Source organism: Oryx dammah, unplaced genomic scaffold (assembly GCF_014754425.2).
Source record: "Oryx dammah isolate SB20612 unplaced genomic scaffold, SCBI_Odam_1.1 HiC_scaffold_9, whole genome shotgun sequence".
Taxonomy (NCBI): Eukaryota; Metazoa; Chordata; class Mammalia; order Artiodactyla; family Bovidae; genus Oryx; species Oryx dammah.
Genome location: NW_024070193.1, coordinates 34,867,201 through 34,939,289, shown reverse-complemented (window position 1 = coordinate 34,939,289; position 72,089 = coordinate 34,867,201). Strand labels below are relative to the sequence as shown.

General features: G+C 38.4%; 1 protein-coding gene across 1 annotated transcript; it reads right to left on the bottom strand.

Annotated features, from left to right (window-relative positions):
* Nucleotides 1–45,827: 45,827 nt before the first annotated feature.
* Nucleotides 45,828–46,480, bottom strand: LOC120867935 (60S ribosomal protein L18-like). Its single transcript, XM_040246390.1, has one exon. It carries the CDS (start codon nucleotides 46,438–46,440, stop codon nucleotides 45,874–45,876), a length of 567 nt encoding a protein of 188 aa, XP_040102324.1. The 5' UTR covers nucleotides 46,441–46,480; the 3' UTR covers nucleotides 45,828–45,873.
* Nucleotides 46,481–72,089: the final 25,609 nt, after the last annotated feature.

Below are 72,089 nucleotides of genomic sequence, written 5' to 3'. Positions count from 1 at the left end.
CTACTTATGCATCACTTGATGGTAGGACTCTTGGGGAAACAGACTCATACACACTTAAGAGACTTGAAATCAATGAAGATGAAAAGTGCATGTCTTTAGCAATTTCTTCTCCAAGTCTAGTACATCTAATTATAGTGGTTGGGCAAGAAAGATCCCCCAAAGCTAACATTACTGGGCAACTTAATTTCAGTGGTCACCAACACAGTATCCAAAATGTCTATTAAAATTATGTTACTAATAAGTTCTAACCTAGTCTCAATGGAAGCTCTTTGCTTCTGTGTTGAGAGAGAGCTACTATATCTCAAAATATGATTAAAACTCTTTATATTATCATTTAGCAGTGGCCTTCTAGATTCACAGATTTTGAGAACAAGAAAGAATCTGAATTCTCATCAGATCTTTACTCTCAACTCATTTTAGTGATTACAAAACTTATATACAGAAAGACTATGTAACTCTCTACACATATTCGTACTTGCCATGGATTTATGCAGCAGATAACTTAAAAAGACATTCACAATACCTTCCCTTAATTAAGAGCAATGGTCAAGTTTCTCCTTTAACAGTGGTTGGATTACTTATGTTGCTTTTTTTTTTTTTTTTTTCTGGCCATGTGTCCACTTCTCATTTGGAATAATTTCTATATCACTCATCCACACTAGATCAAAGTGCCCATCTGCTCCTTGAGAGATGCACAACCAGAAAAAACCAACCTGTCCTATTTTTGACCTCATTCCAGTGATTGACATCCATCTACATCTTCTATCCATGTCAGTGAGAAAGCTAACAAGTACCTTTTGCTAGGCGAGTTATGTCTCCAAGCTGTCTTATAATTGTTATAAAGGTTTTGGAGTGTTAGTCTCTGTTGTTGGAATTTCAGATCTCACAATTTTCACACCCTGTGAATAGTATTTTGCTGAAGATTGCTGTTGCCTGTAACATTTGTGGTTTTTTTGCAATGGGTCAAAGCAGTAGGATTGAGACTCAACATATTAATGGTTGATAATCAAGGTTATCTATAACACCTTGTTTTGTGGAATTCATAATGTGTTATTTATGCCTCTCAACTCAGCTTGAAATAGTCATTAGAGGAACAGTGACAGTATGTAGTGTGATACTCTGTAACTCAGTTCAGTTCAGTTCAGTTGCTCAGTCATGTCTGACTCTTTGCGACCCCATGAATTGCAGCACGGCAGGCCTTCCTGTCCATCACCAACTCCTGGAGTTCACCCAAACTCCTGTGCATCGAGTCGGTAATGCCTTCCAGCCATCTCATCCTCTGTCGTCCCCTCCTCCTCCTGCCCCCAATCCCTCCCAGCATCAGAGTCTTTTCCAATGAGTCAACTCTTCGCATGAGGTGGCCAAAGTATTGGAGTTTCAGCTTTAGCACCAGTCCTTCCAATGAACACCCAGGACTGATCTCCTTTAGAATGGACTGGTTGGATCTCCTTGCAGTCTAAGGGACTCTCAAGAGTCTTCTCCAACACCACAATTCAAAAGCATCAATTCTGTAACTAGGGTCATTTAAATTTTTCAAAGCCCAGAGGCAGGTTAAGATCAGAGGCAGCATCTATTTGCTTCATTAGGCATTTGTTTAACCAGCTTCATCAGTTCTCTGCCTGCAAGTTAGCATAAGAACCTCAGTCTTTAATAACGAACACAAAGTGGTTGAAGACTGGCCCAATCTATATGGATCACTAATGAAATACCAGTGCTTTCAAAAACTTTTCAATAATTAAACATGGCAAAACACACACCAGGTTTAGTTTTCAGACTACTTAAGGCAATCGAGTAAGATAATTGATGATTAAAACAAAAAGGACCTGCAATTTGTTTGCTAAAGAAGAATTAGAACACTAAAGGGAATTCATAAATTCACATAAATGAATGGTAGAAAACACATGAAATGGGTTGAAATGTTGAAAACAAAATTAAGCAATTCATTGCTGGCGTAGATAAAATATACTATATTTCAGCAAAATAAATTTTCCCCTTAATGTTTGCCAAGGAATTGAGATTCTCTGTCCATCTCTCTTTAGGAAGGGTACTATAGCAGAGAAGTGCAAGTTGTCTAGAACAGCTCTGTAATATCACCAGTAAGATATTGAAAACTGAGTGAGTCTGAAGAGCAACCAGCGGATGTAGTTTCCAGTCATTTTGCACTTGCATGTGTTCAAGATTATCTTGGTTTAACAATACCATGTTTCTGAGACATTGCTAGACCTGACTTCCTGAGTAATTGTGTAAGTCTGCTTTTTGAGAAACTGGATAGGGTGGGAGGCAACTATGGGAGCACAAGAATGAGAAAATGGTACCATATGTCATTGCTACAGTGGAAGAAGCCATTAATTACCATCAACATTAAGAGAAAGTAAACTGCTTTTCACATACATGGAACATAAGTAGAGAAGCCTTGATAGAAGATTGCAAATATATAGTACTGAATCTATAATAGAGTAACAATGGAAGGAAACAGAGGTTGTTTTACGTGGTAAAATGATACTACCAAGCCACTAATACTTCTATACTTGCTGTGTTCTTATCAGAAGTGATGATAGATCTGTATTCAGCCAAGCAGACCATACAGCCTTTCTCCCTTGTGCTAAACAATTGTCTGCAGGCAAATAACCACCATTGAGTAAATGCAATCTAGACCATTTGGAAACTAAACTTACAGCTGTGTTCTCTTTAAAATCAGCTGCCCAATAGACTAAGCTAATTTATAATTCCAAAATGCATGTATAACTTACTTCAAGCAAACTTACTTTCATGCAAATAAGGTCAACATTTTCTCTCTTGCCATTCTCATTTTCTTTATTCATTACATACATATTTACTTGTTTCCATCTCTCTCTCACCTTCACTAGGTTACGAACTCTCTGAAGGTGGCATCTGCATCTTTGTTCATCACTTTCCTGTGCCTCGAACAGTCTCTGCTATAGGATGAGTTAATATTAGTAGTTACTGAATCAATCAATCTATCTATCACCAAAGTAAAAATATATGATGCATAGATTAATATTTTTAAACTCTTTCCCAGAGGATAGTGAAATATGAATACTTTGGTATTTTAGCAATAGCTCTGCAGCTGAAAAGAAAATGTAATCTGTAAACTCCACCAGAGAAAAAGAATTTTCTCACTGTAAGTCAGGGGAGCCTTGGTTAAGTTTCAAACTAGAAATCACCTTTATATTTTATCTGCAGCATCGGGCTGCATATCATGATGATCGGTAGCCTCCAAAGGCTTTTGAAATATATACCATGCTCCAAACTCCTCAGCACAGCAAACCCCAAATTTATGTCCACTTCAGTCTTTGCCATTTCAGTGATAATTTACTACTTGGGCTGGAGATAATAAGCAAATACTATATATTTCTGCTCACTTACACGGACAAGAGCTTTCAATGAGTAGCATATCATTTATTTTATAATACTGTAGCTCTAGCCAAACATTCTTATCCTCTCACACCACATTTGCATTCAGTGATTTAGTATAAATCAATATTTTTTTCCTTGCCTCTTACTTTTGGATCAGAGTGCTTACCGATCATTTTATTTTTCCAGAGGGAGGTTGAATGTTGAAGAATATACAAGTATGGAGTGTATATTTGAAAGAGGGGACATGGAAGTCCACAGAGAGCATCTCCAGGTGTACAATGGAGAGATTTTGACTTGGCCTTTCAAATCACAGGAAGAATGTCACTGATACACTAATTCCCCAACAGTTCACAGTGTTAAATGAATAATATTCCCTAAAAAGTCCCATTTACAAATCACTTGATGGGTGCCTCTTCAGAGATTATATTGCTCCAAAATAGAAAGTGATATAGAGAAACTTTTTATAATAGCCACAGAAAGTTATGTCCAACCTTAGCTTGAAATCTCCTATAATGACAAGTGAAGGAAGAAATGGAGGAGGAAGGTAGAGAGCTGTCTTTACTTACTAGATGGATTTTTTTAAATTTTTTATTTTGTATTAGAGTATAGGTGATTAACCATATTGTGATAGTTTCAAGTGAATAGCAAAGGGAACTTGGCCATATATGTATACATGCATCCATTCTCCTCCAAACTCCTCTCACATCAAGGCTGCCATATATTGTTGAGCAGAGTGTCTGTCCCAAATTCCATAACTATCCCTCCCCTCTATTTTCTCCCTCCCCTGGCAACCATAAGTTTGTTCTCTAAGCCTGTGAGTCTGTTTGTGTTTTATAAATAAGTTCATTTCTATCATCCCTTTTTAGATTCTGTACACAAGGGGTGTAATACAATAATCCTCCTTCTCTGTCTGACTTACGTCACTCAGTAGGACAATCTCTAGGTCCATCCATGTTGCTACAAATGACATTAGTTCATTCTTTATTGGCCGAGTAGTATTCTGTTGTGCATATATACCACGTCGTCTTTATCCATTCCTCTGCTGATGGACATCGAGGTTGCTTCCATGTCCTTGCTATTGTAAACAGAGCTGCAAAGAACATTGGGGTGTATCCTTTTGGACCATGTTCTTCTCTGTGTATATGCCCAGGGGTGGGATTGTAGGGTCATATGGTAGCTCTATGTTTAGTTTTTTTAAGGAACCTCCATATTGTTCTCCACAGTGGCTGTACCAATTTCTCACCAACAGTGTAGGAGGGTTGCCTTCTCTCCAGCATTTATTGTTTGTGGATTTTTTGATGATGGCCATTTTGACAGGTGTGAGGTGATACCTCATTGTAGTTTTGATTTGCATTTCTCTAATAATTAGCAATGTTGAGCACTTTGCATGTACCCCTTGGCCATCTGTGTGGAGACAGTTGATTTATTGGATTGTTGTTGATTCATCACCAACAGGTTTCATCCACTAGCATGTTCTGCACATCCTACCACCAAACCATATCCTGGGCTATTTACTTCATCTTCTTTGCTCATGAATGCCTCTGTGATCATCAAGTCACTATCATATCTCATGTAGCACACTATAATTGTCTCCTTGCTTCCATATTTGCAACCCAGCAATTAGCTCTTCAAATAGCAAACTGATGTTTTCAGAACATAAGTCATCTAATATCCCTTCCCTTCATCAAGCATTCTAGTGTCCTCCCAGGTCAACCAGAATCAAATCCAAATTCCGAAGGACCAATATATTTTCTGGCCTCTGTTTACCTTCCCAAACCAGCCTCCCTGTCACTTTTTCTGTTCTCCAAACATGCTATTGACTGCCTCAAGGCTTTTATATTTAGTTTCTTCAGCCTGCAAAGCTCCCCCCTTATCTTCCATTGGCTGAACCCCAATCTACCACACAAGTGTTCATTTACTCCCACATAGAAAATTAACCTGCACAGTCACTCTCTGTCCAATTGCCTTTTTTAACTTTAAGGAAACATGAAATTAGTTTATACCTGGATTCATTCATTTTCTTGTGTATTTCTTGATTGCCTATCTTTGCCTCTAAAATATAAACTTTATAACACTAGAGCCAGATCTAGTTTGGCTCATTACTTCAACTCCAATTGTCCCAAAACATTTCTGACTCACAGCATTTGTCCAATAATGCTTATTGATTAAGTGAATAAAAATTCTAGTTCAGTATAAGAAGTTTCTGGAAAACACCTAACTTTATACCATGGAATGAGACATTTGAAAAGTAATAAACGTCTTCATATTTGGCACTTTTAGCCTCTGAAAGCTTGTATTAACTAGTCTAACAATAGCACTTATCACATTGCATTAAAGCTCATAGTTTGCATACCCTTCTTACTATGGGCAGTATGATGCCATAAACTGTGTATTATTCAATTATTGATCTCCTGTGCCTATCATAATAGGATGTTTCTCTATAATGATATGTATCCAAAAGACCTCAAGTTCTGCATAGAAGCAAAGAATGACAAAGCAAATTTTAAGTAATTTTTTTTTTTTTAACCACAACACAAACAGAAAAAAAAAGAAAATTGCCTGTGGAGTTAACTAAACAAGAAGCTTAGTGTAGCTGAATGGTGCTGTAGAATATTTTAATAACATCCCAAAAAACATTAATTAAGGAGTTGTGATAAGTACTGAAACAAAAAAGATGGAAATAGAGATCTCAGACAATGAAGGTGGTAATGTGAACTTGGAAGGAAGTAAAACTTGCATTGGTTGGATAAAGCTGATAGGGAGCCCATCAAGGGAGGAAACCCTGTCTTCTTGGATTCAGTTGAAATATCCTGGAAGATTTTTACTGCCAATTCAGTAGCTGAAATGATGACTTTTCCCTTTTCTGCTATAGAGTACGATCTATTTATATTTGTCTGGCTCCATTTGTCTGAGAAAATCACACATGAACCAATAAAATTTTGCATAACACTGACATCGTTCCCCTACTTTTCAATCATACATGAGCCATATGTAATAAGCAGAATAGACAAAGTGGTGATTGAAAGAATAGTGTAAGGTGGCAAGTGTATTTTGGCCTAAAGAGCATCTTCAGAAATTTTCTTTGGTAATCAACACAATTTAGGAGAAAAAAAAGAGAGAACATTTCATCGCTTCACCTCAGTATAATGGAGTGTCCTAACGGACTTACAATGTGAGATATTTTATTTGGATATCAATAACACAGTATCTATCTTTTAGGGAGTTTTCTCCTGTCATTTTGACATCCTCATAAAGAAGAATGGATTTCATAGACGCTCACATTTGATTTTTTTCATTTCTAAAGACTAATCTTAGTGTTAATTTTTAAGGAATTGTGTTGCTCCTTTAGAAAATGGCATATTTCACATAATTAATATCAGAACACTATGGCTAGTGATGGTTTTAGAACGGTAGCTTAAATATTATGAACTAATCCTTTTACAGATGTTCTTACCTGCTTTTGAGTAGCTCTTAATAAACATGCCTGATTAAATCATGATGGATGATGCACTTTGTTGTCGACCTTTCAAATTATGATTTGGCTTCACATTCAGCATGTTGATTAAACAGAATTCTCCATTATTAAATATTCCTATGTAAAAACTATGCAATATTAAATCCACACATAAATTTTATGATCTAATCGATGAATTATCTGTAAGCTAATTAAGTATATGAAAACCTGGGTAGGAAAATTAAGATCAAAGAGTAGGTATAAATTTGTAAATAGCCACTGCTCATTGTTCTAGGTTGAGTGATTAATGTTAACAGTGAAAGGGACAGCACTTGAACAAAACTTTTCAATCAGTGCTATATTTTAAATGAGAACTTGTGAGGAAGCTTCTCTGATGGTCCAGAGGGGTTAAGACTCTCTGCTTCTACTGCAGGGGGCGTGGACTTAGATCCTTAGGGAACTTAAGATCCCACCTATTGTGTGACCAAAAAAAAAAAAAAAAACCCAGAGAGAGAGATTAAAAGACTGTATATGGCATTCTCTCTTCATCATCTTGAGTAAAATTACAGTCAGGTGCTTTTAGATATAAATGGTGAGGAAAACAATGATTCCACACTGAATTAGTAGAGTGCATCATAGATTCTCTGAGTTAAAAGTAATGGAAGCTTCTGTCTGATACATCACTCCCACTTATAAAACCATTCATATATTTGTGTTTCTGCTTCTTTTGAATATCTCTAGGAACAAGAAGTTGATTATTAGACAGCATATTCCATTTTTAAGTACCTCAATGTTTCTTTGAGTTATTTTCCTAAAGCTGACTGGAACTGTGACCTTACTCCTTCCGTCTGCTGATAGATCCATAAAAATAAATGAGAGTCCACTAAAGTATAACAATTCTTTTTTAAAGTAATATAATTCAGAAGTATCCACTAATTTTCTCTTCTAACACATAAATATGACTTCTTTATTTTTTCCAGCTATTTCTCATAGATATTGATTTACTAAGCCTCCATCTTCCTGAGGATTTTCCCTCAAATATATTCAATTTTTAAGTGTTCCATTTATGTTCTGCCCACAACTAGCATAGCGCAGTATAGTCTCATTAAGCCAGAAAGGTTCAGTTCTGGAAATCACTCTGTATACAAAAGTATATAGAATGGAATCTGTATAAACCATATTTCTCTACTTCTCATCTTGGCAAAAACAGCAACATAACAAATTGTCAACCATCACATTAGAATGGGGAGTTAGAAACATAACTTAGAAGAGGGAAATCTATAAGCTCTTGATGAATGAGCAAATTCAGTGGTGCCCAAACCTTCAAAATTGAGTTTCAGTGGTATACAGGTGAAGCTTAACTTATACAAAACCATGAGAAATAAAAAAACATAATGCTCAAGGTGGTTGGTTGTGCTCCAGGTATAATCTCTCAGATTTGGGCTGGAGCAAGGCCGGTAGGGGCCTGCATCTGCACTTCTCAGATAAAGGGAAGATTCAAGGTGCACACACGCATGCTCTTTGCAATCTTGTCTCACAATTGTTTGCAGCCAACTGCAACCGTTTCTCCCGCAGACCACTGAGTCTGTCTTCTCCTTACTGACTTTTTAATCTTTTCTTTTGCTTTGATTTGTTTTCTTCTTAAAACAGGTTGATTCTTGCTATATTTCATTTAATTAGGATCAAATTATTATTTCAACATTGTGTAAAATTGGATCTCAATACTACTATTCAGTCTTTTTTTTTTTAATTAATTTGCTTTGAGCCACTCACGGTTCTATCCCTGGGTCAGAAAGATCCCATGGAGAAGAGCACACAACCCACTCCAGTATTCTTGCCTGGAGAATCCACTGGACAGAGGAGCCTGAAGGGATATAGTCCATGGGGTCACAAAGAGTCAGACACGACTGAAGCAATTTAGTGTGCATGCACAAGCCACTCAGGATGTCAGTGACTCAACTTAGACAAAACATTGGTAAAATCAGGATGAGATAGGGGAAAAAAAACAGAGATCTTTAGCTAGAGACTCTGTTCTAAAGTGATCAATTTTTATTTAGTACATCAAATTTGAGTATATGCTATTGATATTTCTATAAGGTGAGTGATCTGGGGGAAAACAAATTAAGGTAACATCAAATATAATGTTGAAAATCCACTAATGGTAATTCTCCAGTGATCCATTGGTTAAAACTTTGCTTTCAATGCTTGAGGTATGGGTTCAATCCCTGCTTAGGAAACTAAGATTCCACATGCCTTAAGGCCAAAGAAAATCCACTAGTAGTAATGCCATTATGAACTCCATTCAATTTTATGTATAACTTTGTCCATGTTCTCTATAGACGTTTGTTACTTCATCCTTGGAGAATTAAAGATAATATAAACTGTAAATTAACCCTGCTTATTTAACTTATATGCAGAGTACATCATGAGAAATGCTGGACTGGAAGAAACACAAGCTGGAATCAAGATTGCCAGGAGAAATATTAATAACCTCAGATATGCAGATGACACCAGCCTTATGGCAGAAAGTGAAGAGGAACTAAAAAGCCTCTTGATGAAAGTGAAAGAGGAGAGTGAAAAAGTTAGCTTAAAGCTCAACATTCAGAAAACGAAGATCATGGCATCCAGTCCCATCACTTCATGGGAAATAGATGGGGAAACAGTGGAAACAGTGTCAGACTTTATTTTTGGGGGCTCCAAAATCACTGCAGATGGTGACTGCAGCCATGAAATTAAAAGACGCTTACTCTTTGGAAGAAAAGTTATGACCAACCTAGATAGCATATTCAAAAGCAGAGACATTACTTTGCCAACTAAGGTCCATCTAGTCAAGGCTATGGTTTTTCCAGTAGTCATGTATGGATGTGAGAGTTGGACTGTGAAGAAGGTTGAGTACCGAAGAACTGATTCTTTTGAACTGTGGTGTTGGAGAAGACTCTTGAGAGTCCCTTGGACTGCAAGGAGATCCAACCAGTCCATTCTAAAGGAGATCAACCTTGGGATTTCTTTGGAAGGAATGATGCTAAAGCTGAAACTCCAGTACTCTGGCCACCTCATGCAAAGAGTTGACTCAGTGGGAAAGACCCTGATGCTGGGAAAGATTGAAGGCAGGAGGAGAAGGGGACGACTGAGGATGAGATGGCTGGATGGCATCACTGACTTGTTGGACGCGACTCTGAGTGAACTCTGGGAGTTGGTGATGGACAGGGAAGCCTGGGGTGCTGCAATTCATGGGGTCGCAAGGAGTCAGACATGACTGAGCTGAACTATACTTCAATCAAAAATGACACCGTACCTCACATTGTTCACAAAAGTTGTCATATGTGATTTCTTGTTTGATCCTCGTGATTCCCATGACCTTCCTCAGGGTACCACAGGGCACCAGCGGCAGCTGCCCATTCCTGGGTGTCACAGGAATCATGCATTTCTAAACCGATTTCTCCATTAAAATATTCCCTTCATTATTTTCACCAGGCATGTTGAAAATAGATGCTTTTGTTAGCTTTTCAATGAGGCAAACAGAGAACTCCTGAAGGGTAAGATGGTTTTGACAGTGTGATTCATTTTTTCAAGCCATAAGCACTGAAAGAATAAAGAAACAAATAAACAAAACCTGTCCGGTTAGCTGTCAGATATAATTAGACTATAATGGCTGCTATGAGACCTCAGTTTATTTCCAGCAGAATGAGTTGGAGCAGCACTTCCCTATGATCGTGCCAGTGGTGGGTTTAAAAGGCTGGGCATGGAAACCTGATTGATGGGCCAGTTCTTTCTTTTTTACACACAAATAATGTGCTGACCGTTCTCCTGACAATGATGGCCAAGGATTTAAAGTCTGGTGTAAAGCAGTGTAAAAGCATGACCGGAAAGTGTGACCTTTCTGATCAGGAGCCTAAAGTTCTCATCTTTTCTCTGCCACCATCTGGCTTGGTAACTTTAGGCTGGACATCTGAACACGAGGTGTCTCCATTTTCACATCTACGGAATGAAGGGCTTGAACAGAATTATCTCCTTCCAGGACAGCTTTAAATTTTTTTATACCTTTCATTATCCAGGAGCCTTCAAATCCATCAGGCATTAAATAGAGAGTATTCAGTTCACTCCAGTTTTATTTTGCCTTTCATTGTACATTTTGTCTGTGGTAGAAATCAATATTATTTTTGCTCTTTTAAAAAATTTTATATTTTATATTGGAGTATAGCTGATTAACAATGTTGTGATAGTTTCCGGTGAACAATGAAGGGACTCAGCCATGCATATATATGTGTCCATTCTCCCCCAAATTCCCCTCCCATCCAGGCTGGCACATAGCATTGAGCAGAGTTCCCTGTACTATCCAGTAGGATCTTATTGGTTATCCATTTTAAATACAGCAGTGTCTACATGACATTCCCAAACTCCCTAACTATTGCTTCCTTTGATTCTTCTCCCCTGGTAACCATAAGTTCATTCCATTTTTTTCTCTTAATATAGAAATCTTATTATAGAAGCTTGAAGACTGAAGGGAGGAGGAGAAGGGAACTGCACAGTATGAGATGGTTGGATGGCATCACTATGGATATGAGTTTGAGCAAGCTCTGGGAGTTGGTGAGTTGGCGATGGGCAGGGAAGCCTGGCATGCTGCAGCCCATGGGGTCACAAAGAGTTAGACACAACTGAGCGACTGGACTGAACTGATTATAGAAGCTATAGATGAAAGTAAGGATGGCAAAAGTTGATGAGAAAAAGAAAAAGGATTCAAAGATGCCTTTTTCCTTCATAAATCTGGAAATACCATGGGACCCATGTAATTATTATAACAGATGTCTAATTATTATACACAATTGGGAGTGGAAAAAACTCCTGCTGTTATATGTTGCTGAATTAAAATGTTTAAAGTCTGCAAACCCAACAGTCAACCCTTTTCTACTTCCTTGCTGATTATATGCCTTCCTGGTGGACCTGATCCTAAGAGGTCTGGAAGAGTCCATTGTTTCAGTTTCCAGGAATTTTGCAAACCAGTTTTTAAACATAGACATTGTTATTTAATAAAAGCAAAACTACAGGCCTCACTCCCTTTCTTCTCATTCACTTGGTGCTGAAGTTGGGTAGATGGCAGCAAACCAGCTCCGCTAGAGGACCGAGCAGCTCAGCCCTGTGCCCCCTGACACATCAGTTTGCTGCCCACAACACCAGGCAAATGGCGATCAAGCCCTGAGCCTTTGGAGTGGAAGCACTGGCTCCAAGACCCTAGTCTATCAAAGAACTAACCCTAGGGAGTATCAAATAATGAGAACTCACACAAAGAAAACCACTTGAATAGAAGACCTGGCATCACCCAACCAACAATAGCACCCTGTGCAGGACACCTCATCCAAACACAAACAAAATAAAAATACAAATTCAACCATCAGCAGGATTATCACCTTACTCAGCCTTGCCCATCAGAGGAAAAACAAACAAACAAAATTTCAGCACAAATCTCACCCTATAAGAAGCTTACACAAACCACTGGACCAACCTTCAGTTCAGTTCAGTTCAATCACTCAGTCGTGTCCGACTCTTTGCGACCCCATGAACCGTAACACGCCAGGCCTCCCTGTCCATCACCAACTCCCGGAGTCCACCCAAACCCATGTCCATTGAGTCGGTGATGCCATCCAGCCATCATCCTCTGTCATCCCCTTCTCCTCCTGCCCTCAATCTTTCCCAGCTTCAGGGGATTTTCCAATGAGTCAGCTCTCTGCCTCAGGTGGCCAAAGTATTGGAGTTTCAGCTTCAACATCAGTCCTCCAATGAACACCCAGGACTGAGAGAATTTTGGCTTATCTCTTGCTCTCTTATTCCAGATCCTATTGAAAACCAATCCTGTCAACTGTATCTTCAAACTGTCTGGCACAGACCCTTATCTCCTCAAGTTCATCATTGCCTTCCTGGTCCAGTCCGTTACTACCTCTCACATGAATTATTGCAGTTGCTTTCTATCATAACATTCTTTTCTTCTTCTTTTCTCTATATCAGACTCTTTTCTATATAACAGCATTTGATTTTTACTCTGCTTGAGAAAGGAAGGCTTTGGGGTGTTAGGACAAAGCCTTTACAATGGCTTTTCTAAGAACCCACAGACTCTTGTTCTGTTCTTATCTGCTACTGGTATCTTTCTTGCTCAATTTACCCTTGAAAGAGAGGCATCCCCTGGACCAAGGCCTGTGCACTGACTTCTGCCAGGGAACTGTCAGAGAGCTGCACGGCTCACTCCCTCACCATCTTCACGTTTTTCCTCAAGTATAACCATCTCTGGAAAGCCTTTACTGGTCACCTTTCAGAAAATTGAATCCCTACTGGTCCTGACACTCCCTTCTCTGCTTCATTTCCTTCCTAGCACATTCTATCTTCTTATGTTATGTATAGGTTACTTGTTTTTTTATGATTCTCCATGACGATAATGCAAGTTCAATAAAAACAAAAACTTCTGCATTTTTTTTTTTACAATGTTATACTCCTAGAGCTTAAAAGAATGCTTAGTACACAGCAGATTTTCAATAAAAACTGATTCAGTTTTGTGGTGGTTTTTTTTTTTTAAGCCAGATCTATGTTGGGTTTGTTTGTTTGATTTGACACAGAGACAAGAAGTGAGCAAATGCTGTTGAAACAATGAAGCCAACAGATACGCTATGCAGAGCTTCCACAAACCTTCAGTTTATAAAATCTGCAATATCTGTGAAGTGCAATAAGATGAGGCATACCTTTACGGTATATTTATCAATACTGATGATTTTTTTTTTCACTTTGTAATTTTCATGTCTCTAGCTGTGGCCTTTGAGAAGTTCCTTCACCTTTTCTTATAAGCTGGTTTGGTGGTGCTGGATTTTTCTAGCTTTTGGAGTCTTTGTTGTTGTTGCTTAGTTGCTAAGTCATGTTCGACTCCTTGCAACCCTAGGAACTGTAGCCCCCTGGGCTGCTCTGGCCATGGGGTTTCCCAGGCAAGAATACTGGAGTGGGTTGCCATTTTCTTCTCCAGGGGATCTCTCCTCGTCAACTTTATCTTTCCATCAATTCGGAACAAGTATCTTACTGGTTAGAGTATTCTTAGTTGTAGGTTTTTTTCTATTTCATCACTTTAAATATTGTGCCACTTCCTTCTGGCCTGCAGAGTTTATGCTGAAAAATCAGATATAGCTTTTATAGGCATTCCCTTGTATGTTATTTGTTGCTTTTCCCTTGCTGCTTTTAGTATTTTCTCCTTATCTATATTTTTTTCCATTTTAATTATAATATGTCTTGGTATGTTCCTCTGTGGGTACATCCTGTTGGGATGGGATTCCTGGACTTATATAATTGCTTCCTTCCCTAGGTTGGGAAAGTTTCTGGCTATTAAATCTTCATATGTGTTCTCAGCCACTTTCTGTCTTTCTTCTCCTGGGAAAATTATAATGCAAATATCAGTGTGCTTGATGTTGCCCCAGAGCTCTCTTAAGCTATCCTCTTTTCTTTAAATTCTTTTATTTATTTATTTATATTCAGCATCAGTGATTTCCACTGCTCTGTCTTCCAGCTCACTGATCTGTTTCTCCATGCCATTTAATCTACTATTGATTCTTTCTACCATATTTTTCATTTCATTTACTATATTCTTCATCTCTGATTATTCTTTATACTTTCTTTTTGTGATCCCATGGACTGTAGCCTGCCGGGCTCCTCTGTCCATGGGATTCTCCAGGCAAGAATACTGAAGTGGTTTCCCATTCCCTTCTCCAGGGGATCTTCCTGACTCAGGAATCTCATGCAGGAGACCTAGGTTTCCTGCATTGCAGGCAGATTCTTTACCATCTGAGCCACCAGGGAAGCCCTTATATTTTCTAAATCTTTGTTAAAAACGTCTAACTTCTTACTCTAGGCAGCTCATTTTGTCCAAGTCACTATTTTTATGTTTATGTGTCTGGTAGGGTGGTGACATTTCCCGACTCTGGAGAAGTGGCTTCTGCAGAAGTCCTGTGTGTCCCGGTAGTGTCCCCTCGCTGTGCCCTCTGTGTGTCCCCTGTGTGCCCCCTTTTTCACTGGAGCTATATGCTCTATGGGGTTCCCCATGATGTCCACGTGGGTCCTGATATGCGGTTGATCTGGTAGTCTTGGACAGCCCCTGTTCAGGTCGGCTGCCAGGCCCTGCCTTGTGAGGAGGCTGCCACCTGCTGGTTGGTGGGGCTGGATCAGGAAACCACTGAGTCTAGAACCACCAATCCCCCAACCCACTTGGGCTAGTTCTGGCATATTGGCGGGCAGAATCAGGGTCCAGAAGACTCTGAGGGCTGATTCAGCCCACTAGTGGCTGAAGCCAGATCCTGGGATTCGTTTTACCAGGTCCTGGAGTCCTGGGGACTGGTTTCAGGGCTCAGGGATTCCCGCGCTGGTGTATCCCGCGCTTGCAATTCCTATCACAGTTGAGTACAGGTTCCGGGGAGTCCTGGGGCTTGTGTCGGCCTGCTAGTGGGCAGGACCGGGGTGCAGCTGGTTTTAGGGCCCCATCTGGCCTGCTGGAGACAGCATTCTGGCTTTCCTGAATGTAGTGTCTGCACCCTGGTCCAGACGCAAGGGCAGGCTGCTTGGAGGGTAGGGTCGGAAGAGGGGACCTGGGACTGTTGCCTGCCCTCTGGTGGTAGAGGCTGTGTCCAGAGGAGGCTGTGTTCAGAGGAGTTTTTTTTGTCGTTTTTGTTGTTGTTGTTGTTTGTTTGTTTTTACTTTATTTTGCTTTACAGTACTGTACTGGTTTTGCCATACATTGACATGAATCCACCACGGGTGTACATGAGTTCCCAATCCTGAACCCCCCTCCCACCTCCCACCCCATATCATCTCTCTGGATGATCCCCGTTCACCAGCCCCAAGCATCCTGTATCCTATATCGAACATAGACTGGCGATTCGTTTCTTACCTGATAGTATACGTGTTTCAATGCCGTTCTCCCAAATCATCCCACCCTCTCCCTCTCCCACAGAGTCCAAAAGTCCGTTCTATACATCTGTGTCTCTTTGCTGTCTCGCATAGAGGGTTATCATTACCATCTTTCTAAATTCCATATATATGTGTTAGTATACTGTATTGGTGTTTTTCTTTCTGGCTTACTTCGCTCTGTATAATAGGCTCCAGTTTCATCCACCTCATTAGAACTGATTCAAATGTATTCGTTTAATGGCTGAGTATTACTCCATTGTGTATGACCAGAAACTATAAAACTCCTAGAGGAGAACATAGGCAAAATACTCTCCGACATAAATCACAGCAGGATCCTCTATGATCCACCTCCCAGAATACTGGAAATGAAAGCAAAAACAAACAAATGGGATCTAATTAAAATTAAAAGCTTCTGCACAACAAAGGAAACTATAAGCAAGGTGAAAAGACAGCCTTCTGAATGGGAGAAAACAATAGCAAATGAAGCAACTGACAAACAACTAATCTCAAAAATATACAAGCAACTTATGCAGCTCAATTCCAGAAAAATAAATGACCCAATCAAAAAACGGGCCAAAGAACTAAATAGACATTTCTCCAAAGAAGACATACGGATGGCTAACAAACACATGAAAAGATGCTCAACATCACTCATTATCAGAGAAATGCAAATCAAAACCACAATGAGGTACCATTTCACACCAGTCAGGATGGCAGCGATCCAAAAGTCTACAAGCAATAAATGCTGGAGAGGGTGTGGAGAAAAGGGAACCCTCTTACACTGTTGGTGGGAATGCAAACTAGTACAGCCACTATGGAGAACAGTGTGGAGATTCCTTAAAAAATCGCAAATAGAACTGCCTTATGACCCAGCAATCCCACTGCTGGGCATACACATCAAGGAAACCAGAATTGAAAGAGACACATGTACCCCAATGTTCATTGCAGCACTGTTTATAATAGCCAGGACATGGAAACAACCTAGAGGTCCATCAGAGGATGTCTTAAGGCAGCCTGTCTGTTGGTAAGCGGAGTTGCATCCCCACCCAGTTCGTTGCTTGGCGTGAGATGTCCCCCAGCACTGGCATCTACAGGCTGTTGCATGTGGCCAGGTCTTTGCGCTCAGGAATCCTTAGCACCTGCATCAGCTGGGAGGAAATTCCAAGAATGTCTGCCGCCAGACTCCAGCTCCCTAGGACGAGGCTTGACTACCCCCTGTTCCTCCAGGAACCTCTTTAAGCCCAGCAGGTAGGTCTAGCCAAACCTCCTGTCAAATTATTGCTTTTTCCCTGGGTTTCAGAGGATGTGAAATTTTGTGTGTGACTTTTAAGAGTGAAGTGTATTTATCTCATCCTTTGAGACTCACAAAATTAAGCCCAGCTGGCCTTCTAAGAGGCTTCCCTGGTGGCTCAAATGGTAAAGAATCCACCTGCAATGTGAGAGACCGGGTTCTATCTCTGGGTAGGGAAGATCCCCTGGAGGAGGACATGGCAACCCACTCCAGTATTCTTGCCTGGAGAATCCCCATGGACAGAGGAGCCTGGTGGGCCACATTCTATGGGGTCACAAAGAGTTGGACACGACTGAGCGACTAAGCACAGCACAGGGCTTCAAAGCCAAACACAATGGGGCCTTGTCTTCTGGTGCAGGACCCCTGGGCTGGGGAGCCTGGTATGGGATTCAGACCTCTCAATCCTTCTTGAGAAGTTCTGCAATATAATTATTCTCTAGCATGTGGTCACCCACCCAGAAGCATGGGGCTTGACTGTATTTTGATTTTGCCCCTTCTATCTGCCTCATTGTGGCCCTTCTTTATTCTTTAATTATAGAAGATATTTTCTGCTAGGTTTTGGTCTTTTCCATCAATGATTATTCTACAAACTGCTGTGATTTGGGTGTGCTTGTGAAAGGAGGTGAGCTCATTGTCTTTCTCCTCTGCCATACCTTTTACATCCAGAACTATGTTCTATTCTAAAACAATCTAACCCCAGTGCTAAACTTAGTATACAACTCATGGTTGACTCAATGAGTGAATGTTTTTAGACACAACAATCTAACCCCAGTGGTTAGTATATGACTCATAGTTGACTCAATGAATATATGTATAATACATATATTATTGTATTATATGTTGTATTATACACTAATCTTTAGAAAGTGCTTTATAGATCTTTGATGGCTGATTACTTATTTGTGTGGAGGGTCTCTTGGATTGGTCAAAGTGATTTTGATGCAAGGTATTTGAGGATGGTACCTGCCGAAACACTGGGACAAGGATAGGCAAAAAAAGAAAGAGGGAAAAACCCATTCTGACTTCTTTGCTCATTTCTCCTTTATCTTGAGATTTCTGCTTCAGTTTCAGTTGAAACACATGATGCCAATATACATCAGCAACATGTGTTTTCCATCTTGGATGTTATCACTTAGTGAGTATGTATATGAGACGCCTCCTCGCACAGATCCACAGGGTGTCTTCACTAGAAAACAATAGACAACCACCTGCAGCTTTTAATGCACCACCATCCACTCCCACGACCTGTTCCATATGACCTCAGTTTTAACATCAGAACAATAAGGAATTTGTGTTTGGCTTCGTGTGACTATATTTAAGGGACACATGTCTATATTTGAGTAGAAAGGATTGGAAAGAGTCGGGCACTACTGAGCACACAGATGTGCAGTTTTAACTTTCTTAAACTTCCAGATTAATGGCAGGTCATCATAAAATGTCTATACTTTTCTTACTGAATCATCCTCTTTTCCTCTTCATATCCTTCTTCATTTCCTTTTCCCCTCTTTCTTCTCTCCTGCCCCCGCTCCCCATTCCTTAACTCTTCGTTTGCTTTCCTTCACCCCAGTTTCTCTTTTTTCCCCTCTCTTGTCCTCTAGTGAAACTATGGGTCTCGAGTGTACGGATGACAGCCGGCCCCAGCATCTTCCATGTTGTGTGCAGGGTTCTGAGCACAGCATGCCTTTGGCCCAGGCAGGTGGGGGAGCTGAGAGAAACAGGCTAGCCATCTGGAGATGAACATATGGGTGGTGTGGCACACATTCTCACAATTGACGACTGCGAAGATCAGAAATAAAAAGGGGAGGTTTGACTCCTCTTAATCAAAGCCAAGAAAAAGAGGAATTTGAAAGGGGTACCAATGTGAAAAGATCCCTATTTGAAAAAGAAGGATAGGTTTCCTACATTTGCATATGAGACTGAATTTTTTAACTTTAGAGATATTTCCACTTTTATTTAACTTGCAAGTGCCTTTCTTTTTTATCTTATCATCATCTTCATTGTCATTATCTTAATAGCTACTATATTAGCAGCTTGTTGCTGTTCAGTCGCTAAGTCCTGTCTGACTCTCTGCAGCCCCATGGACTGTAGCCCGCCAGATTCCTCTGTCCATGGAATTCTCTAGACAAGAATACTGGAGTAGGTTGACATTTCCTTCTCCAGGGGATCTTCCTGACCCAGGGATTGAACCTGCATTGGCAAGCAGATTCTTTACTGCTGAGCCATGAGGGAAGCCATATTAGCAACTTAATAAAATGCTAATTGTTTACTATAGAAATTCCATTAATTTTAAGATGAAAAGAACAGCTTTGAAAATTCTTTTCTTTCTTTCTGGTAGCCCAGATTCCAACTCAGATAAACTGAAACAGAATCTTGGATATTGAGTACAAAAGAGGTACAAAATAGTGTGAAAATGGAGTAGGTTTTTTTCTTAAAAATAACACTCCCTATGTTTATTTTAATAAATAATAACTAAATTTGGTATATTTATAAAAAAAATTCTATCCTTGAATTCAGGAGTGCTGTGTTTTAGTTCTTTAGTTTGATCTTTGCCAGAGCTTTAATCAAATAACATTGGTTTGGGGACTCTATTGCCTCATCTCAAAAACAAAGAGATCAAAATAAAAGATTTCTATACTCAGATATCCAGTGATGGAAATTACATGTATATGTATTTTTTGCTATAAGTGAAATTGAATAAAATGGATAAAATTGGGCTTTTGTATTATGCACTAAAACAGAGAATTTTATTAGAAAGTATAAGTTGTCTGGTAAAACAGATAAGAGTGGTGGTTTTATAATTACAAGGAATGGTTCCATGATGGCTATTTTAATAGCTAATCTACTCTCTATAGAACTGTATGAACAAGAACATTGAATGGCATGTATAGAGAAAAAAAATTATTAACTTGACTATTGGGCTTATTTCTGAACATATCATTTTCAGAGTTATTTGTATTTACCTAGACAATGAAAACCCCATTCAAGGACGAGTGAATAGGGTTATAAAAGATCAGAAAACATTTAACATAAAGGTTGATTGAATAACAAAATGTCATTATTATTTCTGAAGTGAGAACATCTGAGTCAGAGTGGGGAGCATGATGCTTTTCCTCAAAGATCTGAAGGGACACTAAGTAGAAAATGAGTTACACTGCTTGATGTGGACTGAAGGAATTCCACTCATGTCTTCCAAAAATATTTATTGAGTAGATATTCTGTGACAAACCATAAGTTAGATGCCACAGATCAGATATTGAGCATAAACAAATATAACAGCCATCAGTTCAGTTCAGTTCAGTCACTCAGTCATGTCCGACTCTTTGTGACCCCATGGACTGAAGCACGACAGGCTTCCCTGTCCATCACCAACTCCCAGAGCATGTTCAGATTCATGTCCGTTGAATCGGTGATGCCATCCAACCATCTCATTCTCTGTTGTCCCCTTCTCCTCCTGCCTTCAATCTTGCCCAGCATCAGGGTCTTTTCTAATGAGTCAGTTCTTTGCATCAGGTGGCCAAAGTATTGGAGTTTCAGTTTTAGCATCAGTCCTTCCAATGAATATTCTGAACTGATTTCATTTACGATTGACTGGTTTTATCTCCTTGCAGTCCAAGGGATTCTCAAGACTCTTCTCCAGTACCACAGTTCAAAAGCATCCATTCTTCAGCACTCAGCTTTCTTGTACTTCATCCACCCCAGAATTTTGCATGATGTACTCTGCATATTTATAGAAAATTCTAGCCAGAATCTAATAAATCCTAGAAATAAATATAAAATTATAAGTATGACAAGAGCTTTGTAGGAGGAAAATTGATCTGTATAGAGAGCCAGGGATTGTTTTCTAGGGAAGAAACCATTGGAATCTGGAACATGAATGAATAAGAAGGAATTAACTTAGCAAAATAATCATTTTGTGCATATGTATATATGTGTGTTCTTGAGCATATGGTTAAAATAGAAGATTTTTTTTTTCTTTTAAGGTAGAAGGAAACAGCAATGCTAAGGTCTTATCGTAGTAGGGTCATGGTCTAAAAGAGAAACCAAACAGGTGATTGGGACACAGGTTGGCAGATTGTGTGGAGTGAGTTGAGGCTGTATAAAGGAGCTAAAGCACTTAGGATTTCCTAGGTCATATGAATTGTGATCAGCATCCATTGAAGTGTGTCATGGGATGAAGCATGTGACATCATTACATAATTATTTAGATAAGTGTAGTGTGAGAACCATTGAAAGAGACAGAAAAGTACTGTTGATCAACAGGTCAGGGAGCTTCCTATTCCAGGCAAGAAACAATGAAACTTAAATGGCCAGGGAGGGGAAGTCGGTATATGTGGGAGAGTTTAAGAATAAGGAGCAACATAACTTTTTGTTGAACTGTACAATGAGAGAGAAAAGGGGAGGGTGTCAAGAGTGACTGCTGAGTTTCCAGCTTGTACAAGCTCTAGATAATGGTGATTTCCTAGTTCCCTGGTAAGATTATGCAGAGGAGACCAGGTTTAAAGACTTGCTGTAGATATTACGGGTTGAATTGAGTCTTGCTGAGCTCGTGTGTCATGCTCAAAATTTTTAAATTACCAAGTCCTTACACACATACAGTCAGAGATTTGAGTCACAGTTCAGTATTCATGAAAGGCAGAGTTGCTGAAAGACTGGGAGAGAAAGGGCAAATGAAGAAAGACCTTTGCAAAAGCAGTTTGACTCTTCTTAGTCTTGATCTTGTTTTAAACCAATGCTGAGACAAGCATAAAAGGAGCCCTCAGCAAATATTCAGCAAGGACCCACTGTGACATTACCCAGAGGTCTGTATTCAAGGTTGAAAGTACTACCAAAAGAAATTCGCTTGCCTGTGTCTTCCTTACTTGGCGCTAAGCCTCAGTGCCTGCTGACAATTCAAGCTGTTAATAAAAAGAGGGCAGCCTTTTCCCCCACGTCAACAATAAAATATATAAATAAAACACCATGTGAAGAAATGCATAAGGCAAAACAAGTAAAGTAATAGCTGAGAAAGGAGAAAGCAAAGTCAATAAACGCTATCGATTGAGGATGTTTTAAGAATGTAAACATTCAATATTGAAAAGAAAACAGAAACATAATTGTAGATGCTATTTAATATTTGCACAGCCTTCATTAGAATGCTCAGTACAGTTAAACTTTTTTTAGGAAAACCTTTCTGCATAAACATAATGTGCGTATGATTTAAACAATGTTCTCTTCAGTTGTCTGAACTACTGTATAAAATAGCTCCAAATTCCCATTGACTGCTAGGACCTCTCCAAGTTATCAAAAACAGAAATTGTAGGACATTTGTGAAGTTTTATAGTTGGTATACAATTCTACTTTTAATATCTTCAAGTTTTAAAAATTTTTGTGTTTGGCAGTACACTATGCTGTGGGAAATTGTAGCATGTCTTTCTCAAATATCTTGGGTTTATGACAGAAAGACATCACCAAGAAATCAATCATTCTCCAGGTTGAATCTTTTCCAGTTTTGTCTCAGAAATAGTCAGCAACTTCAAGCTTTTAAAATGATCATTTCTTTGATAGCCTATGGGCTGTTAAATCATGCAAATAACTAATGATGTAATTAACACATAAAGCAACACTTGCAAAGTTTTGTACTATGAAAATTAGCTAGACTTTTACAGTAAATAGACAATAAATTCCAAAGAAAAGAGAAGTAAAGAATACATATTGAGATTTTGTTTTTTGTGTGATATTACCACAACTAGAGGAAAAAACTTTAACTGGCCCTTTTGGTGGACATGAGAACAAAGTAACATAAACATTTATAACACTAATTGATCAGTTGGCATTCTTACTATTGACTAAAGCTGCTAAGTCCACTTTTCTGATATATCTTCAGTTGAGAAGGAAGACCAATTATAATGGATTGCAGAGGGAAAAAAAATTTTTTAAGAAAAAGTAGGAAGTTGTGCAGAGGACCCTGGCTTCAGGCCAGCTCCTTTTAAATGTCTACACTCTAGGAGATAATCTAATTGTTCCCCAATCAAATTTTCCCTTTCTCCTCCACAACCCCTGCCCCACCATCAAAAGTAGCTCAGCCCTGCCATGTTTCCACCACTGTTTTTTTCTATCATCTTTCATTCTTAACAGCAGCCATCCTAGTTGATATTATGTTATGCACTTTTTATTTTGTAAGCATTTCTTTCCTTCATTAGAACTGAATCTTGTCATTTCTGATTATATTCCTCTTTCCTAGAAAAATGACTAGCAGTTTCAAGGATTCAAATAATATATTTTTTACAAGTAAGCCCTTATGTGCCAGGCATAACTGAAGGTGCTTCATATATATATTTCTTTTAATACCTCAATGAAAGTGAAAGTAAGTCACTCAGTCATGTCCGACTCTTTGCGACCCCATGGACTGTAGCCTACAAGGCTACTCCGTCCGTCCATGGGATTCTCCAAGCAAGAGTACAGGAGTGGGTTGCCATTTCCTTCTCCAGGGGGATCTTCCCTACCTAGCGATCAAACCTGGTTCTCCCACATTGTAGGCAGATGCTTTTACCATCTGAGCCACCAGGGAAGTCCTATTACCTCAATTGGTTTAGCTTATAATAAACACTCAGTAAAACTAATTTTGTTAAAATAAAGACAAATATTCTTCCAGTGTAAGGATGTGCTTGAATCCCAGCTAAGTCTACCCAACTCTACTGGTTGAAAGATTTCCAGTGACTAATTTATTGATAAATGACTATTTGGCCAAATTTACTACATCAAACATAGAAAAAGCAAGAGAATTCCAGAGAAACATCTACTTCTGCTTCATTGACCACACTATAACGTTTGACTGTTTGAATCACAACAAACTGAAAAGTTCTTAAAGAGATGGGAATATCAGACCACCTTACCTGTCTCCTGAGAAACCTGTTTGCAGGTCAAGAAGCAATAGTTAGAACCAGACATGGAAGAATGGACTGGTTCCAAATTGGGAAGGGAGTACCTCAAGGCTTTATTGTTTCCCTGCTTATTTAACTTATATGCAGAGTACATCATGTGATGCCTCACTGGATGAAGCACAAACTGGAATTAAGATTGCCAGGAGAAATATCGATAACCTCAGATATGCAGATGACACCACCCTTATGGCAGAAAGCAAAGAGGAACTAAAGAGCCTATTGATGAAAGTGAAAGAGGAGAGTGAAAAAGCTGGCTTAAAACTCAACATTCAAAAAATGAAAATTATGGTATCCAGTCCCATCATTTCATGGCAAATAGATGGGGAAACAAAGGATATGAAAGTGTTAGTCCCTCAGTCATGTCTGACTCTTTGCAACCCCATGAACTGTAACCCACCAGGCTCCTCTATCCATGGAATTCTGCAGGCAAGAATACTGGAGTGGGTAGCCATTCCCTTCTCCAGGGGATCTTCCTGACCCAGGGATCAAACTCAGGTGTCCTGTGTTGCATGTAGATTCATTACCATTGAGCCACCTGGGAAGCCCTATGTTTGCAGCTACAGGTACATAGTTAACTAGATCCTTTGAGAAATATAATACCAAATTGCATTTGTGCTTAGGTGGCTCAGTGATAAAGAATCTGCCTGCAATACAGGAGACTCGGGTTTGATTCCTAGGTCGGGGAGATCCCCTGGAGAAGGGAATGGTTACCCACTCCAGTATTCTTGCCTGGAGAATTCCATGCATTGAGGAGCCTGGTGGGGTACAGTTCATAGAGTTGCAAAGAGTCAGACATGACTGAGCTATGACTACTATGTCTGGGATCAGAGCTAAGCAAAAGACGTGTCCATAAATGTCTATACACATTAAATATGTTGATGGCAATAAATACAGTATACTGAAAATGGAAAGGACACAAATAAGTAAATTCTGTGGATGACAACTGTCTATAGTAGGTGCTATTGACTAAATTGTGCCCCCTCCATTCAAATGTTAATCCTGAACCTCCAGAGTGATTATGTTTGGAGGCAGGGCTTGTAAAAGTAATTAAGATGAAGTGAGGGACTTCCCTGGTGATTCAGTTGTTAATCCAATGCAGAAGATGTGGGTTCTATCCCTGGTTGGGAACTAAGAGCCTACATACCATGAGGCAACTAAGCCTGTGTGCCACAAGCACTGAGCCCCTGAGCTCTAGAGCCCGTGCATGGCAAAGAAGTTTGAAGATGCCTGTGCCACAGCTAAGATCCTAGGCAGGCAAATAAATACATGAATATATTTATAGTAGTATATTTGCTATCACAACAAATTACCACAGACCTAGCAGATCAAAGCAATTGAAATCTATTATCTTATGGTTCTGTAGGTCTGAAGTTCAGGAAGATTATGGCTGGTCTGGTTCCATTAGTGCTACACAGTTGTAGGGATGAGATCACCATTTCATTGCTGGCTGTCTGATAAGTCATTCATTCTCATCTGCTGGAGCCCATAGTTCCAGGCTTTTGGCCTTTTTCAAAGCCAATAATGCAATGCAGGCAGGAGACACGGGTTCAACCCCTGGTTTGGAAAGATCCCCTGGAGAAGGGAAGGGCTACCCTCTCCAGTATTCTTGCCGGGAAGAATTCCATGGACAGAGAAGCCTGATGAGCTACAGTCCATGGGGTCACAAAGTGTCAGATACAACTGAGCAACTAACTTTCACAAAGCCAATAATGGTTGGTGTCCATATCTCTGTAATTCTTCTCTTTCTGCCTTATCTCTCCAATGCATGTCTTCTGCCTCAATATTCTGTCTTTTGCTTCAAGGACCCATATGATTACATGAAACCTACCCAGATCATCTGAAATAGTCTCCTTAAGATGAACTGACCAGTAATCTTAATTGTAACTGCAAAATCCCTCCCACAGCATTAACTAGATTAGTGTTAAAATAAGCAAAGGGTAGGAGTCTTGTGGTAAATGTGCCTAAAGCATATGGTTTCCATTTCTTTAGACATATCTTTTAAAATTAATTATATAGCATGGACAATGTTCTTGAACGTATTTTTTGTTGTTTAGTTTCTGTCACTATCAATACACATTTTTCCATTTTCTCACTAGTCATAAAACGAGAGTTAGATAAAACACATTCTCTTGAAAAGAATCATAATTTCTAATGCTAAGAGTGGATATGTCATTACACGCAGAGCCAGTATATATGGATAGAGATTGAAAGCCTAGAAATAAATTTCTTAATATGATAAATTAAGATATTCTACTCATTCCAATTATCTTTCCAGCAACCCATCATTCTTCTGGGATTTCATTTTGCTATTTCAGATATAAGTGACATATTTTATTCAGTCAAAGCCACATTCATAATTTCATAGCAAAATATGACAAAAAACAAGTGCACTTTAGATGATAGATGGTGAAACGTGGGAGTAGAACAGATTCTGATTTCGCTTATTTTTACTATATATGCAGCTACCTCCAGCAATGAAGGGAGCAAGAATCTGTCATGGTAAATGTCTCTGTCCTAAAGCAAGGAGTAATTAGTCAATATCAGTATTTTGTATGAATCTTCATGCTTCATCTAAATCAGTCTGTGTAAAGAGATGAGGTGCTTCAGAAATGCCCCTTAAGGCAACTACCAAATAATATCCATGATTTTGAAGAAGTTAATATGTACCCCTTAGATAGGAGCTTATCTGAAGTTAACTAAGGCATTTGAGAATATTCTCTAAGGTATTATAAATATAGATAAAACCAAAAAAATGACATTTAGTTCTGCACACAGATAAAAGAATAAGTTAAGTATTATTTAATGGATTCAAAATCTATACCACTTTCCCTCCATTTAAAAAAAATTCAGGTATGATTTAGTGAAGAGCTAAACATCTTTCTAATTTCAAAGAGTTTTGAAAAATAACTATGCATCCCAACAACTAATTGGGAATTAAGTTTATCTTTCCTTAAACACAAACAATAAATTTAGGAGCCAGTATGAACAGTTATTTTTCAATCTGCCCTACAGTGTTCCTAAGGTCATGTGTCTCATATTCTATGCTTTCTGTAGGGGATCAGAAAAAAATGTCGAGGGAATGCTAATTACATGCCCATTATAGAATTGTACAACATGCTGATTGATTATTCGGCACTAAAATCTATGCAAATAAGGAACTGGGGGTCAGAAGTTATGAAACACAAGAATGAAAAAGAGGTCAAGAATCCCACACATCTTCTCTATTTAACCAGAAAACGGAGAGATGATGAAGTTTAGATGTGTTTTATTTTGATTTCATGTTAAGTACACAGTGTAACTTAAAGGGCATTGCATTGATTCTCACAAATTGTATGAATTCTTTACCAGCTTCCCTGGTAATACAGCTGGTAAAGAATCTTTCTGCAAGGTAGGAGACCCCACTTCAATTCCTGCGTCAGGAAGATCCCTTGGAGAAGGGATAGGCTATCCACTCCAGTATTCATGGGCTTCCCTGGTGGCTCAGATAGTAAAGAATCCACCTGCAATGCAGAGGACCTGGGTTCAATCCCTGGGTTGGGATGATCCCCTGGAGGAGGGCATGGCGAGCCACTCCAGTATTCTTGCCTGGAGAATCCCCATGGTCAAAGGAGTGGCTACAGAATGTGAGGTAGCAAAGAATCAGACATGACTGAGTGACTAAATACATGCTTAAAACACAGCACATTGTATGACTACTGTATATACGCATAGTAAGTATTTAAAGTAGTCAATGGTGGTATAGGAAGATGTCCTTGTACTCAGTCAAATACTAGTTACATCTATGCTGACTTAGAAATCTAGAAATTTTATCAGCTGACTTCAATATGTATACTATTTCCAAAGAGGCAAGGAATTTCTGAGCATGCATTGCTTATAATTTTTTTAGGAAGTCCAAATATTGTCACATTTTTGTTGTGTTTATAGAGACTCACTCATCTTTCACAAACTACTAGTTAGCACTGAGAAATGCACAGGTAACTGACAGTAGCCTATGTCTCCTGATATACAATAAAGTCCCTTTTCCGTAGTACAGGATGGTATATATACCTCATTTTACTTCACTGTCTTTGGGATCTCTCATTTTATGTGGATTCTCTGTAACTTCAAAATTTAATCTGATGTTCTCCTGTTACCTGTTTCATGTTAATTTAATTACTAGGTCAGACAGAAGAACTGGGAAGGGTAGAGGAAAATTTTCCCTCCATGATAATCTGTTGAGGGGGTTAAATTAGGTAGTATATTTGAAGCATTTACTAGAATGCTTGGCATATATTTGACCCACAATAATATTATCTAGTAATTTTGACAGAAGTACAAATAGAGCAGTTTTAAGAAAATAATATCTCAGTATTACAATCAATAGCAAAGTGCCATGTTGCTTCTATAAGATTGAGTGTGTGTACTTTATATTCATTTCATTTAAGAATTACAATCTACCTTTGAAAGGCTCTTAGGTTACAAAACAAAATGTAAGATAGGATAGAATCAATGTGAATAAAATCACATTTAAGTAATATTTTCCTCTTACTTGGTCCAGTGCTTTATACATAGTTCACATATGAGTAATGCTTGATGAGTAAATAAACAAAGGGATGGAGAGATGAGTGTAAGTATGCATCCGTAAGTGAAAAACATTCTGAATCATAGAAAAAATACAGAATGATTATATTTTTGACATCTAATTTGAGTAGATTGCCACATTTCAGCAATAGTTCTAAAGATAAAGAAAAGTAGGGCAAAAAGAAGTGTTTAAGTTTCTGCTTTTACTTCTTTTCTAAGGAAAAGATTTTTTTTTTTCCCCGACATTAAGTATGAGCATGATTTGGAGAGAGCTTGTGCTATAGAGGAAAGAGATTCTATTAGTTTCTCCTGGTTTTGCCACAATCTAGCCATGTGGGTTGTTTTTTTTTTTTTTTTGCTGTTAAAAAATGTATTTATTTTAATTGGAGGATAATTACTTTGCAATATTGTAGTGGTTTTGTTATACATTCACATGAATCAGCCGTGGGTGTACATGTGTTCCCCATCCTGAACCCCCATCCTACCTCCCTCCACATCCCATCCCTCTGGGTGATCCCAGTGTACCAGCCCCAAGCAACCTGTCTCATGCATCGAAACTGGACTGGTGATCTGTTTCACATATAATAATATACATGTTTCAATGCTATTCTCTCAAATTGTCCCACCCTTGCCTTCTCCCATAGAGTCCAAAGGACTGTTCTATACATCTGTGTCTCTTTTGCTATCTCGCATATAGGGTTATTGTTACCCTCTTTCTAAATTCCATATATATGCATTAATATACTGTATTGGTATTTTTCTTTCTGGCTTACTTCACTCTGTATAATAGGCTCCAGTTTCATCCACCACATTAGAACTGTTTCAAATGTATTCTTTCGATAAAGGATAGAAATGGTATGGACCTAAGAGAAGCAGAAGATATTAAGAAGAGGTGGCAAGAATACACAGAACTGTATAAAAAAGATTTTCACGACCCGGAAAATCATGATGGTGTGATCATTCATTTAGAGCCAGACATCCTGGAATGTGAAATCAACTGGGCCTTAGAAAGCATCACTATGAACAAAGCTAGTGGAGGTGATGGAATTCCAGTTGAACTGTTTCAAATCCTGAAAGATGATGTTGTCAAAGGACTGCACTCAATATGCCAGCAAATTTGGAAAACTCAGCAGTGGCCACAGGACTGGAAAAGGTCAGTTTTCATTTCAAGCCCAAAGAAAGGCAGTGCCAAAGAATGTTCAAACTACCGCACAATTGCACTCATCTCACATGCTAGTAAAGTAATGCTCAAAATTCTCCAAGCCAGACTTCAGCAATACGTGAACTGTGAACTTCCTGATGTTCAAGCTGGTTTTAGAAATGGCAGAGGAACCAGAGATCAACTTGTCAACATTCGCTGGATCATGGAAAAAGCAAGAGAGTTCCAGAAAAACATCTATTTCTGCTTTATTGACTATGCCAAAGCCTTTGACTGTGTGCATCACAATAAACTGGAAAATTCTGAAAGAGATGGGAATACCAGACCACCTGACCTGCCTCTTGAGAAACCTCTATGCAGGTTGGGAAGCAACAGTTAGAACTGGACATGGAACAACAGACTGGTTCCAAATAGGAAAAGGAGTACGTCAAAGCTGTATATTGTCACCTTGCTTACTTAACTTCTATGCAGAGTACATCATGAGAAATGCTGGGCTGGAAGAAACACAAGCTGGAATCAAGATTGCCGGGAGAAATATCAATCACCTCAGATATGCAGATGACACCACCCTTATGGCAGAAAGTGAAGAGGAACTAAAAAGCCACTTGATGCAAGTGAAAGGAGAGAGTGAAAAAGTTAGCTTAAAGCTCAACATTCAGAAAACAAAGATCATGGCATCCGGTCCCATCACTTCATGGGAAATAGATGGTAAACAGTGGAAACAGTGTCAGACTTAATTTTGTTTGGCTCCAAAATCACTGCAGATGGTGACTGCAGCCAGGAAATTAAAAGACGCTTACTCCTTGGAAGGAAAGCTATCATCAACCTAGATAGCATATTCAAAAGCAGAGACATTACTTGGCCAACTAAGGTTCGTCTAGTCAAGGTTACGGTTTTTCCAGTGGTCATGTATGGATGTGAGAGTTGGACTGTGAAGAAAGCTGAGCACTGAAGATTTGATGCTTTTGAACTGTGGTGTTGGAGAAGACTCTTGAGAGTCCCTTGGAATTCAAGGAGATCCAACCAGTCCATTCTGATTGAGATCAGCCCTGGGATTTCTTTGGAAGGAATGATGCTAAAGCTGAAGCTCCAGTACTTTGGCCACCTCATGCGAAGAGTTGACTCATGGAAAAGACTTTGATGCTGGGAGGGATTGAGAGCAGGAGGAGAAGGGGATGACAGAGGATGAGATGGCTGGATGGCATCACTGACTCTATGGACGTAAGTCTGAGTGAACTCCGGGAGTTGGTGATGGACAGGGAGGCCTGGCGAGCTGCAATTCATGGGGTCGCAAAGAGTTGGACACGACTGAACTGAACTGAATATTCCATTGTGTATATGTACCACAGCTTTCTTATCCATTCATCTGCTGATGCACATCTAGGTTGCTTGCATGTCCTGGCTATTATAAACAAACAGTGCTGTGATGAACACTGGGGTACACGTGTCTCTTTCTCTCTTTCTTTTTTTAAAATCTGTTTTATTTATTTATGTATTTACTTTTCAATATTGTATTGGTCTTACCATACATTGACATGAATCCACCATGGGTGTACATGTGTTCCCCATCCTGAACGCCCCCTCTCACCTCCCTCCCCATCCCATCCCTCTGGGTCATCCCATTGCACCAGCCCCGAGCACCCTGTATCATGCATCGAACCTGGACTGGCGATTCGTTTCACATGTGATAATTTACATGTTTCAATGGCATTCTCCCATATCATCCCGCCCTCACCCTCTCCCACAGAGAAGACTGTTCTATACATCTGTGTCTCTTTTGCTGTCTTGCATACAGGGTTATCGTTATCATCTTTCTAAATTCCATATACATGCGTTAGTATACTGTATTGGTGTTTTTCTTTCTGGTAACCATGTGAGTTTAATCTCCATAGAATTTTGGATTTCTCAGTTGTAAAATGAAGGAGTAGAACAAGAGTACTGACAAAGTTGAAAGTTTCACTTTCAAATTTGTGTAGTTTAGAAAAAAGAAACTATATATATATATATATATATATATATATAATTTATTTAAAGCCATTGTATCAGGGAGCAAGAGTGGTTTATTTTATGAAAATGCAACCTTAATAAGTTAAATCTATGCTCCTCTACTGGGATTTAACTTGATTCTGAGATCCTGGCCACTGCTAATCACAAAGGCTCATTCACTCCTAGCTTAGCTGGAGTCCTTGGGACTCAGACTGGATACAAACAGACTGTCTTTAAATCTCAGCTCTTGCTGCTTGCTAGCTGTGGCCAGATAATCTTTCTATTCCTTTTTATCCTCATCTTGTAATAAGGGAATAATAATAGTATATACTCTCTGAGCTTCTTTGAAGGGTTGAATGAGTTACTATAATGTATATAGTAAGCACCAATAAATGTCAACCATCTAGATTCCCAGGTGGCTCAGTGGTAAAGAATCTGCCTGCCAATGCAGGAGACACAGAAGATGCAGGTTCGATCCCTAGGTCAGAAAGATCCCCTGGAGTAGGAAATGGCAATCTACCCTAGTATTCTTCCCTGGAAAATTCTATGGACAGAGAAGCCTGACAGGCTACAGCAGAGTCAACTGTAGGTTATAAAGAATCAACATGACTTAGAGACTGAACAATAGCCACAAATAAATATTGAACTTACAGTTGGTTAGAGGAGTTTTCAGAAGATGAATGGACAGCTGCTAGACACAGGTCCTTGGCTGGCAGTGGCCATGCCTTTATTTATTCATCAGCACTAATCGACAACAAATTTATGTTGAGCTCCATCTATGTTCCAGGCTTCCCAGGTGGCACTAGTGGTAAAGACCCCGCCTGACAGTGCAGGAGATATAAGAGACTCAGATTTGATCCCTGGGTCCAGAGGATCCCTTGAAGGAGGGCATGGCAACCCACTCCAGTATGCTTGCCTAGAGAATCCCCATGGACAGAGGAGCCTGGCGGGCTACAATCCATATGGTTGCAAAGAGTTGAACATGACTGAAGTGACTTAGCACACACACACACACACACACCTATGATCCAGGCACTGTATAAGCACAGACAATGCATTAGTGAGCAAACTTATACACAGACCATGACCAAAGAGCTTGAGTGGGACAGAAATAACAAAATCATCCAACAAATAAATGGCTGATTTCATTAATTTTATTTTTTTATGTTTACATGACTAATTATAACCAATTTTATGCTTATAAATATTTAAGGAAAAGAAAACAAAAAAAAATACATGACAGGAGAAACATATATTATTCAGTACAGTTCACTGTTTTGCCCTTTACCTTCATATTTAGTCTAAGGAAGCCAACCTCATCTACATTCTTTTTTTTTTTTTTTTCTGGTCTAAATTCTTTAAGACAGCCTTGTGAACCTCTATGAAATACTACACTTGAGGGTTTTATTCATTCAGACTAGAATTCAGCAGTGTTCTAAATACTAGAGATGCTTCGATGAACAAGACAGAAAAGATCCCTGTTCTCAAGGCATCTATATTCTATATTGGAGAGACAGACAATTACCTAGAAAATAAATGGATACATAAATAAGTAGAACTATATTACAGTGAAAAGTGTTTTTCAGGAAATTAAAAACTAGACAAGTGATAATATGATAGTGCGTGCCTTGGTAACTGTATTAAGCTGACTGATTAAGAAAAAGCCTCTTGAAGGAAGTGACATTTGTGCTGAAAGCTGATTGATGAGAAGGAGCTTTTCATGGCAGGCAGTTTTGGAAGAAGAGAATCCCAAGCAGAGGTAGCAGATTATTCAAAGGTCCAAAAGTGGGGACTTAGCATGTTGGAGGAACTGAAAACAGTGAGGTTGGAATACAATGAGTAAGCAAGAGACAGTTTGCAGCAGAGAGAGGAAGAATTCAAATCATATAGGACTTTGTAAGATAAAGTAGGGAGTTGACTTTTATTCTAAATGAAATGGATACCTGTTGCAAGTCTTTAAAGTGGGGGGGGGGTCGGCTATCTGATGTGTAATTTAGGAATAATTTTTTGCCATTTAATACGATGGGAAAGATTATAAAAGTGAAAAAAATAGAACAGAAACCATTAAGAAGTTTTGTCAGTGCTTCATATACCAGCCAATGGTGGTTGATGTGGAGATTTTTTAAAACAAGAGAGTTATAGTTTGTTTTAAAGGTAAAGTTCATAGAAACTCCTGATACATTGGATGTAGTAGGTAAGGAAAAGGAAAATATAAAGCATAATTCTGAGAATTTTGGCTCAGGAAATGAGACAGAAGGTGTTATCGTTTAATCAGGTAAAGACTTACTGGAATAAGAGAAGGTTGAGTGTATTGACAGATGTTGACAAAGTTTGCATAACGGACCCGATAGTAAACATCTTTGCATGTGAAGGCCATACAGTCTTTGTTGCAATTACCCAATTCTACCACTGCAGTGTGAAATAAGCTATAGACAAAATGTAAAAATAAGCGATACTAAGGTGGTTGTAGTCCAATTAAATTTTACTGAAAATTATGTGGAAGGTCAGATTTTAGTTACAATTGTACTTTGCCAACAGATGGTATAGACAAAAATTTTGTTCAAGTCATGTTAAGTTTGAAATGCATCTTAAACATCCAAATGAAATAAGCAAGTTGGATATTTAATCCTGGAGTTCTGAGGAGCAATCAAGACTCCAGCTTGAGATTTGGGATTTATCAGCATTTAGATTGTACTGAATTCAAGCCCTAATGTTGAGTGTACACATAAAGATTTTCAAAAAAAAAGGAGACTCAAGGATAATGTATTGAAACACTCCAACATTTGAGGTAAGCTAGAAACTAATTACTACCAAGTCTTCAACCTTCATAAGTGAAACTCATGCCAAATTTGACAGATCGTGTCCAGGCCTCCTTCAAGAAGCATGTCCCCCACAGGTAGGACTTTGTGGCATCCACGTATGTGGCATAAGGGAACTTAAAAGGAGATGATTAGACTTGCAACTCTGTGCAATGTAGGCTCACGGGTTTAACGAGATTGGTGTGTCCTGTGCCTTTAAGTCAATTATGCTTCTAATAAGATGGCAGGGAGAAGTGGGAGGGGTAAATTAATTCTCCTGAAGGAGCCTCATTCCTCTCATTTTTAATAGCTTTCCCTAAGATTTCTCCTTGACTAAATACCTGGTTGAGAGAGAGATAGATTTCTCTCTTTTCTCTTCTTCAAAATATTTTTGGATTGCAGATTTCAAAAAAAATATGATGCATTTATAAATATTTACTAATACACAGCAATGATCCTATTGGTCAAATGTTGTGACTGGAGGGCAAATAAAATGTCCCATTTCTAGGATTAGCTACATCATTTTAATAACAGTCTTCAGAAGTGATAAATAAGAAAATTTTTTTCTTCATTACTTTTATTTTCACACTTTTCCTAGGTTTTCTCATTATCCAAGTTTACCAACTTTATCTTGCAATTTATAATACTTAAACTATTGGAGGAGTGGGAAAATTATAAGTAATTAGCAAGAAAGACATCTTCAGGCTAGGAGGAAAAAGATGATTGGAACTGGAAAATCAAAACAGATTGCAAAGATTGTATTTGCTTTCACTGATTCTGTCTTGTGCTTTTTTGGTGAAGGACCAGAAGTCTCAAAAAATATGAGGGTTCTTATATGTGGACCCTAAAATGTGGTAAAACTGAACTTGTAAGACAGAAACAGACTCATATACATAGAGAACAGGCTTGTGGTTGACTTAGGCAGTGAGGGGGGTGGGGAGGGAGAGGAATGACTAGGAGTTTGAGGTTGCTAGATGCGTACCATTACATTTAGAATAGACAAACAACAATATCTAATGTATGGCGCCGGGAACAACATTCAATATCCTGTGATAAACCACAGTGGAAAGAATATTTTAAAAATGAATATATGTGTATAACTGAATCACTTTGCTGTATAGCAGATTGGCAAACATTGAAAATCAACTCTTCTTCAGTTTAAAAACTGTGAAGATCTATGGAATTATCTTTTTTAAAACAATGTTGACCTTTGTAAATCATAGCACCTTATATCTGTACATGCCTGGCATTATGCAGTATATGCTATATGCATTATATGCATTACACATAATACCTTTCTATTATTTTTCATTTACAAAAGAGGAATTAAATCCACAGATGGTGAACAACTTGGCTTAATTTAAACAAACAATTGAAAACCAAGAATGATGTCAGGTCTTGTTTACCTGTATTCTTTACTCTTTTCTTTAACTAACAGACTCTAATCAGTTATACTGATATTCATTCATTAATTCAGTTAATACTAAAGCTTGAGGCCAACTTTGTATCCATTCCTTGCTAGTACTAGGTATATAGTACTAGTTATAAAGCACAAATTGTCCTTCCCTTACTGAGACTTTGTGGCAAATAGGTGGGGAAACAGTGGAAACTGTGGCTGACTTTATTTTTCTGGACTCCAAAATCACTGCAGATGGTGATTGCAGCCATGAAATTAAAAGATGCTTACTCCTTGGAAGGAAAGTTATGACCAACCTAGACAGTGTATTAAAATGCAGAGACATTACTTTGTCAACAAAGGTCCATCTAGTCAAGGGTATTGTTTCTCCAGTGGTCATGTATGGATGTGAGAGTTGGACTGTGAAGAAAGCTGAGCGCTGAAGAATTGATGCTTTTGAACTGTGGTGTTGGAGAAGACTCCTAAGAGTTCCTTGGACTGCAAGGAGATTCAACCAGTCCACCCTAAAGGAGATCAGTCCTGGGTGTTCATTGGAAGGACTGATGTTGAAGCTGAAACTCCAATATTTTGGCCACCTGATGCGAAGAGCTGACTCATTTGAAAAGACCTTGATGCTGGGAAAGATTGAGGGCAAGAGGAGAAGGGGATGACAGAGGATGAGATGGTTGGATGGCATCACCGACTCAATGGACATGGGTTTGGGTGAACTCCAGGAGTTGGTGATGGACAGGGAGGCCTGGCTTGCTGTGGTTCATGGGGTCGCAAAGAGTCGGACACAACTGAGACTGAACTGAACTGCACTACTGGGACTTAGAGTCTAGTTGACTACAAAGAAAACAATAACAAGTAAGGAATGTTCAAAATAATAACAAAACACTTATGATGAGAGTCATAAAATAAAAATGAGCAGGCTGCTCTTAGACAAAAAATATGGGTAGTTCTAATTTGAAGTGGCAAATAATAAGTATAAATCTCTCAAATATGGTGAAATTTAAGCAGAAATCTAGAAATTGAAAACAGCCAAGTATGTGAAAGGTGGGAAAAGAAATATTCTAGATAAAAGGAAGTTGTGGCAAGGAAAAGGTTTGATATGTTAGAAAAACTGAAAATTTGCCAGTGCAATGAAAATGAAAAACACTAGGGAGAGCCTGCCAGGAGGAGCTGGAAAGGTGGTCAGGGGCTAGAAAGAGGAAAGTATTGCTTGTCATAAAAGGAGTTTACATTTTGTTCTAGGTTCAGCAGGAAGTCAGTGTACTGTTTCTAGGGGAAAATGGCATCATTATTTTATGAGATACTCTTTAACAATGCTGTTACTTAAGTAAAAGAAGTATTGTGATGCCTAGTGGGCTACAGCATGAAGAGATGGAGAGACCTCAGGTAATTTGCTTCAGTTATACAGCTGTTTAGTCACAAACTTCTCATCTAGGTTTCTCTGCCTAGCCTGGTAGAAATAACCACAATAAACTTTAATATGAGAATGAATACCTCATGGTTTAAAAATAGTTACACAGTTTCTGAAACTGTTGTCAAAATCTGTAACTCCTGAGCAGCAGAGAAAAAGTCAACTTTCAGCAGCAGATTGCAGTTTTTTAGCTTTAGAAAGCTTAAAATCAAACTGCTTATGGGATTTTTGGATGTGGAACACTGTTTATCGGATTTGTCTTTTTTTTTTTTTTTTTAAGAGCTTGCAGTATTTAACAGATAAGCTTTATCCACTGGTTAGTATCATGAGAATTAATTAGCTAAAACTATATATACATTTTTAGAATAAAGATGGCTAATATGTTAATAAATCATGTTCTTGCAGCCCTAAATCACACACGCTAATATCAGAGTTTGTTTAGGAACTTTTCCCTTCCCTAAAGTAAAACTTTTGAGTTTCTGCTTTTGTTCGTTTTGCATCGTTAGTGTCTATACAATGTCTGACTTGAAATAAATAATAAATTTGTGTTCCTTGAAATAAAGTATGACTGTACAAACCCATCGAAAAGTGAAATTATGAAGATACTGATTATTTTGAATTTAATTGCATTATTATATCAATGGTTATATTATCTAAACTGTTAGTTCTTTTCATGTAAAGTGAAAATTAACTGAATATAGTGTATACATGTGTGTGCATGTGTATGTAATTTATTCAACATATTGTGAGACAATGGCAGCATAGGGGGTCAAAATGTCAAGTTTCTATTCTTTGCCCTGTCTCATCACTCACTAATTTATAATGTCAAGAATAGAATCTCTTTAGAACAGTCTTCAGAATGTTAAGACATATGTTCAAATGTTTTTTAAATACAGAGATCATATAGCATAAGGATTTTCTTCTTGTCCTATCAAAAATTTGCAATCCTGATCACTCTATCCATAATAACCTCTCAAGTTACTCTCCTTATAATTTCTGTGTTTGTTTCCTTCTTAACAATGATGCAAGCTACAATTGAATTATTCATTTGTCTGTTTCCTATCTGCCCTAGCAGAGAATAAGATCATGAGAAAAGAAAACTTGTCCTTATCTTTCACTTCATTTCTAGAGACTTGAACCATGCCAACGCTCAAGGTGCTCTGTAAATACCGAGTTGACCAAAAAGTTTATTTGGGTTTTTTCATAACAGCTTATGGAAAAACCTGAATGAAATGAACTTTTTGGCTAACCCAGTATTTGGAGAATGAGCCAAAAGGTTAATAAGTAGTCTAGCTTCACATATGTAACTAAAGTGTTTGTTAATCACTAAGTCATGTCTCACTCTTTATGACCCCATGGACTGTAGCCTGCCAGGCTCCTCTGTCCATGGGATTCTCCAGGCAAAAATACTGGAATAGGTTGCCATTATCTACAGGGGATATTCCCTACCCAGGGACAGAACCTGGGTCTCCTGCATTGCAGGCAGATTCTTTACCATCTGAGCTACCAGGGAAGCCCAGATATATAACTAAGACTTCTTTAAATCCTTATACCCTTTCCATTTATTCTTCACTTCATTTTTCTTCAACAGGTATCTTTTAAAAGGCTTTATATATCAGATATTATACTAGGCTTTTGTGTAGCAAAGTGGAACTAAACATAATCTTTGAGGGAAGCAGGCTCTAAATAAGAAACACACATGAATAAAATAGTCATATCTAAAATAATGATGTCTGGTAGCCATATTGAGTATTGATGTATGGGATACAGGAGGACATGGGAGAAAGGTTTGGATGCAAAACCTGAATGAGTTATGAGAGCCTGGGAATGAGGTCAGGGAACAGTAAGAGACTCCAAGAAGGGAGCAGTCTTGGGATTTCAGAGGAGCATAAAGGAAAAATAAAATGAGGCTGGAATACAATAATCAATAAAGAAAGCAAAGCATAGTGTAGGAAGCTATCAGATAAGAATGCCAGATAAAATACCGGGCAACCAGTTGAATTTTAGATAAACAGTGATTTTGTATGTGTGTGGAAATATGTTCCAGATATTTTGTGAGACATAAAAATAACTTAATTAGCCTTTATCATAAATTCAAATTTAACTGGGCATTTTTATATATACAGTTGACCCTCATTATTTACAGATTCCATATTTGTGAGTTTATGAATTTGCCTCCTTGCTAACATTTATTTGTAACCCCTAAACAAATACCCATGATATTGTCACAACAATAAATGAACATGTGCTAAGAGTCAAAAAATTTAACTCACCCAGCATACACTGTCCCAGCTGAAGTCAAACCAGGCAGTGGTGTACCTTCTAGCTTGAGCTCTCATACTAATAATATATACATGCCCTTTACAGAGTCTGTTAGCACCACATATTTTTGTGTTCCTGCTGGTGATTTTTCTGTTTAAAATGGTCCCCAAGTGCTGTCTAGTGTTCCCAAGCCAAGAAGATTGTGATGGGCCTTAAGAAGAAAATATGTGTGCTGAATAAGCTTCATCCAGATATGAGTTATAGTGCTATTGGTCATAAATGCAAATGTTAATGAATACACACACACACACACACACACACACACACACACATATATGGGGTTCCCTGGTGGCTCAGACAATAAAGAATCTGGGTGCAGTACAGGAGACCCAGGTTTGATCTCTGGGTCAGGAAAATCCCCTGGAGAAGGGAATGGCTACCCACTCCAGTATTCTTGCCTGGAGAATTTCATGGACAGAGGAGCCTGGTGAGATACAGTTCATGGGGTCACAGAGTTGGACATGACTGAGCGACTAACATTTTCACTCCCATATATATATATTTAAACAGAAATACACATAATAAAGATTATGTATTGATGGATTGTGTGCTGTGCTTAGTCACTCAGTCATGTCTGACTCTTTGCGACCCCATGGACTGTAGCCCTCAGGCTCCACTGTCCATGGGAATTCTCCAGGCAAGAATAGTGGAGTGGGTTGCCATGCCCTCCTCCAGGGGATCTACCCAACCCAGGGATTGAAACCAGGTCTCCCACACTGGAAGCATATTCTTTACTCTCTGAGCCACAAGGGAAGACCATTGACTGATTAGTTGATGAAAATATTCCAACCAGAGGGCGCTCAAAAACCTAACTCTCTATTTTTCCAAGAACAATAATTCTATACTTGCTAATTCAGTGTTGTTGGCAATTTTATAGCACATAGGTACTGTGAATATCAAGAATCAATTATATATATATGTAAGTACATATGCACACAAGTGTGAATCATATGTTTATGTGTGTGTTATATTTATTTACATTTATATAATTTATAAATGCATAAAACATAAAATTTTGTAGCATGTATATATATATGTGTGTATGTGTGTATATGTGTGTTTAATATGGATTTCCCAGGTGGCTCAGTGGTAAATAAATTGCTTGCCAGTGCAGGAGATGCAGCTTTAATCCCTGGGTCAGGAAGATCCCCTGGAGGAGGAAATGGCAACCCATTTCAGTCTTATTCTTGGAAAATCCTATGGATGGAGGAGCCTGGCATTCTACAGTCCATGGGGTCATAAAGAGTTGGACATAACAGCATGCATGCACATTTTATATATACAATTATTTTTCTTAATCTGGTAACATGAGATACCATGCGGAGTCTTTTAGACTATGCTTCTATGTTCAAATGTCTTTGCAATTTTATCAGCAAGAGCTTAAAAATGGAGAATTTGTTGAAGGCGGCTGAAATTCGGAAGCAAGGTGAGCAATTTAGTGTCTATTTTGATAGCCAAGGTAAGAACAGAAGATAAACTGATTTAAAGGTAAACTGCTTTTGGTAAAGATAAGAACTAATGGGCATTTTGAAGCTTAATTCTGAAGATAGAATAAGGCTATGGGCAAGCTAAAGGAACCCCTCCATAAACATGAATAGCTGTATGCACACCAGACTAGAGTGAAGGTTAGAGTTGGAGATGGTATTAGCTATCGCTTTAGTGGGTCATTACAAGAACAAAATGTGGTAACGCATATAAAGAGGCTGGTGTAATATATACTTATGGGGAATATGCAGGAAATCTTAATGCATTCCCCCACTGGGCTCACCATTCACAAGCCAACCTTATATTTTGCGATAAGTGTTAGCTAAAAGGATTTTTTTTAATGTTTCCAGGATGATTATTTTTAAATAGCTCATATGACATCATTTTAGCATCAACATAGTTTTCATATTCATGAAAATCTATTTGCAAGTGACTTGGATGCTCCCTTAGATTTAGTGGTATGGATGCATATTTGTCAACTGTCCAAAGCTTTGTTAGTATTCCACAGAAATAAACATATAAATATGCAGATGCTCCTCTTCTTGGCCAGCATCAGCAACATAAGGCACCAAAGCCTGCCATGTGATTCAAACCTTATAGTCTTTAATTCAACACTAATGGCTGAGACGTAAGAGCAAACACTTGCTCGTATTCCAGAGTCATCTGCTATGAAATCCGCTTGGCAGTTCAAGTTAGAGAAATGTTGACACAGAAAATGTTAAATAAAGATTTGCTTTAAACCTCCATACTTCATAGGGCTTAAGTTGTTTCCGGTTTATGAGTGATAAATACTGTAAGATCAGATGTTAAAAAGACACTCCCATTTCTAGCAGGCAAGTGTTGGAAGAATACAAAGAATGTAGTGGAACCCTTTCGGGTTCAAATATAGGGCATAAAATGCTAGAAACTGGATTGTATTGGTTTTAGATGAACTGTTGTGGTGAAAAAAAAAATGGTTTTCCTACATTAAGTAATTAAACAATAGAATGCAAACACATTATTTATTCAAATTGTTTGTATACATAAAATGTGTAGTTTAGTGCAATGCAATTTTGAAACATTAACATAGAATGGCACAAAGAAAAGGACAGAAGGAAAAGCTGCTATAGCTGCTAAATGTCTCAAAGTTCTCTCTGTAACTACTCAAGGAAAAAAGAAATCATTAATTATGTCTACTAATTTAACTACATACCCAAACAATAGAGTCAGAAAGAAAAAGACTAAAATTCAGTTTGTGCTCTGTGCATATGGGTATATGTACCTGTACATACATGGGATTGAGAAAATGTGGATGAGAAGGTGGTGACAGATTACATTTCTACATAAGATATGGAATGCTGTTTTTGTTGGCATCCCAACTCATAACCTACTGCTCAATTCCAAAAGAAACTTCATACAAAGTGATTCCCTCTTCATAAATTAAAATATGTTACCAGGCTTGGAAGTGCAGCACTATTCCCTTCAAGCTTTTTCAAGGGTGTTCAACATTTAATCTGACCCAAATGAACATGATCAGCAGATATAATGTCCCTCAGAGTAAGCTTGTATATATTCAAGGAAAAGGCAGGAAAGAGGTAAGACAAAAACATTATTAGGCATAGATATTTGTGTACCCAATAGTCTTTGGATGTGTAAAAGTTTACCTTCTGACCCTCTCTTCCAAAATATTCACACACAAAAATTATTTTCTTCATATCAAGCCTTGTTATCTGTATGATTTTTACATTTGAATAAAATTTTGAGGTTTCAAAAAAATTATTTTATAGGGTAGCTCATTGCATTTTTATGCTCTAAATCCATACCACCAAGCCTGACTGTAAGATTCTTCATAATCTAACTTCTATTTTGCCTCTTTCTTCTCTTGCTCAATACTAATGGTGTTTAATCTTCCTCTCAACACTTCTTCATGCTCTGTGTTTGGGATTTGGTTCTCTTCCGCTTAACTCTGGTTGGTAAAGAGGCCCCAGAGTATCACCGTCACCTGGGAGCTTATTAGACATGCAGATTCTATGGCTCCAGCCTAGGCCTCAGAATCAAATATTCTGAGGTTGGGGCACAACATTTAGCGTTCTAATAAGCCCTCCTGGCAATTCTAATAAATGCTCAAGTTTTCGAACCACCAACCTAACTTTTTGGTTTTGAGGCCCAGCTCATAGTCACCTCCTATAGGAACTTACTCACAAATTTTCTTAATTGACCAAATCTCCACCTCCCTGCGCTCTTATTAGCCCTAATATATCAATGCTTATAATTTATTTTGAAATTATTTGCTTATACTTTTGCAGTAGGGATCGGAATTCCTTTACTACAATTCATATGTGTAAAAACAAAACAGTGGCCAAACATTTATTTCCTGAAAGTGGTTTTCTCATGATTCAGGTAGGCGATATAGCATAGTGATTAAAAGAATGAATTAAATTCTGGCTCTGCCACTTACTACCTGGGTGACTTTGTGAAATTTGCTTCCTCTCTGTGGATCTCATTTGTAAAATGGGCAAAATAATGTCGCTGGACTGTTGTAAGGACTAAATAGGTTAATATATGGAAAGCCCCTAACATAGTGCCTGTGTGTAAACAACAGTACCTAAGTATTTTCCCCCATTGTCTCTTTCTTCTCCATCTGGGACCATGATAATAAATATTTCAGACTTTTATTCCCATGCCCTTTGTTTCTTATCTTTGGGGGATCTTTCCATATTTTTATTTTCTTACTAATGTTTCAGTGTACATCTCTTCTGACCTACTACCCGTTCATTAATCCTGTTGTCAATTGTATCTAATATGTTGTTCTTTGAATCAGGGTTCTTAATTTCTTTTATTTTAGATTTCAAAACTTTAATCTATTTTATAGTTCAAAGTTACTGTTGCCAAATAAAATAAAGGGTTCCTAGTTAAACATAAATTTCAAATAAGCAAGAAATACCTTGTAGTACGGATAAGTCCTAAATATTTTATTTTATGAGATATAATTTTAATAAGAGAGGTATTTGCTATTTACCTGAAATTTCACTTTGACTTGAAATTCTGTGTTTTTATTTGTTAAAGCTGCCAATCCTATTTCCAGTTCTCTAATAGAGAGAGAACATTAATAATGTTTTTATGACAACACAATTTTTTAGTATATAAAACTAAACACTATTATTTTAAAATCTATGTATAATAACTGAAACATCTGGAAGTTATCCTAGGAGTCTGTCTTATTTTTTCTTTCTTGGTGTTGGTTATATGGACTTGTATACTGATGTGGTAGGCAGAATTCTAGGATGGCTTCCAAGATTCCTGACCCCTGGTGTGTATGCCTTGTCTAATACTCTCCCTTGAATGAGAGAGGGATCTGTGACTATGATGGGATTTCATTCCCCTGATTATATTATTTTCTATGACAGAGGGATTTTACAAATGTAATTAAGGTCCTTAATCAATTGACTTTAAATTAATCAAAAGAGATTTTATTCTTATTCATCCTTAATCACATGAAAAGGTCAGGGTGATTTGACCTAATTATATTGACTCTTTAAAAGTGGGTTTAAAGCTCAAGGACAAGAGAAGTCAGAGGGATTTAAATCAAGAAGATGCTCTTTTTTGGCCTTGAAGATAAAGCAAATTTTGTGTTGTAAGAAGGCAATGGCAACCCACTCCAGTATTCTTGCCTGGAAAATCCCATGGACGGAGGAGCCCGGTAGGCTGCAGTCCAGGGGGTCATGAAGAGTTGGTCACAACTGAGCAACTTCATTTTCACTTTTCACTTTCATGCATTGGAGAAGGAAATGGCAACCCACTCCAGTGTTCTTGCCTGGAGAATCCCCGGGATGGCTGAGCCTGGTGGGCTGCCGTCTATGGGGTCGTACAGAGTCGGACACGACTGAAGTGATTTAGCAGCAGCAGCAAGAAGGGCATTTAGGAAGAAAATGTAGGCATATTTTTGGGACCTGTAGCATCTCCCAGACAATTGCCAGTAAGAAAGTAGCAACATCAGTCCTGAGGCCACATAGAACCAAAATCTGAACGGCTGACATTTGATTTCAACATAGGATACCCCAGAAAACCTGTGATGAGAGCAGAAGCTATAAGAGTAAGTTTGTGCTTCTTTTCTAGTGGTTTCGGTGTGAGAATTGGTCTATATCAAACTAGCTTACCAGTATAAGCTACAAAGATTTCATATAAAATTTTAACAATTCTATCAATCCAGATAGATCCACTCTAGATGCATCATTGTTTATAAAGATACTTGTGACCCTACAAGTATAAGAGTGTCTAAAAATACTCTCTTAGGAAATATGAGAACCTCAAACTTTTCGAGTAAATATGGATTGTCATTAGGAGAAGGGTGTTATATTCTTAGGCTTTCCTGGTAGCTTAGCTGGTAAAGAATCCACCTGCTGTTCAGGAGACTGCAGTTCTATTCCTGGGTTGGGAGGATCCCCTGGAGAAGGAATAAGCTACCCACTTCAGTAGTAGCTTACCTGGTGGCTAAGATGGTAAAGAATCTGCCTGCAATGCTGGAGACCTGAGTTTGATCCCTGGGTTGGGAAGATCCCCTAGAGGAGGGCATGGCAACCCACTCCAGTATTCTTACCTGGAGAAACCCCATGGGCAGAGGAGCCTGGGTGGAGGGTGCTGCAGTTCACAGGGTGGCAAAGAGTCAGACACAACCAAGCGGCTAAGCATAGCATTATATTTTTAGATCTGTAATCAGTTGTCATATAGATTTTATTTTTTATTTTTTATTTTTTTTAGCATCCAAAATCTTTAATAACAAGGTAGACTCTCGGGTTAGTTTTTGTAGCCACGGCTGGCTCGTCGGCCTCTGGCGCGCTCAAACTTCCGGCCCTTGGAGCGGACGTAGGGTTTGGTGTGGCTATGCGGGGTTCCTGGGGCCTTGCCGAAATGCCTGTACACCTCTCGGCCCTTGCGAGGACCAGAGAGGAGGACAGTGCCACAGCCCTTGGGGGAATCCAGGGCCAGCTGGTCAAAGGTGAGGATCTTGCCCCCAGCCTTGAGGATGCGACTCGGGGCGCGGCTGCTCACTCGCAGAGCACACACCTTCAGTTTGGGCACCTCCTGGACACGAACATCATCGGTTACAGTCCCCACGACCACAGCTGTCTTGCCCTCCCGGCCAGGAAGCTTCATCTTCCGGATCATCCGGGAAAGGGAGAGCGGTGGCCGGTTGGTGCGGCTCATGAACAATCTCTTGAGGACAACCTGATTGAAGGTGGAGTTGGTTCGTCTGGCCAGGAACCTGTACAGCTTGACCAACAGCCTCAGGTAAATGTCCTGGCTCTTGGGCTCCTTGCGTCGAACCTTTCGGTCCTTGTTGTGGCGGATGTCAACTCCCATGATGGCGCCTCCTCCTTAGCCAGGTCCGGAAAGAGAGAGCCTAGATTTTATTTTTTAAAATCATACTCCATATTTGAATTCAGTCTGCCCAACAGAACCACTTTCCAGCCTTTGACTTCAGAGTAATCAAGTACCGAAAGTTTGGAGAAAACAATGGGAGCAGACACTAGAAATTAACTGCAATAGTCTGTAAATTGTCATAGCTTGACAATATTTTCTCTCCAAAAGCAGCATAGAGTGTAAAAGGAAAAGATATTTACTCTGAAAAAGAAAACAATATCCCCAAAGCAAATGACTCTTCTCTGAAAAAAAAAAATGGATTATCTCTTTAGGAAAAGCTAAGGTCTTTGCAAAGAAATAGAGGAAAACAACAGAATGGGAAACACTAGAGATCTCTTCAAGAAAATTAGAGATACATTAGAAAACAGTTCATGCAAAGATGGGCTCAATAAAGGACAGAAATGGTATGGACCTAACAAAAGCAGAAGATATTAAGAAGAGGTGGCAAGAATTCACAGAAGAACTGTACAAAAAGTATCTTCATGACCAAGATAATCACGATGGTGTGATCACTCACCTAGAGCCAGACATCCTGGAATGTGAAGTCAAGTGGGCCTTAGAAGGCATCACTACGAACAAAGCTAGTGGAGGTGATGGCATTCCAGTTGAGCTGTTTCAAATCCTGAAAGATGATGTTGTCAAAGGGCTGCACTCAATATGCCAGCAAATTTGGAAAACTCAGCAGTGGCCACAGGACTGGAAAAGGTCAGTTTTCATTCCAATCCTGAAGAAAGGCAATGCCAAAGAATGTTCAAACTACCGCACAATTGCACTCATCTCACACGCTAGTAAAGTAATGCTCAAAATTCTCCAAGCTAGGCTTCAACAATACATGAACCATGAACTACCAGATGTTCAAGTTGGTTTTAGAAAAGGCAGAGGAACCAGAGATCAAATTGCCAACATCCACTGGATCATTGAAAAAGCAAGAGAATTCCAGAAAAACATCTATTTCTGCTTTATTGACTATGCCAAAGCCTTTGACTGTGTGCATCACAATAAACTGGAAAATTCTGAAAGAGATGGGAATACCAGACCACCTGACCTGCCTCTTGAGAAACCTCTATGCAGGTCAGGAAGCAACAGTTAGAACTGGACATGGAACAATAGACTAGTTCCAAATAGGAAAAGGAGTACATCAAGCCTGTATATTGTCACCCTGCTTATTTAACTTACATTCAGAGTACATCATGAGAAACACTGGGCTGGAAGAAGCACAAGCTGGAATCAAGATTTCCAGGAGAAATATCAATAACCTCAGATATGCAGATGACACCACCCTTATGGCAGAAAGTGAACAGGAACTAAAGAGCCTCTTGATGAAAGTGAAAGAGGAGAGTGAAAAAGTTGGCTTAAAGCTCAACATTCAGAAAACAAAGATCATGGCATCTGGCCCCATCTCTTCATGGGAAATAGATGGGGAAACAGTGGAAACAGTGTCAGACTTTATTTTGGGGGGCTTCAAAATCACTGCAGATGGTGAATGCAGCCATGAAATTAAAAGACTCCTTGGAAGGAAAGTTATGACCAACCTAGATAGCATATTAAAAAGCAGAGACATTACTTTGCCAACAAAAGGTCCATCTAGTCAAAGCTATGGTTTTTCCTGTGGTCATGTATGGATGTGAGAGTTGGACTATGAAGAAGGCTGAGCGCCGAAGAATTGATGCTTTTCAACTGTGGTGTTGGAGAAGACTCTTGAGAGTCCCTTGGACTGCAAGGAGATCCAACCAGTCCATTCTAAAGGAGATCAGTCCTGGGTGTTCACTGAAGGGACTGATGCTGAAGCTGAAACTCCAATACTTTGGCCACCTCATGCAAAGAGTTGACTCATAGAAAAGACCCTGGTGCTGGGAGGGATTGGGGGCAGAAGGAGAAGGGGACGACAGAGGATGAGATGGCTGGATGGCATCACGGACTCGATGGACGTGAGTCTGAGTGAACTCCAGGAGTTGGTGATGGACAGGGAGGCCTGGCGTGCTGAGATTCATGGGGTCTCAAAGAGTCGGACACGACTGAGCAACTGAACTGAACTGGACTGAAAGTCTTTAATGATGATGCTGGTTCTTTTCTTACCTTAGCATTTGGGTATCTGTGACAGTATCACTGTCCTTTTAAAGTATGAAGTGACAACCAGAGATCATTAAAATCAGCAACATGGAAGAGTAGGAACCAGTGAAGTAAATAGACAGGCTTGTTTGAAAAGAAACAGAACTGATTTATAGGAAAAAATTTGAAGTTATAATCTATATGGAAAGATTTACATATTACAACCTTTAAAAATGAATGATATGCTATAAAATTTCAAAATCAAGACAGGTTTCTTAGAAAATAATAGAATTGTCCAAAATTAGCAATAAAAGTTCTAAAAAATTTTGAGTAATTCCTATGAACTATGAAGGAAAAACTACAAAAATGAGACAAACACAGGTTCAATATCTCAGAAGGAACAAAAGAAATAGAATAGAAAATAATAGAAGATCATTTTGCAGAGATGAAAAAGCCATAAACCTTCAATGAGCCCAGAATATCCAGAAAAAAAAAAAAACAAAACCCAGGCATATTTTCTTGAAATGTCATAACACTAGACATTAAAAACATGTGTGAGCGACTGAACTGACTGACTAACTGACTGAGACATTAAAAAAAAAAAAAATCTCCCAAAAATGCCCTGAGGAAAAAAAGTGGGTTCACTACTGATGAGAAGAGTATCAAATTCTCATTACCTATGACTGATGCTAAAAGGCAAGAGACAGATAACTTTAAATTTGGGAGGATTGAGAAGGAAGTGAGGAAGGAAGAGAGAAAAGAAAGAAAAGACGTTTTCAGACACACAGATAGAAGGAAAATTATCTCCTGTTTGCCCACCCTTTTATAGACATAGCCTTCATAACAACCTAAAATCAAAAACACAAAACTTTATTGCTGGAGAGGAAAATGGGTGGGAGAGAGACTGTGGTTACTGTTACTGCTATTTAATTGCAAAACTCTGCAGCTGTTGGATTTATAACTAGTGTTAATCTTAAGTATGCCCTGATTTAAGGAATTGGAATTAATCATATTGTCAATTTGGCATGAAAAATTTCAGCCCAATAGTAGCAGCTTATTCTGATTTCTGTATATCTGATTGGACTAATTCTAAGTGATTGGTTGTCTATAACCTCAATCCTGATGTAAATGAATGAGAATAGTCAATACAATTCATAATTATTCACCATAAATCTTTTCTTTGTGATACAGTCTCCCTTGTCAAACTCTCTTTAAAAAAATATCTAAAGGTATTCTTTTCATCATGCCTGATGTGTGACATCTCTGGCTTCTATAAGAAAACAAAGGGAATATGCATAATAAAGCCTGCTAGAAAGAAGTTTAATTTGAAAAGTGTATTTTATTTTCACAGGTGGCTGGTTATTGCATCTTGTCATAAAATCTAAATGATGTGCTTGGTGTTGGAGTGTATTCAAAACAGTAAAGGTCTTGTACAGCCATCAGATATCACATTTTGCTTCTCCATTTAACTGATTTTCAGAGCCACTCTAGTACACTGATGTATGAAAGAATTTCTAATGGAGTAATTACAGTTTTGTTTTGTTATTTAATCTTAGAGAGATCATTGGGATTATCTAATTTAATTAATTTATGCATCTCCTTTCTGAACAATTGCAAAAAGGCATTAAATGGAACACAAACTGAGCTAAAAACGCTTGTGTGCATGTTCAGTCATGTCTGAGTTTGGTGACCTGATGGACTGTAGCCCACTGAACTCCTCTGTCTATGGGATTTTCCAGGCAATAATACTGGAATGGGTTGCCATTTCTTATTCTAGAGGATCTTACCCACCAAGGGATTGAACCCACATCTCCTGTGTCTCTCCTGCATTGACAGGCAGATTCTTTACCACTGAGCCACCTGGGAAGCCTTGAGCTAAAAACTTTATTATCACCTTATGTGCAAGGTATATTTTTTAGTGACAGGGATATAGTGGTAAATAAAGTAGATAAACCACCTTCCTTCATGGAGCTTCCATCCTAGTAATTTTGGTTTTGCAGACGGATGGCAATAAAAGAGAAAACAGAGGGCAAAAAGGCCATATCAAGTACTAAGCACATATCATTTGCATTTTTAAAACATTAATTTGATGACAAAGGATCTCAACTTTTTATTTTACTTGATACATGTATTCAGGTTTTTCTTCCCAAAGGGAAGAAATATACTTGGGACTATATAATCTCTCTGAAAACTGTAGTTTGTCAGGAGTCTCCCCTTCAATTCTAGAGGAAAAGATAATTCACGAGAAATCCTTTCCTTGTGTTTCTTTCAACTGTACTCAGAGATGCAAAAATGCATACATAAGCCTTAAGAAGATGGAGACCATGTTAGGAGGAAAGAGATATCCAGAGTTAGGATAAAGTATTGAATTGGACAAAAAGTTCATTCGGATTTTTTCCATAAGATGTGATGGAAAAAGACAAACGAAATTTTTGGCCAACCCAATGCTTTCTACAGATCTCCAAGTTTCAGTTCAGTTCAGTTCAGTTCAGTCGCTCAGTCGTGTCCAACTCTTTATGACCCCATGAATCGCAGCACACAAGGCCTCCCTGTCCATCACCAACTCCCGGAGTTCACTCACACCCATGTCCATCGAGTCAGTGATGCCATCCAGCCATCTCATCCAATGTCATCCCCTGCTCCTCCCGCCCCCAATCCCTCCCAGCATCAGAGTCTTTTCCAATGAGTCAACTCTTCGCATGAGGTGGCCAAAGTACTGGAGTTTCAGCTTCAGCATCATTCCCTCCAAAGAAATACCAGGGCTGATCTCCTTCAGAATGGACTGGTTGGATCTCTTTGCAGTCCAAGGGACTCTCAAGAGTCTTCTCCAACACCACAGTTCAAAAGCATCAATTCTTCGGCGCTCAGCCTTCTTCACAGTCCAACTCTCACATCCATACATGACCACTGGATTACCCGAGACCAAATGAACTGCTAGAAGTCCCTGGTGCGTGCATCCATGATCAGTCACTCAGTCGTGTCTGACTCTTTGATACCCCACAGGCTGTACCTCACCAGGCTCCTCTGTCCAAAGAATTTTCCAGGCAAGAATACTGGAGTGAGTTGCCATCTCCTCCTCCAGGGGTTCTTCCCGAGCGAGGGATTAAACCCATGTCTCCTGTGTCTCCTGCAAGCAGATTCTTTACCACTGAGCCACCAGGGAAGCCCGGAAGTCCCTAGAGACCATTTCAACCCTCTTGTCCTCGATGCTCTGCAGCTGCATTGATCCTACTATAACTACTCACTTTTCTTTTAGATGTTTACTCTGAACTGAAGCATTTAATTTCCTTCCCTGCTTCCACTGATGGTACCCAATCCCTCCCACACACTGAGGTGATTTTGTGGAACTTCTTGCTCCTGGCTTTTGTGCTCTGAGTATCTTTGGCTAAAGCATTCGCTTGTGGAAATCTCAAACATGCCTCAGTCTTGAATCACATTTCACTTCAACTTTGACCATACCCTTGACCCCTCTAGCCGGAAGGCCCTGTCCCTCATCTTCACCATCGTGTCACATCACTCAGGTAAGATATTTCACATATACCAATATCTTGTAGATATTGTCAACAATTGTTTATCTCCTCAAGCCATCATCAAATTTCCTTGAAGTACAGGGCTGGGTTTTGTGCAGATGGGAAGAGTCTGATAGAATTTAATGAGTCTGGGACCAGAATGTGAATCCTGATTGTCACTAACAATCCTCTGTGATCATATTTAAAACCCTTGATGATTCTGAATCCAAATTTGTCATCTGTAAAAGGAAGGTGCTTCATAAAATTAACGGAGTGATCCTACTACTCCATCATGCCTAACATAATACTTTTAATATGGAAGGCCATTATAAGCATTTGTGGAATAGTGAATAAATTTACTTCAAGAGTAAACATTTCAGCATGATAAAATAGTATTTTTCTCTTTCTGACTTACTTCACTTAATATGATAATCTCTAGGTCCATTCATGTTGCTGCAAATGGCATTATTTCATCTTTTTATGGCTAAATGCTATTCGTGTGTGTGTGTGTGTGTGTGTGTGTGCACGCGTATCTCCCATATTCTTATCCATTCATCTCTTGATGGACATTTAGGTTGCTTCCATGTCTTGCTTATTGTAAATAATGTTTCTGTGAACACTGGAGTGCATGTATCTTTTCAATTTAGAGTTTTGTGTGTATATAAGCCCGGGAGTGGGATTGCTGGATCATATGGTAGCTATATGTTTTTTAGTTTTTAAAGAATCTCCATGCCACTTTCCATAGTGACTGCACCAATTTACATTCCTACCAACAGTGTAGGAGGCTTTCTTTTTCTTCACACCCACTCCAGCATTTATTATTTGTAGACTTTTTGATAATACCATTCTGACTGGTGTGAGATGATACCTCATGGTGGTTTTAATTTGTATTTCTCTATTAATTAGTGATATTGAACAATTTTTAAATATATTTTGCTTTTCTCTCTCTGTATATTACAATTTTGCACTCAATTAGCTTGTGCTTATTGGCTCAATAGATGGATAGAGCAAAGAACAAACTTGAAACAGCCAAAAGGGCTTTCTGACTCTTTCTAAGGCTCAATAAACAGAGGCAATGCAATGGATGTAAACAAAGTGCTTGCCACAGAAATAGAATTGTAACAAAGCTGGTGCAAAATGATGAAAGTAGAGAGGATACTAGGTCCAGGGCTGAACTTCTGAAAAGGCATCAAGACCTGAGGAAAAGGGTACACGGAACATAGAGATGAACAGAGAAAGAAGTCATAGATAAATACAGAATCACAAACCTTGATGTTGCTACTGTCTCATTACTGACTGGTGACCAAGGCTCATTGATCAGAGCTCATATTCCATCTGGGCACTAGTTAATATTCCATATGTATTAACTACACACTTTCAGTTTGGAGAAACTTTAAAAAAAACTGAGGTTAAATTTTGCATATTCTTGGTAGGATTAAAATATGAATTGTCTTTAAAAATACATAACATTTTCTTGCAAATTAGTGTTTATAGACTGAAATTCATATCTTCAAAATACAATGAAAGAGCTTTACAAACCACAACTTGCTACTGAATAAGAGTTATTCTTTTGTTGTTGTTGTTTTTGTTTAATTGTTAAGTTGTGTGTGATTTGTGACCCCATGGGCTGTAACCCTCCAGGTTCCTCTGTCCATGGGGTTTCCCAGGCAAGAATAGGCAAGAACTCACTGAAGTGGGTTGCCATTTCCTTCTCCAGGGGATCTTCCCAACCCAGGGATTAGATCTGTGTCTCCTACTTGGCAGGTGGATTCTTTACCAATGAGGCACCAGGGAAGTTTGATTAAATGGTACAATCAATACACTATAACACAATGGAGTACAGTGTCTGGAGTAAGGTATACAGTTAATAACTATTATTGCTATTATTGTCACTGTACTAATACCAGTGCTAAAGTGTAGTTAGAATGGCTGCATATACACAGGGATGCTTGAAATGGTACAGAAAATTAAAAGTAAGTTTCTGGTACATGCCCACATAAAGTCAAATCATGCCATCCTTGATTTGAATGTTTTTTCCTATCCCATTTTTGTTTGCAAAAAACAAGTGAGTCCTGGATTAACAGAAAAGTGACAAAAAAAGTGGAAATCAGGTCAGTTCAGTTCAGTCGCTCAGTCATGTCCGACTCTTTGCGACCCCATGAATCACAGCATGCCAGGCCTCCCTGTCCATCACCAACTCCTGGAGTTCACTCAAACTCATGTCCATCGAGTCGGTGATGCCATCCAGCCATCTCATCCTTTGTCGTCCCCTTCTCCTCCTGCCCCCAATCCCTCCCAGCACCAGGGTCTTTTCCACTGAGTCAACTCTTTGCATGAGGTGGCCAAAGTACTGGAGTTTCAGATTTAGCACCAGTCCTTCCAATGAACACCCAAGACTGATCTCCTTTAGGATGGACTGGTTGGATCTCCTTCCAGTCCAAGGGACTCTCAAGAGTCTTCTCCAACACCACAGCTCAAAAGCATCAATTCTTCGGCGCTCAGCTTTATTCACAGTCCAACTCTCACACCCATACATGACCACTGGAAAAAACATAGCCTTGACTGCTGCTGCTGCTGCTAAGTGGCTTCAGTCGTGTCCGACTCTGTGCGACCCCATAGACGGCAGCCCACTAGGCTCCTCTGTCACTGGGACTCTCCAGACAAGAATACTAGAGTGGGTTGCCATTTCCTTCTCCAATGCATGAAAGTGAAAAGTGAAAGTGAAGTCGCTTAGTTGTGCCTGACTCTTAGTGACCCCATGGACTGCAGCCTACCAGGCTCCTCCGTCCATGGGATTTTCCAAGCAAGAGTACTGGAGTGGGGTGCCATTGCTTTCTCCAATAGCCTTGACTAGGCAGACCTTTGTTGGCAAAGTAATGTCTCTGCTTTTTAATATGCTATCTAGGTTGGTCATAACTTTCCTTTCATGGAGTAAATGTCTTTTAATTTCATGGCTGCAGTCACCGTCTGCAGTGATTTTGGAGCCCCCCAAAATAAAGTCAGCCACTGTTTCCACTGTTTCCCCATCTACTTACCATGAAGTGATGGGACCAGATGCCATGATCTTAGTTTTCTGAGTCTTAGTCAGAAATTGCACAATTACACAATTCAGTTTAAACTCTGTACTAGGGATTATACAACAACAATGTATCCTGCTTGAGGACAGTTCCTCCTTCCTGAAAACCTTCTGGCTAATCCTGTTATCTTAAAATGTAAATTATGGGAGTGGGTCTAGTAAAATTCTTTACAACCTCCAGACATTCTTTTGATTCACTGTAATAACTGATTACAATTATATAACTCCATTGCTAACACTAGCGTGGGGGGTACTCTTTCTGCCCCCTTCTGATGTCTATGTCAGAAGCTTTCTCTATCCCTTTTATACTTTAACAAAACTCTATTACACAAAAGCTCTGAGCTATCAAGCCTCGTCTCTGGCCCCGGATTGAATTCTTCTCCCCTGGAGGCCAAGAATCCAGGCATCTTTCATGGTTCAGCAACAACTTTTCAGCAACTCGAACATCACTTCTAGAGTGTCAGTTTACTGAGGTGAAGACCTGTTCCAAGTTTGCATACATACCTTATTCACAAAATGCCTTAAGGAATGTTGCAGTTACATGTGGATGACCTACATATTATGTCTAGTTTCAAGTCATCAAGTCGTACTAGTGGAGACTAAAAGTTTCAGGGACTATGACTTGCTGATTAATTTGTGTTCAATAAGCAGTGGCTTAACTCATGAAAAACACTCACTAGAGAATATGGCATCTTACTGTGTAGTGCAATTTAATTGGAAATTAAGCACTGAATCCAATAAGGAATGTTACAATCTAATAGCTTCAGATCTTCATAAACTAAAATAGGAAATTTTTACATTCAATACTGTTAAAAGATATTAGATATATAACAGGAATTTACTTAGCTCTTCCTCCACATATGATGGGGATACGTCCTCATAAGCCCACTGTAAACTGAGAATATCATAAGCTGAAACTGCATATAGTAATACACCTGACTACCTAACTTAAATGTGGTCAGAACACTTACATTAGCCTACAGTTGGACAGTAGTATCTAGCACAAAGTCTACTTTATAGGAAGATGTTGAGTATTTCCTGTAAGGTACTGAATACTGTACTGAAAGTGAAAACCAGAATGGTTTTAAGTGTATCAGTTATTTACCCTCATGATCGGGTGGCTGACTGGAAGCAAGCCTCAATGTAATCATTGAGCATCCCAAGGGAGTGTCCTGTGGCCTATCGCTGGCCATGGAAAAGATCCACATTCAGAAATCCAAGTACAGTACCTACCAAATGGGAAAATTGCTTTCTCAGTATCCTAAAGTGGAAAAGTTGTATGTGGGACCATCCTAAGTCAAGGACCATCTGGAATCTTCTACCCACCCACTTGTGCCCCATGAGGAATACCATAAACCCATAAAAGTGTCTCCCCAGGCATTTTAATTTTATTTTGACTTTCCCTTGGGTTACATCCTTCTTACATCAATGGTTCCTAGCAACTCTAGCTCTTTTGAGTGCAAAATTTTGCTACAGGACCTGACAGTGGGATGCTTTCAACTTTGATCATCTGAACTGCTGCTCTTCATGCCTAATATGATTCTGAGACATCTGAAAGACTCTATCTATTGCTTCAGTTGATTTTTATTCTTTTTTGTTGTTGTTTTTCTCAGAAATCCTGTAGAAAATCACTGCTGAGATTTACAGTCATTTCTCTGTCAGTCATGCTTACTAATTTTTGGATATCATTATAAATTATCACATTTGCATGATGAATTCCCAGTTAGTGTGTTTCAACAGTGACTCATTTTCTATTTTAAAAGGGTGAAGCATTTTTAATCTCAGTTTTGAGTGAAGCCAAAATCCCATGGATAGAGGAGCCTGGTAGGCTGCAGTTCCTGGGGTCGCTAAGAGTCAGACAGGACTGAACGACTTCACTTTCACTTTTCACTTTTATGCATTGGAGAAGGAAATGGCAGCCCACTCCAGTGTTCTTGCCTGGAGAATCACAGGGATGGCAGACCCTGGCGGGCTGCCGTCTATGGGGTCGCACAGAGTCGGAAATGACTGAAGCGACTCAGCAGCAGCAGAAGCAGCAGCAGCAGCAGCAGCAGCAGCAGACATTATTATTCTCTGTGTTCAGGCAAATGACTTGAGGCGTCCTATCGCTGTGTGCCACATGCTAAATTGCTTCAGTGTGTCCAACTCTGTGCGACCCTATGGACTGTAGTCACCAGGCTCCTCTCTCCTTGGGGTTCTCCAGGCAAGAATACAGGAGTGGGTTGCCATTCCCTTCTTCAGAGGATCTTCCCAATCCAGGGATCGAATGCCTGTCTCTTATGTCTCCTGAGTTGGCAGGCAGGTTCTTTACTATTACTGCCACCTGGGAAGCCCCAACAACATATTGCTACTGGTTGTCAAAGCCTAGTCAACCCAGAACTTCAAACTAAACTCCTGTGAGTACATCCTAGGCTCTCTATTTTTTAAAAAACTATATAGTGTGGCTTAAAAACTATTTTTTTCCAGCCTTCTCACTTTTCTTTTATTTATTTATTTATTTATTTATTTTTAATTTTTACTTTACAATTCTGTATTGGTTTTGGCATGGATTGACATGAATCCACCACAGGTGTACATGCGTTCCCAAACATGAACCCCCCTCCCACCCCCCTCCCCACAACATCTCTCTGGGTCATCCCCGCGCGTCAGCCCCAAGCGTGTCATATCCTGCATCAGACATAGACTGGCATTTCGATTCTTACATGATATTATACATGTTTCAATGCCATTCTCCCAAATCATCACACCCTCTCCCTCTCCCTCTGAGTCCAAAAGTCCGCTATACACATCTGTGTCTTTTTTGCTGTCCTGCATACAGGGTCATCATTGCCATCTTCCTAAATTCCATATATATGTGTTAGTATACTGTATTGGTGTTTTTCTTTCTGGCTCACTTCACTCTGTATAATCGGCTCCAGTTTCCAAAGGAGGCAAGAATATACAATGGAGTAAAGACAATCTCTTTAACAAGTGGTGCTGGGAAAACTGGTCAACCACTTGTAAAAGAATGAAACTAGATCACTTTCTAACACCGCAAACAAAGATAAACTCAAAATGGATTAAAGATCTAAATGTAAGACCAGAAACTATAAAACTATTAGAGGAGAACATAGGCAAAACACTCTCCGACATAAACCACAGCAGGATCCTCTATGATCCACCTCCCAGAATTCTGGAAATAAAAGCAAAAATAAACAAATGGGATCTACTTAAAATTAAAAGCCTCTGCACAACAAAGGAAAACATAAGCAAAGTGAAAAGACAGCCTTCCGAATGGGAGAAAATAATAGCAAATGAAGCAACTGACAAACAACTAATCTCAAAAATATACAAGCAACTCCTGCAGCTCAATTCCAGAAAAATAAACGACCCAATCAAAAAATGGGCCAAAGAACTAAATAGACATTTCTCACTTTTCATTTCTGTTCTATTCTCCTTTTAGGAATGGTGTATTCCAGGAGCCAAAAAACTTCCCCAAATGGCCAAAACCAGAAACATGTGAGTAATGAAATAACTCAAATGGACTTAACTCAAATTCTAACATAAACATTCATGATTCCATAGTGAAATAAATGATAAATTAATTATATATAATAGATAAATCAATGAATAAGGAGAATAGACTAGTTTTCTATACAGGAGAATATCAAATAATTAATGTAGCTACTCCTCCTCTTTCACCTCAGGAAAGCAAAGCATAACGCCCTATTTCTTAAGCACAGGCTATTTAGTAACTTCTTTCCAGGGTGTGCAGTTCACAAAGGGGGAAAATGAAACTTTATAGTGGACCTGAGTAATCAAGGTCTTTATCAGCTGTGATAGGTCATGTTGATGCTTGAGATGGTGTGATGAGAATGCACTTTACCTGTGTGGCTCTCATCCGTGCTCAATCACTTCAGTCGTGTCCAACGCTGCAACCCCATAGACTGTAGCCCACCAGGTTCCTGTCCATGGGGTTATTCTGGCAAGAATATTGGAGTGAGTTGCCATTTCCTTCTCCAGGAGATCTTCCAGAACCAGGGATCAAACCCAGATGTCCTTCATTGCAGGCAGATTCTTTACCTGGGTCACCAGGGAAGCCCTTACTTATATGGTCTTCCACTCAAAAACCTGAATCTCAGGCTAATTATGTGAAAAACAGCAGACATACCTCATACCTGACCAGTATTTTACAAAATGCTTAACCAATGCTACTTAAAATTGTCGAGATCATCAAAAACAAGGAAAGCCTAAGAAGCGATCACAGTCAATAGGAGATTAGGAGACATGACAAAGAAATGAATGTGGTGTCTGGAAACAGAGAAAGGACACCAGATAAAAATTAAAGAGATCTGAAGATAAGTTATAGACTTTAGTTACTGATAAAATGAAAGGGAAAGTGTTAGTCACTCAGTGTTAATTGTAACGAATGTACTGTAGTAATGTAAGATCTTGATAATAAGGAAAACTGGGAGGGGAGAGGAACTCTGTGCTATCTTTGTGATTTTTCTGTAAATGAAAACTATCCTAAAACTTTTAATGGCATATTTTTCTTTCTATAAAATCATCTGCACATCCTCCTTCCACTATTATCTCTGCTCTTACTGTCCTAAATACTATTTTCCAAATTTTATTCTTACGTTATGCTATAGAGTCCATTCATTTTTCAAAACAGGTTGATAATCTGAGAAAACCGGGATATAGATTTGAGGTCCATTTTGCTCTCCTCCTAAGCAGAAAAATGCCAACTCTTCCCAACCACCAAATCAAAGGTATTTCCCCATAGAAACAGCAAATCCACTTTAAAGGTTTATTTACAAAGCAGAAGTCCCAATCCCCTCTCCTACCAACTGCCCCAGACAGGGCTTAATACCCTAACAATCTAATCAATTCCAACCTGAAAACTTCAGTTTGCTTTTAAAAGATTAACAATGCCCATTTATACTTTCTGCCTACACAGATTTAAAATAGATATTGCACGGTCATACTATTCAATGCCTACAAAATTAATCCATATAAAAGAGAGAGAAATAGGTTTGAATGGACTTTTTACATCTTAAAATCTCCATGTAGGATAAAGACAAAAACCTGAGAGATTTGCAAATGTATTCAGTAGGGCAGATAGAAGCACCAATCTGAATATTGTCACCTCAAGATAGGAGAATAGCCTCCTCTCAACACCACTTTTAACAGAGTTTTACTTCTGGGAGGAAACTTCTTGGTCTATTCAGTACTGTCCTAGCCCTCCGTTAGAAATGCAAATTCTGTCTGCAAGCGCAATAATGAATTGACTTTCTTTAAGGATTTTTATGGCCGGTGTCAAGTCACTGACTGTCTTCTGTGGTTCTGAGGCCTCTCTGATAAAGGAGACGTGGGAACAAGCTTGGCAAAGTAGGTGGGCTGGGATGGCAGGGAAATTGACTCCATGCCGCCTGTCACAGTCAGCACAGCTCAGCTGGGCAGAAGGGAATCTTTGAGATCCGCTCACAAGTCAGACTACAAAGATTCAACTGCCAAAGAGAAAATGCCTTTTAGAGGACAGCTGTCTGAATTTTTAAGAATTCTGAAAAGGGGTGAAAGTTCAAAAGCTGCTGCTTTTCTTTGTCCTCTGTACTCACTTCTCTCTGTGTGCTAGGAATACAATTTTATGTAAAACTGCTATAAACCAGGGTTTTGAGTTTGCCTTTTTGTCCACAGTCAATATCCTGAGAGGATAAAATGGTGAAAAGAGTCAGAAGTACTGTGGCTTAGGGCAAGTATTTGTACTTGATAGTCCAGCTCCAGTGCTTCCTAAATTACAGTGTGCCCAGGAGACACCTACTGCTGTTGTTCAGTCACTCAGTTGTGTCTGGCTCTTTGCGACCCTATGGACTGTAGCACACCAGGCTTCTCTGTCCTTCACTATATCCCAGAGTTTGCTCAAACTCATGTCCATCGAGTCGGTGATGCCATCCAACCATTTCATCCTCTGCCGTCCCCTTCTCCTCCCGCCTTCAATCTTTCCCAGCATCAGGGTCTTTTCCAATGAGTCAGTTCTTCCCATCAAGTGGCCAAATATGGGAGCTTCAGCTTCAGCATCCATCCTTCCAATGAATATTCAGGATTTCCTTTAGGAGTCATCTGGGATCTTCTTAAAACGCAGATTCCAATTTAGTAAGTTTGGGTTTGGTCCTGAGTGTCTGCGTTTTTAACAGATTCCCAGATAATACTAATGCTGATACTATGTACATCATGCTTTGAGCAACAATAGTCTTTTCATTCTTTAGTCACCAAGTTGTGTCTGACTATTTTGTGATCCCATGGACTGTAGCCCACTAGGATCCTTTCTGTCTATGGGATTCTCCAGGGAAGAATACTGGGCTGGATTGCCACTTCCTTCTCCAGGGGGTCTTCTTGACCCAGGGATTGAACCTGAGTCTCCTCCATTGGCAGGTGGATTCTTTACCACTGAGTCACCAGGGAGGTTCCTGGCAAGGGTGAAGCTAGTGTATTTTTACACACAAAACAGTTTCAATGCCCAAGTCTTGGGAATGTGGAAAAGCATCTCTCATGGGTAATCTTTCTTAATGTCAACCTCTTTTCTTCTCCTAATTAATTGATTTTAAAAAATCCTTCTCTTGTCTTTAGTCCTTTTTTTTTTTAGTCCTTTCTCTTAATAAATGTATAGCAATTAACATACTCCCTAGCTTCTTTTATCTTAGAACATCACTTTTATTTCCTTTGAATGAATACATATGTTCAGACTTGTTACCACGTGAAGTTCACCTTTTTCTAACATCTCTCTCCAGACTTATTCAAAAGCTAAATTTTTTTGCTCTTTCTCCACCATCATCCTTAGCATAAATTTAATAGTTATTCTTTTTAGTCACTCAGTTGTGTCCAACTATTTTGCGACTCCATGGACTGTAGCCCGCTCGGCTCCTCTGTCCTTGGGATTTCCCAGGCAAGAGAACAGGAGTGGGCCCATTTCTTTCTCCAGGGAAATTTAGTAGATTATTGTGTTAAAATTGTATCTATCTTATATCTTATTAATATATTTCATTTATTCTTCCACTAGACTAACACTGGGAGATGTCAGTCCTAATTTTCTCTTCCCCCAATCACTAGTGATAGCTATTAGAGCAACACTGATGTGGTAATTAACTCAGGACTATATACACACATGGGCACACACATATACACACAGTCTAGAAAGTACATATAAATATATGGCTGAATTAATTTTTCTTTGTTTCACATTAAAAAAAATAAGTCAAGAGTTGTGAATGTGTGAAAAGTGAAAGTGAAAGTCTCTCAGTTGTGTCTGACTCTGCGACACCATGGACTGTAGCCCACCAGGTTCTTTTGTCTGTGAAATTCTTCAGGCAAGAATACTGGAGTGGGTAGTCATTCCCTTCTCCAGGGGATCTTTCCAACCCAGGGATCAAACCCTGATTTTCTGCATTGCAGGCAGATTCTTTACCATCTGAGTCACCGGAAAAGCCCAATATGAAATGAGTATGGTGAGAAAAGACACCTAAATTTGACTCTAAAATTATGAATAATTTCCATAAAATTATATCAAGAACTGTTTGAATTATTTTTCCATTTTTTGACTCTTAGAAATGAAAATAAGCAAATAAAGTAGAGGATAAGTAAACATCCTAGTCTTCATGGCTTTATGGTATGAAAGATTTGAAGTAATATAGAGAACATCTACTTTTATATTCTGTATGAACGTCCCCTGGTGGCTCAGACGGTAAAGCATCTATCAATGTGGGAGACCTCGGTTCAATCCCTGGGTCAGGAAGATTCCCTGGGGAAGGAAACGGCAACCCACTCCAGTACTCTTGCCTAGAAAATCCCATGGACGGAGGAGCCTGGTGCAGGCTACTGTCCGTGAGAACATCTACTTCTATATTCGGTATGACTAGACATAATTTCACTTCGGTTCAGTTCAGTTCAGTCGCTCAGTCGCGTCCGACTCTTTGCGACCCCATGAATTGCAGCACTCCAGGCCTCCCTGTCCATCACCAACTCCCAGAGCTCACTCAGACTCACGTCCATTGAGTTCGTAATGCCATCCAGCCATCTCATCCTCTGTCGTCCCCTTCTCCTCCTGCCCCCAATCCCTCCCAAGCATCAGAGTCTTTACCAATGAGTCAACTCTTCGCATGAGGTGGCCAAAGTACTGGAGTTTCATCTTTAGCATCATTCCTTCCAAAGAAATCCCAGGGTTGATCTCCTTCAGAATGGACTGGTTGGATCTCCTTGCAGTCCAAAGGACTCTCAAATACTGGGTAGCAAAAAGAGTATGAGGAAACCTCACTAGTTTGTGAATTCTACTTTAATTCATCTCCTCCTCATGAATAATAATAATAATAAAATAGCCAAACATGGCAATTTTGATCTTATTTTAATTGTTACCAGTGTTTTTTTCACTAGGGATGCTTTTCAATTAATGAAAAGATTCCACCCATAGCTTGGGTTGTGTAATACCTGCTTGTCCTTTAATGTTAATGTAAGCAGATGGATAAATCGCTGTGCAATGATGCCTCTTCTTTCCATTGGAAAATTGGTCTGAAAACAAGATAATCAAATATTTCACATTAACATTATAAATTGTGTTCACTAATCTAATGTGGGATGTGGTGCTCTTTGATCATGATGCTTCAGGCCCTGCTGTTCAGCCCACTAACTATAACTGAGTGTGTTTATTGCTATCATTGTATTGTTTTGTTTCTGTAATTACATATTGCAACAGTTTAGTGTGGAGTTCTTCCCAGAATGAGAGTTCAAATTGTTTACTGATGGAATCTAAATAGAACCTCAACATTGCTCTCATTTGGCCAGCACAATATATCAGAAGTTAAAAAAAATAATCTTTTGGATTCCATGAGAAGGGGCTTGTACTTTAGTTCTAGGCATTCTTTCTTGTTTCATTTCCTTACATTTTCATCTTTCCTCTCTTCTCTCTTTGGTTGCTCAGCCATGTCCAACTCTTTTTGCAACCCCATGGACTGTAACCTACCAGGCTCAATTCACTTGTGTATATTATTTGACTTGCATTTAAGGTATTTGACTTTGCATCCCTGTTCTAGAGTTGATCTCAGTGAAGAATTGGAGTCCACATCCAGTTCATCTGTTGGATGCTCTAGCACAATGCATCCTCGTGTTTTTAATTTGCCTTTCAGCATGTTAATTCACTGTTCACTTATAGTCACATGGAAGCTTTTCAGTGATCAACAGAGCACCTGATACAAGAATCTGATAATTCAGTTTATTCATTTCCTTGTTAATTTAAAATGAAAACACACACTTAGTTAAAATTCCTCTTCACATACATAAAAAATGGAGAAAAAAATCTGGGAAATATTCTAAAATAGCACAAATTTGCTTAACTCATCTTTTTTTTTTTCACCTACATATATATAAATTAGCCAAGATACACTTTGGGCTAACAGGTTCCATTTTATTTTGACAGTTAGTCAAATAGTGGTATTAATATAATATTCTTTTCCAGGGTATACTCATTAAAATGTGAATTAATATTTCTTTCTAAAAGGAAGCTGCATAAGACTGATCTTAATAAATTTATAGAGAAAGGTGGTATAAAGGACTCCTCAAGTTTCTTCTGAAATTTTAGGATAATTATAGTAAACATTGATCATACGTTATATGAACAAATGAATTGTGGATGGTCATCAGTTTTCAGTGAATTATCTGTATGATAAAAGTATCTCCATCAGATTTTACTTTCAAGTTAACCAACACATTCACTCAGCAAGTATCTATTATCTGCTCTATAAGATGTAGAACACTAGATTCTTTATAGCAGTCATCTCCTTTGCTGTGGAGTCATTCTTGTTTTGTTGGTTTTTCTTGTATGTAAATTTGGAAGTTACACAGCATTCAGGCAATGAAAACACTATAACATATTGAAAAGCATATGAGAGAGAGATGAAGGAAAAAAGGAAGGAAGGGCACTTATTTTAGGAAAATTCAGTACCCATGTTTTAGCCAAGTTTTAAAAGTTTTCAAAGTTTATTTTGTATTATGTTGACTTTTAAAAATCATACAACTACAATCTCTTTTGACTACATTTCTTATTCATTTTCCTAACAACTACAATTTTATGATTTATGATGATCCTTCATGTTATGATAAATTTATAGCTTGGTGCATTTTGCAAAAACTCAAATCTGAACAGTAACATTTTTTTCCCCTGAAAATCCTTGCACAATAAGCAAATTGCTTAGGAGATGAAGAATGAAAAATAACCATATTTTCTTGTGAAAGGTCAGGTATTGCAAATTTGTATTGCAAATCTAGCTTTGCAGTAGCTAGAAACAATAGCTTTTGAAATTTAGGACTCAGACTTAGATAGGTATGTGTTGGTGGGATCAATTTCTTTCTTTCTTTTTTTTTTTTCTTAAAGAGGATTCAGACTAATCTCAGGTCTCACTCTGGCTTTTTAAAATATGGTTAACATGCATCAATCATGTGATTTGAATTTTTATCTGTAACAGCTAACTTTTCTACTCCTTATTAGGAAAAAAATATTAGATTGGTATAAACGTAATTTTGGTTTTTGCATTGCTGAAATTCACCATTTGATATTGGAATACATTCTTAAATAAATGTGGCTATGTTATATATTATTTTCATATGCATTTCTTGCTTTATTTTTTGCTAATGACTTATTACTTTTATATATCTTAAATTTATTTTAGACTATGGAAATGATGTTAGACAAAAAGCAAATTCAAGTGATTTTCTTATTCAAGTTCAAACTGGGTTGTATAGCAGCAGAGATAATTCACAACAATGCATTTGGCCCAGGAACTGTTAGCAAAGGTACAGGGCAATGGTAGTTCAAGAAGTTTTACAAAGGAAACAAGAGCCCTGAAGATGAGGAGCACAGTGGCTGGCAATGAAAAGTTGACAATGATCGATTGAGACCCATCATTGATCTTCTAAGTACTTGAGAAGTTGCCAAAGAACTCAATATTGACCATTCTACAGTCATTTGGCATTTGAAGTAAATTGGAAAGGTGAAAATATTCAATAATTGGGTGCCTCATGAGCTGACCAGAAATCAAAAAAAAATGTTGTTTTGAAGTGTCGTCTTCTCTCTATGCAACAGCAATGAACCATTTTTCCATCTGGTTGTGACATGTGGTGGAAAGTAGATATTATACAACTGACAACAGCCAGCTCCATGAGAAGAAACTCCAAAGAAAGCCAAACTTGCTCCAAACTTGCACCAAAAAAAGCTCATGATCACTGTTTGGTGGTCTGCTGCTGGTCTGATCCACTACAGCTTTCTGAATCTCAGTGAAACCATTACATCTGAGAAGTATGCTCAGCAGGTTGATAAGATGCACCAAAAACTAACAGCTACAGCTGGCATCACTTAACAGAATGGGGTCAGTTCTTCTCCATGACAATGCCTGACCACATGTCACACAACCAACACTTCAAAAATTGAATGAATTTGACTATGAATTTTTGCCTCATCTTCCATATTCACATGACCTTTCATCTACCAACTACCACTTTTTCAAGCATTTCAATAACCTTTTGCAGGGAAACCATTTTATTTCTCATTGGCCAAAAGATGTTGATTGTAATGGTTCCTATTTTGAATAACAAAGATGTATTTGAACCTAGTTATAATGATTAAAAATTCAGGCTCTGAAATAGCTGATTACTTTTGCACCAACCTAATAGCTACCTGTAAATTGTTATATTACCTATCACCAGGACCTGGTCTATAATTTGTGTATCTGTTGCAAATGCAAATGTGGGCTCCTAGCTCAAGTATTCTTAAGAATTTCAATATGGCAGCATCAGAAGATTAACCCCAGAACAGAGACTTTCTAAGTGTGGGACCCTCTCTCCACATAAGTCACACCCCTATGAAACCTGTCACTAGCAGTTTAATGTAGGATAAAATGTTTAAATATAGGATACAAATGGAAATATGCAATGGAGAAACTTGGGATTTTAGAGTGAGTGTGTGTGCGTGAAGGCCTGATGCTGAGGCTGAAACTCCAGTACTTTGGCCACCTCATGCGAAGAGTTGACTCATGGAAAAGACCCTGATGCTGGGAGGGATTGGGGGCAGGAGGAGAAGGGGACGACAGAGGATGAGATGGTTGGATGGCATCACCGACTCGATGCACATGAGTTTGGGTGAACTCCGGGAGTTGGTGATGGACAGGGAAGCCTGGTGTGCTGCGATTCATGGGGTCGTAGAGAGTCGAACACAACTGAGCGACTGAACTGAACTGATCTTTAATCAGATATAAGATTAAAACTTTTTCCTTTAATTTTTTGGTCTGGTTTATGGTGACTTATGGTATCCATCTTATTTCCTTTTATGCACTGGTTATTAGGAATCTGGAGAAGGAAATGGCAACCCACTCCAGTATTCTTGCCTGGAGAATCCTGTGGACGGAGGACCCTGGTGGGCTGCCGTCTGTGGGGTCACACCAAGTTGGACACGACTGAAGCGACTTAGCATGCATAGCATAGCATGCATGTATGTGTGTCTGTGTGTGTGTTTATATTGTCTTTTGATATCATTCATATGCAGTTTCAGGAACTGATTCAGAGAGCTCTTCTGTTCCCTTTACCCAGATCCTCCCAATGACAACATTTTGAAAACTAGAATGCATATCACAACTAGGATATTGAGACTGATACATAACATTTTTGTCACCATAAGGAATCTTCATTTTACTTTTTAATAACCACATCCACTTCTGGCCTGGCAACCACTTATCTGTTTTCCATCTCTATAATTTAGTCAACATTTCAAGGATGGTGTTTCTGTGGAATACAGTATATAACGTTTTGGGCCTGGCTGTTTTCATTTAGCATAAGCCATGCTCATGAGTAGCACTTCATAGTATGAATATACTGTGATTTGTTTAGGCAGTCACCAGATGAAGAACTTCTAGGTTGTCTGTAGTTTGGAACTATGATGGATAAAGCTACTATGAATACTCCTTTACACATTTCTCTGGAATAAAAGCCTAGAAGAGCCATTGCTCTAGGCAATAGTTATAGGTTTACCTAAAAACCTACAAACTCTTCCTTTCTTTGATTCTCACTAGTTATGTAAGAGTTATTCAGCTTCTCAGCATCTTTACTAACATGTTTATTTCATTATTTTTACTTTTATTCATTCACATAGTTCTATAGTGATACCATACTGGGGTTTTACTTTGCATTTTTCTGATGACCCAGTGTTACCTAATAAATTTTCATGAGCTTATGTACATATGTGTGTGTGTGTGTATGTATTTGGTGAAGAGTTTTTTTCTTTTCTTTTTTCTTTATTTATTTTTGCTCATTCTCTAACTGGATTATTTGTGCCATGAAATTTGAGTTTTAAGCATTCTCTATATTTTCTACATAGCAATTTGTTCCTGGATATGTGATTTGCAAATAAATTCTTTTTATCTATAGCTTCTTTCAATACTTTTGATAGGGACCATTGCAAAGAAAAGAAATTTAATTTATAATATTTTTCTTTTATGGAACATATTTTTGGTGTCAAGTATAAGAACTCTGCCTAGTTCTAGATTCCAAAGATTTTTTCTAAGTTTTCTAAAAGTTTTATCATTTTATTTTTAAATCCATTCTCTGCTTTGAGTTAATGTTTATGAAAGGCATGAGACATAGTTATTTTTCCCATATGAATATTCTATTTCTCTGGCACCCTTTATTAAAAGATAGTCTTTTTTTTTTTAATTGCCTTTGCACCTATGTATAAGATCAGTTGGATGTGTTAGGATGAGTCAAACTCAGGGTTTTCTATTGTATTCCACTGATCTATGTGTCTGGGTTTTTTTTTTTTTTTTTTTCCTGTCAATACCAAACTATCTTGATTACTTGAACATGGGGCTTGAAATTAGATAGACTTGTACTTCCCATTTTATTCTTCTTTTGAAAATTGTTTTAATCTTTTGCCTTTCTATATAAGTTTTAAAATATGTTGTTTATATCTACAAAAATATTGTTGGAGTTTTAATAGGAATTGTGTTAACCTGTATATCATTTGGGAGAAAGTTGACATATTTACCACATTGAATCTTCAAATCCATTAAAGTATTCTTCCATTTATGTAGTTTGATTACTTTCATCAGCATTACATAATTTTGACATAAAATTCCTATACATATTTTCCTAGATTTACATCTAAATATTTCCTTTTAACAACTATAAGTGGTATTGTACTTTTAAATTTTGTGTCCTATGTTCCTTGCTTATTGTACAAAGATAGAGTCGAATTTTAAATGTTAATCTTGTATGTATCATATGACCTTGCAGACTCACTAATTCACCCTAGAATTTTTTAATTTCTTCTTTTCCAATGGGTGTTATTTTTTTCTTTTCTTGCTTTATTTCTTTGGCTTTATTGAATAGGAATGTGTTTTCCTGATATTTGGGGGGGATAATTTGATCTTTACCATTGACTGCAATGATAAATGTAGCTTTTTTTATTTTTTAAGAAGATCCGTAACAAGTTGAGAAAAGTTTTCTCTATTTATATGTTTCTGAGAGTCATTATTTTTTTCATTTTATATTGGAATATAGCTAATTTACAATGTGTTATTTTCAGGGATACAGCAGTGATTCAACTATATATATACATATATCTATTCCCTCAGATTATTTTTTCATTTAGATTATTACAGAATATTGAGGAGAATTTCCTATGCTAAGTAGGTCCTTGTTGATTATCTGTTTTACATATAGTAGTGCGTGTATGTTAGTACCAAAATCCTAAAGTGGTTAGTGAATTTTGTCAAAGAATTGTCCACATCTGTTAAGGCAATCAGATGACTTTTCTTCTTTAGCTTATTGGTATAATAGGTTACATTGTTTTAACATTAAACCAGACATGTTTCTCTTGAATAACTCCACTTGGTCATAGTGTATAATTCTTTTTATACAACCTTGAACACTATTTCCTAGTATTCTGTTGAGGAATTTTGCATATATATTCATGAGGAGTATTTCTCTGTAGTTTTACTGCTTTTACTATCTGATTTTCTTAAGGCAATGCTAGCTTTATAAGGTGGGATGGGGAATGTTTCCTTCTCTTATATCTACTTATATTGTATCTGAAACAAATTTCTCATAAAGAGCATACAGGTATACCACATGTTAAAATCTACTAATCTCTGTCTTTTATTTGGTGTATTATCTTGACATATTAAGGCTTATGTCTCCCATTTGGTTTTTTGTTGTCTATATTTTTTCTCCATGTTTTGTTTCTCAGTTGTACTTCATGTCTTCCTATTGGTTAACTGAAAAATTTTAGACTTCTATTTTGATTTATCTATAGTGTTTTGAGTATTTTTTTTAATATAGAAATTTTAATGGTAGTTCTGGGTTATTGTGGTGGTGGGGTAGTTGCTTATTCATGTTGGATTCTTGCAATTCCATGGACTGTAGTCCACCAGGTTCCTCTGTCCATGACATTGTATTCATATATAACTTATTACACTCTAGTGTTATAATTTTACTGATTTTATTAAAGTTCAAAAACCTCACCTGTTTTATGTCCCTTTACTTTCTCATATTTATAAATATTTGTCTCAATTTCTTTTGTACACTTAAAACCATATCAGACAATGTTATAACATTTTTCTTTACAATGAAACATAGTTTAGAAAAATTCAGTGATGAAATTAATCCTATTGTATTTATAATTTTGCTTACCACATTCCTTTTATTCCCTGATGCTTCAAATTTCCTCATTTTGTCATTCTGGTTTTGTTTAGAGAAAAAACTTCATTTAGCCCTTCTTTTGTGATAGTTCTGCTGATGATAAAAGTTTTCCTTTTGTATAAGTATGTCTTGATTTCCCTTTCAGTTATGAAAGATATTTTTACTGAGTGTAGGATCTTTGATTGAAAGGACTTTTCTTTCAGTATTCTAAATAATTGTGCCACTTCTTTCTGACTCCAGTGACTTCTAATAAAAAATCTGCTGTCATTTGTATTGTTTTTCCCCTCCAAATTCAATGTGTTTTTTTTGTATACTTTCAAGATTCTTTTCCTCATCTTTAGTTTTTAGTAACTAAGTATTATATCTCCTGGCATGGATTTTTGGGGGCTTAATCTGTTAGGGGTTCACTCAGTATTTACATGTATGCATACAAAACATAATAAATTGTATTATTAGAAAAGATAGGGACACATTTACTTGATCTTTTCTAAGAATTAGTTACCTAACCCACTGAGGATTGCCCTATGGCAGGTGTCCAAAAACTCAATATTTAAAAATGTCTATTTGCATGTCTACTTCTTTATGGCACAGGCCACAGATAAAAGAAACACAAGTAGCAAAATAATCATATATTAAATAGTTTATCATATCTGGCATTATGGACTTTTTCCCTATTACATTGGAAAAATTGGAGAAAATTGAAAAAGAAAGAGGATAGAAATGAAAAAATACTGCCTAGTTCAATGCAGGATACACATTCAAGTTCATAACAAAAATAAAATCAATTTGAACAATATCACACTTTATTAGCATATTGGGGAAAATAATCCAAAACTGCTACATTAAAAGTGGTTTGTATAACATGCTCTAGATTCATCCAGCTCATTAGGAGTGAATCAATTGTGTCCTTTTTGTATATACATATATTATACACTAATATTATACATATAATATTTTATATGTACCACAACTTCTTTATCCATTCATCTGTTGATCTAGGGTACTTCCATGTCCTACCTATTCTAAATAGTGCTGCCATGAACATTGGGGTACATGCATCTCTTTCTATTATGGTTTTCTCAGGGTATGTGTCCAGTAGTGGAATTGCTGGGTCATATGGTAGCTCTCGGAGAAGGCAATGGCACCCCACTCCAGTCCTCTTGCCCGGAAAATCCCATGGACAGAGGAGCCTGGTAGGCTGCAGTCCATGGAGTCGCTAAGAGTCAGACACGACTGTCCGTCTTCAC

Excerpts from the sequence above, each read along its gene's own strand:
- LOC120867935 (XM_040246390.1), bottom strand. The coding sequence starts at position 46,440 with ATGGGAGTTGACATCCGCCACAACAAGGACCGAAAGGTTCGACGCAAG.